Below are 72,089 nucleotides of genomic sequence, written 5' to 3'. Positions count from 1 at the left end.
TAATCTCAGCCACATATTTCATATCATTTAATTAAATGTGTGGTTCAAAATTGAGTTCTCAAAGTTCTTAAAACTCACTATGGTTCTCAAAATAACTCTCCCATATATATATATATATATATATATATATGTACATATATATATATATATAAGTACATATAAATATATATGTATGTATGTTTACGGGGCTGTTTGGTAGCCTCTTAACAGACATAAGAAACTACATTTTAATAGCTTATAGCCTCTTAATGGTTAAGATGTGGTCTTAAGTCTGAATAGTTAAGAGGCAACCATTAAGAGGTAGCCTCTTAACCATTCAGATTAAAGGTTACATCTTAATCATTAAGAGGTTACGAGTCATTAAGATGCAGTTAAGAGGCTACCAAACAGCCCTGTAGGTGTCGGGTTTTAATAAAATAACGATGATTTATTATTACTAAAATATACTTATAATGCACACGTGTGTGTGTGTGTGTGTATATATATATAGGGAGAGGATCATGAGAGAACTCCATTTTATGGAGAGAACTAGAGAACTAATAATGAAGTATTTTTAATTTAATTAAAAAAAATATTTTTCAAAATTTTTTCTTTCATCCTTTTTATATGTTGTTATTCTTCACCACAAAAAAATATAAGAATAAAAAAAATAAAAAAAATTAACGAGTAATGCATATATGCAATACACTGACTTTTTGTATAATGCATATGTGCAATAGTGTGCATTTTGATATTTGAAATAGTGTTGAATAACATATATATAGTTGTTTGTATTGTATTATATACAAAAATTGAAATAAATCGATATAGTGCATATATGCATTAGTGTTGTATTACATACATGCGATAATGTGTTTTTCATACAATTATTAGTTTCGTTTTTACATATATCAATAGTGTGTATTTAGATAATGTATATGTGTTGTATTATATACAATAAAACATTATTTTATATATACAATACACATTAATGCACAAACGCATTACCTCGACGGGTTTTTTTTTTTCTTTTTTTTTTTTTTTTAGGAACAATATCATCTTATTAGAAGGAGGAAAGAAACAAAAATCCTAAAATAATTTTTTAAAAATAGTTAAAAATAATTCTTTACTAGTTCTGTAGTTCTCTCTTTAAGAGGAATTATCTCTAGATCCCACCGCTATATATATATATATATATATATATATATATATATATATATATATATATATATATATATATATATATGTTTACATATAGGAAGAAGAAAACTTTTAATGAGATTTGACCAGAAACATAAATTCCAAGATGTCAGTTTTAATAAAAAATATATTAATTTTAGTTATTTATAAATATCTTAAAACCATAAAAAAAACTATAACAAACTAAAAGAAACAAAAGAAGGGTTGGCCGGACTCGAACTTAAGCAGATGGTCGGTTCACCAGACATGCACACACACCTAGCCAACTGTGCTAGGTGTGTTAGTTGGTTACAGATGAAAACAAAATAATAAATATTGAACTGATATAATCCCCATTAAACAAGAACCCTAGAAATCTCAATTGATTAAACCATTTGATGTTAATCTGATTCCTGTTAGGGTTAATATTATTTGATCAGAAACAATTACCTCGTATTGATGATTATGTTAGGATTATTTAAACGATCAATAGCCGGCCAAAAAGAACCCTAGAACACGATACCCCGCTAATTGGTAATATAATTAGATATGGTGGTTATGACGTCGAGGGTTCCAGGATTGTAACTGGAGGTTTAATTAGATTAATAAGATCGTTTGGATGTATAAAAAGAATGAAATTGTGTCGGCCAAGTATACTACGAAGAACAAATCAATTTTGATCGATTGTACATAATTAAAGTGTCGGTGAGAACGGATATGGAAAGAGGATCACAACTCATGATTCAATTCCTATTTTATGACGATGATTGTGGTGCAAAAAATCTTAACTGGTCGCGGGTTAGGGTTGAATATGGGTTTGGGTCATTGGGTTAAAGGGTTATGGAATAATAATATAATAATAATAATAAAAGAAATTGCATTATGGTCCTTGGACTTTTTAGAATGAACCATTAAGGGTTGAAAGTTTAGTTTTGGGTTAAAAATGTATATTTTCCAAAGTTGTTTTAGTAATTGAGAAAATATTAAAATAATAATAATGACTCGAAAAATCCAACATTTTTATTCGATAAAATTTCCCGAATATAAATATGGGTCGGGTAAACGGATAAAAACATTATTTGGAAAACCCGGGTTGCCACAACTTACACGTTAATTACATACATATACAGTCATATACTTACACATTTATAAATCACTTACACGGTGTTAAATCACTTACACGTTGATAAACACTTACACATTGTTAATTGACTTATTCGTCTATGAAACTTACACATTGTAAATTACTTATCTAGACAATATGAATTGAATAACTTAGAGATTTTTCATTCTAAACAGTTAAATTTTTCTAAAAATTTTGAACATGATGATTGTTTCTTTTGTGTCTGCATATGGTAAAAGATTATGATGTGAATCATAATATATGTGCATTTTTGGATGGAACGAGTAAAAGATGGAATCTTTCAGGCCGATATTTCCGTTCTTTCAAAGATCGAGAATTATAAAGTCGGTTACGGCAAACACCATTGTTGTAAAGGAGATTGTGGAGGAGTTTTGGAAGAATGCAAAGTTAGGGAAAGAATGTGTAAAGTCCGTTGTGTAAAAGAAGGAAATCATCGTGTCAGAGCAAGTTTTACGTGACGTATTGGAGATTGGAGATGAATCGACTGACCCGACTGAGAGAACGTCATAGAGACCAAGATCTAGCCTTTAATACGATACATCAACACGAAGTAGATACTTTAAATATAATACTTTATTGATAAATATGGAGTAGATACATTATGGTGGAGATAAGTTATGGAGAGAATAACTTAAACTATGTACAAGTTCTCTCCTAAATTATGAGCATGAGCTGTCTATTTATAGGCTATTTACAATATATATTAAACACAAAGACTAAACCGCCTATAACTTATTCGATTGCCACGGACACCGAATTCGTGCACTAACACCGACAGTAATAGATGAAAGGATGGTTAAGGGATGCTTAGTGAGAATGGGTTACTAGAATGACTTAAACATGGTTGCTTACTTGAAGACTGGATTGTCGAGGCTCTTTAAGTTTTTGGTTCTTGTGATCGTTCATTGTTGGTTCATTGTAAAGGAGGTTACGAGGAGATATTGGATTATCAGATGTGCATGATGACAACATTTTACTTGAATTTGAAATATAACTTTTCTAAATTTATATTTGAACATATGAAGTTGTATTTCAAGAGTAAATGGTTGATGTATTCATGATTCATCCAGTTGATTGTAGAACATCAATTCCCAGAAGTTGTTAAGGCTGGTGCAGTAATGAAATTAGCTTACATGTCTGAAAATGGTTGTGCTAAGTTAAAATCTTACAGGAACAAGTCGGAGAAAGAAATTCCCATGTTTCGTGATTTTTTTGGACATCTACGAGACCCAGATTATGTTGCACCATCAGATAATAAATGGAGAAAGGATGAAAATGATTCAGATCGAGAAAATGAGAATGTACATATGCATAATTTTGTGCCAATAGGGGGAGCCGGTGGTTTATTAAATCTGAAGCCGAACTTCCTAAGGAAGCGAAGGGGTCTCAAAAATAAATAGGAAGCGTAAGCGTGTGGTTAAAACTGAACAAGCAACACCTCCTGCTCCAGTTGTACAAACACCTATTGTTGGTGCTGAACAATCTATAGATCCAACTGGTGAGGAATTATAATCTGATTCTGAGACTCGAAAGAGGATATTAGGAGATCCTCGTGCACTGTATGAATTGAGGAAAAAAGAAAGTTGTACAAACACGAAATTTGACAAAGGTGATACCTATGAGCCTGGGTCTAGCCAGCTGAAGAAGAAAGGTATAAAGATATGGCCAAAAAGGCTAAAACTGGTTTGAGATTAGTTGATGAACTAGAGGATACGAATGTTGAGTTCAAGATCAAGAGATGAATATTGAAAAGTCTCCTAAACCATCAAAGGCTGATAAAAATGTTGAAGTTCAGAAGACTCATGTATTTAAAGTGAGCTTGGATGATGCTATTGATAAACTTTTGAATACTCCACTTGCTTAAAAGACTATTCCTCAAACTACACCTGCTGTTGAACAACTAGTTCCCAAAGAAACTCCTATAGCTGATCCAAATGTCTCCCAACAATCATTTGGAAGTATTTCTGATGCATATTTGTTGTTGCACAGGCCGTCAAGAGTGGAGATCAATATGTTGAAAGTAAAAGTTGATAATCAAGAAGTTAGGATTATAAGTTTGGCTAAGGAAAATGATAGATTGAGAGCTTAAAATGTTGAAATCAAGATAAGATTGGAAGAAAATGAAAGAAAAAGAAAGATACAAGATGATTTGTGTTTGAACACATGAAATATTTTGTGATCATCGAGAACAAACTTGGCATTAAATTCAACTCCGAGGTGGATCGTGCTGAAGCAAGCGACATGGTATTTGAACGCATTTATGGTGGAGATATAGGGGTTGCTGAGGGTGTATTCCAGGTTGAGTATGATAATAAGAGACCTGTTGATAAAGGAATGTCTAAAGTTGAAGATCCGATCATTGATGATGTTTCAAATCAAGGAGATGCCTCTATGCAGGCTGGGGGGGGGGGGGGTTCTAGCCATACATGAATGATGGTGTATGAACCTGTGGCTAAGAGTACACCAACAGTAGAAACACATCTTAAACCTACTGTTGAGGAGACTAAGGTTTTAGATGAAAGGAAAGACGAATAGGAAGAAGAAAATGAAGATGAGGAAAAGTTAGATTTTGGTGACTCAGCTGATGATTTTTCTGATCTTGATGAGGATGATGATGATTCACAAGGCGATGCTGGTCCCTTGTCTAGAAAAGCAGATAAGAAGTTTGACTCTGTTGGAGGTAATGTTCAATCTGATGAACCTCCACAAAAGTTTGAAACTAATGATGCTTCCACTGAAAAACCGTTGGAGTAATTTGAAGATATTAATATATTTTCAGATCCTTCAAAATTTAGAATATCAAATATGGAGGATGAATTCGAAGAAGGAGAGATACCGGTTGATAGATCTGAGATTGCTTAAATGCCAGACGTATCAGTTGATGATCTAACTTTTGATTTTGAAAAGGACATATCCGAGACAAGTATTAATGAAGACTGGTTGAATCAGGATGTTGTATTTGATGAAAGACCAGAATTTTTTTAAATATGTGGGAGACTTAGAGGAATTTGATGCCTTTGATAAGGTATTTGATAAAGAATTAGAAATGGTGCTGGATTCTTCTAAATAGCCTAAGAAATTCACAAATGAGGAAATGAAGGGTTGGTATTTTGATCATACTGTTGAGTCGAAGAAAGTATACTTAAACCCAGTGAGATATTACAAGAAAACTCATAAAGACGTAGCATTGGGTAAATGTATAAGTATAGCATATTTGAGTAAAATCCAGAAGATTGCTATAAGAAAATTATTTGGAGTTCAATACTTCAATAGTTTGATGGAGCTCAAATCGTTACCATGGTTTGATGTGTATGACATTTTACACATTATGACCTATATACAAACCAAAGAGTGGTCATGTTAAATAGATATGGGATATAACATTCGTTAATTTTCAAACCCGAAAATCGACCCGTTTTAAATTTTGGTTTTGTTTCATTTAAATTTATATATTTTTATAATATAATTAATTAACTACAATTTTTGTTTCATGTATTTTATTTGATCATTTTTATGCAATTATGCTTTTCACTACCCTTTTAGTATTGCATACTCATTTATAACATTCATAATCAATATAATTTTTAAAAGAACTTTTCCCATGCAAATCACTAGAATAAATCTTAGATGATTATTATTACCATCTTTTTCATATGTTGTTTTTTTACCTATTAAAAATAAACCAATTTTTGTTTTAATTAAATAAAATTTATCGAAAGAGTTAAACACTTTTAAAAACTTTTAAACCATTTTAATTGTTGTTTTTAATTATGTTAAATCTAATTAATTTTCTTAAATTTTATAAGACATAACAACTCTAGATTTTCATTATAAAAGGAGGACTAATTCTCCATTATTTTCACACCTCAATACACTATTTTCTTAAGATTGAAAGCACTAACATGTTAGTTTTATGATTTCATGTTGTTGGGATGAGAAAAGTGCTAAGTGAAGATTGGAATCTTCTCAACCTCTCTGAAATTGGCTAAATATGAACACCGAGCACAATTAGGCCTCTGAGCAAGCTTTTGCTTATCCTAGAGAGGTACGTTGCCTTCTAGGCAAGGTTATCTTCTTGAAGTCCTCTTATGTGTCAATCCGAGCAGGGTTCACTTTGTCTAGCAAGGTTGTTCTTCAAGCCAAACAAGGTTTGTTTTCCTAGCAAGCTCTTGGCGAAACCAAGCTATAGAAACAAAGTACTTTGGAAGATCTAGCAAGGTTTATTATTAATAAACAGTGGTCCGAGCATGCTTGAAGAAAGTTGATAAGGAAATATCTTGAGGACTTAGTCGAGCAAGGTTAAACTCAGAGCAAGCTACAGTGCTACCAGCACAAGTCTATAGTGTTACCAGCACACTTGAGTTTGTTCAATAAGTTATTTATTAACAAAGAGTTGAACGGATATCTGAAGAACAAGTTTGCTCGTATGACGATATTGAGCAAAGTTTGCTGTGGTCAAGAGGATTGAAGTCTACTAGGTTAATATTTTCTAAGGAAAATGTTCCAAGTAAAGTCTACCTGGAGAACTGTTCCCCAGCACACTTTGGTTACCAGGTCTGCTCGAAGAAGACAAAAGCTGCCAAGCTTACTAGAAGACCTGTTTTACACTTAATCTTTTTAATATGTTTTTCTGATTATGTATCATTAATTAGGGTTTCCAGAAGGAATGACAGCTGTAAGGGCATGCCTATAAATAGAATAATTTAGGGCACGCCTATGACAAACTCCTGATATGATATTATTCCTGACTTTGAGTGTGAGAACTGTTCTTTAATACGTAAGGATAAAACATTCCTTTCTGGAACCCTGATTGATTTTTATTTGTATTGGTCTTTCTATAAACGGACTTTTGAGTTATAGTTTGTGTTTGTTTCCTTTGTATTTATTAAACAACATTTATTGTGTTAGTGTTTCCGTCATTAATACAATATTGTTCTTACCCTAAATAACAAATCGTTAACCTTCTTGTCAACACTTAAATTGTGTGGGTTACGACAGTGGTATTGTGAGCGATATACAGGATTGACAAGTGGTATCAGAGCTTGTTTCTGCTGTTTGGGTGAAGAACAGTTGCTTATTGTTGATGATTTGAAGATGAAGAATGACGTCAGCTGAGCACTGTTTCATTGATCTGTGACGTCAACCTTTCTGTTTTCTTCATTTCCTTTCAGATCTGCAATATTTGGTGTCTTCTTTCTCTTATTTACATTAACGTTTTCATTTTTATTATAGATCTTGCTCTTCTTTGACCAGATACATCAAATTTGAGGATTTAATCCACATATCTGATTATTTCTCGAAAAGAGTTTTAAAAGTTGTTTGAGCTTTTCAACTGTTTTTCTCTGTTTTTTTCAAAAATTTTCCAAAATCCCAAAACGATGTCTGGTTATGAGGAGCAAGAAGTCTCATATAACAAAATTCCAAGACTTTACAGACATGAAAACTTCATATAATGGAAGGTGCTGTTTGAAGCTGCAGTTTGCTATAATGATGTAGAAATGTGGCAATCAATCAAAAACAAGACCTCATTTGAGTTGATCATCCCAGGGCTTTCAAAAGAAAGTTGAAACCGGTTCTGCCAAGTGGCTTGGTGAATAGGTCAGGCAAGTTGTCACTTGTATCAACTCTTTTCATTTCAATTAAACCTTTTTCACTGCAATCTCTTATGAAGTGATGTCTAATTTCAATATGCTTAGTCTTTGAATGTTGAACAGGATTTTTAACAGTAAAATATGCAGCAGTATTATCAATATAAATAGGAGTGTTCAGAAAGTTCAAACCATAATCCAGCTTTTGGTTCTGAATCCAGAGAACTTGGACACAGCAAGCAGATGCAGCAATGTATTCAGCTTCTGCAGATGATATGGACACAGTGGTCTGCTTCTTGCATAGCCATGACACCAGCCTGTCTCCCAGAAATTGACATCCACCTGAGGTTGACTTCCTACTCATGTTACACCCATCATAATCACTGTCTATGTAGGCTAATCAAAAGACTAGTTCTTTAGATACCTAATCCCCAAGTCTGGTCTTCCCTTCAAGTATCTAAAATGTCTCTTGACTGCATTCATGTGAGACACTTTTGGACTTGATTGGAATCTTGCACAAACACAAATAGCATACATAATGTCAGGTCTTGTAACAGTTAGGTACATCAGGGATCCAACTTTGGCTCTATATTCATGCTCATCCACAGGCTCCCCCTTTTCATCCGCAATTATCTTTTCTTTTGTGTCCATTGGAGTTGAAGCTGTTTTGAATTCATGACATTTGAACTTATTCAAAATGTCCTACACATATTTAGTTTGTTAAATGAAAATCACATCAGCTTTTTGGATAACTTGCAGTCCCAGAAAGAAGTTCATCTCTCCCATAGAGCTCATGTTATATTTGGATTTCATTACCCCTTCAAACTCCATACACATTTGGTCATTTGTTGAACCAAAGATGATATCATCAACATAGACTTGTAACAGCAGAAAATCTGAACCCTTTCCTTTTTAGAAGAGTGTCTTGTTAATGGCTCCCCTTTGGAAACCATTTTCAAGAAGATGATTTGACAGCTCATCATACCATGCTCTAGGAGCCTGATGCAATCCATATAGGGCTTTATTTAGCTTATACACCCTGTTTGGATAGATTGGATCCTCAAAACCTGGAGGTTGAGCAACATACACCTCTTCATCAATCTTTCAATTTAGGAATGCAGACTTGACATCAAGCTGGAACACCCTAATGTTTTTTGAGGCAGCATATGCAAGAAAAATCCTGATAGTCTCAAGTCTTGCAACTGGTGCAAAGACTTCCTCAAAGTCTATTCCTTCTTCTTGAAGGCATCCCAGTGCCACAACTCTAGCTTTATTTTTAATCACCAAACCCCTCTCATCCCTTTTGTTTCTAAAAACCCATTTTGTTCCAATTGCAAACATGTTGCTTGGCCTATAACAAGATCCCAAACATGTAGATCTCTGAATTGTGCCAACTCCTCTTGCATAGCTTCTACGCAACTGTTGTCCTTAAGAGCTTGAACAATGTTCTTTGGTTCTATTTGGGATAGAAAGCAGGAGTACAAACAGATGTTTGCATATTCAGAATGACTTCTTGTAACTCTTTCATATATATCTCCAATGATGATTTCAAAAGGATGATTCTTTTCAACATAAGTGGTTTGAACTATCATATCTGTAGACATATTTGTGTCAATATTTGATTCATTGAGTTCTGGTTCCTCACTGATCAATTCTGTTTCAGCATAATGAAACTCTGGTGCTTCTTCATTATTCTATCTTGAAGTGGATGCACCATTGTTTCCTATATTCAACCTCTCAAATAGGTCTTGAAATCTTGTTGTTGTTAGAACTTCTTCTTCAATTGTTTGGTTGCTTGGGTTTCCTTCATTCTGAACTTGATCAATATACACTTCTTGATTGTCTTGGTTGACATCTGCATGATCTTGTTTTGTACTGTGATTGTTTTCTTGATCATTGTCTTGAACTTGTTCAACAATATCACTTGAGGGACCCTTTGTAAATGTATACTCCCTTTCTTGACTAGCAAACTTCTTCCACAAGTTTTCTAAATCCAAAGTCTTCTTCTCTTTCTCTCCAATCACACTTGTCTTGTAAAATGAATCATCAAAGTCTTCAGGATAAATCTTGAAAGACCTTATTAATTTCTCATGATCAAACAGCCATGCTGCACCATCAACTGTGTTGAACTGATTTTCATTAAAGACAATAACATATGATTCAATTACACTCATATGATCTTTCACATATACTTTGTATGCTTTTGAGTGTGTAGAATAACCAACAAATAAGCAGTCCAAGGATTTTGTTTGAAACTTGTTCAAGTAATCCCTGGTGTTGAGAAGAAAACATTTACATCCAAAAGGCTTGAAAAACTTGATGTAAGGCTTTCTATTATAGAAAATTTCATATGGTGTCTTTCATGCCTTTTGTTGACTAGTACCATGTTCTGAACATAGCAGGCAGTATTAATGGCTTCAGCCCAAAATGTAACTGGTAGGTTTGCATCTGCTAGCATGGTTCTTGCAGCTTCAATAAGTGTCTTGTTTCTTCTTTCTGCAACACCATTCTGTTCAGGAGTTCTAGGAGCTGAGAATTGCTGATATATTCCCTTTTCTGTGTAAAATTCTTCCATGACTCCATTTTTGAACTCAGTACCATTATCACTTCTCATTGTTTTAACTTTCTTATTCAGTTTGTTCTCAATCATTGTCAGACATCCCTTAATCAGCTCTGCAATCTCATCCTTTGTACTCAAGAAATAGACCCAAGTATATCTTGAGTAATCATCAAAGATTACAAGACAAAATTTTTTCTTCCCTATACTTGGCACACTCACAGGACCAAAAAGATCCATGTGAAGTAATTCAAGTGCTTGATCAATTGAGTTGATGAGCTTTGTCTTATGAGAGGATTTGTGCTGCTTGCCTTTCTAGCATGAACTACAATGATCTTCCAATTTGAACTCTCTTGTAGTTAGGCCAATGACATGCTCACCTTTAACAAGTCTATTCATATTCTTTAGATTCACATGACATAGTTTCCGGTGTCACAGTTTTGACTCATTTTTAGTGGCTTTGGAAACAAAACATGTACCACCCCTTGAAACAGCTTCTTTCATGTTAAGCTCATGTAGGTGGCCATTTCTTGGGGCCATCATCATAATCGTTTCGGTGGAATTACAAATTCAGGCTTTAAGATGAAATAGTGTGAGTCATCAAAACCAACTTTGTAACCCTTATCACACATTTGTGATATGCTTAGCAGATTATACTGGAGACCTTCAACATGAAACACATTATCAAATGAAACCTTTCCATTTGTTAAAATCACTTTTCCAACAATCTTTCCACCACTCTCATCACTTCCAAATACCACAGGACCTTCAAACTTTTCTTCATAGTTGACAAGTGACCTCCTGTCACAAGTCATATGCCTTGAAAATCCACTATCCATGTATCATATGTCATTCAGTGGAGTAGACTGTTCCTGGACAAAAGAAAGAGTTTGATTAGTTGAGTGATGAAGTGAAAGCTATTTCAACTTGCAGCTCATCAGTTTCAGTTTCAATGGCAGCATTGGAAGTGAGTGTTGTTGGTTCAGGATCTTCATGAGTGACTTCAAGATTATCTGAGTTGTTAGTTTCATATCCACACTCTCTTGGAATTTTAACAAATGAGGTTGCGACTTGGGATTCTTCTGGTGCAATGTCATACTCTTGAACTACATAATCTTTCTTTTCTGAGTAGTCTCTTACATCAGCAATTTTATCTACTTTAGCCTCAACCTTTGGTTTCCAAAGGAATCCTTCAGGTTCATAACCATGTTTCAATAGAAACTTCTCATCACCTGTCAGTTCAGTTGGTTTCTTTCTTAAAAAGACACCTTTGTTTCTTGTCTTTTCACTGCTAGGTGAACCTTGAGAACCATCAGACTTGACTGATTGAGTATCTTATTTGGGGCTGATCTCAAAGGCTGAAAGTTCTTTTTGACTTCTTTCTCTTGCTTCTTAGGAGACAAACTTCTTCTTACTGATTTAGTCACTTGTTTCTTTGTTTTGACTCCAGTTTTCTTTTCATTTCTTGTCTTCTCAGCTGATTTCAATTCATTTTTACTTATGTTTTCATTTCCACACACTTTTCCTTTTCCCAGGTATGAATCATATTTTTTCTTGTACAGAACAAAGTTTTGGCCATACTTTGTTTCATCTGGGACATGGAAAGGTTGGAAGTTGAATCTTTCATTACATGAGTCTGTGTGATGACCAAACTCATCACACTTCTTGCACCAAACTTTTCCCTTGTATTTTTCATGATTGCTTCCCTTCTTGAATCTTTCACTTGGCTTGGGAGCTTTGACTCCAAGAGTCTTCTGATTCATTAAACCATCAAATTTAATTGAGAAGGGCACAAACTCCTCAATCTTGATGTCTTGTCATTCAAGTTTGCTTTTGACAAAGACAATCTTTTCCATAATCATAGGTTCCTCATATTGACTTTCTCTATGTCTTGACTACCTTTTCTCATATTCTTCCATGGTTTCCACCTCTCCAATGTCAAACACTTCATGACTGGAGAAAACAGGGTAATCTGGAATAAAATTTTCAATATCAATAGTTTTAGTCACCCTTTTCTTGTTGTTTTGCTTTATCCTCAACACAGATTTGCTTGGAGGCCTCACTGCATTGTAGCTTATCTTCTTCCTTTCACAAATGTCAAAAGACACATGTTCTCTTTTCATTCTTTCATTATGTTTCTTCATTCTTGGTGTGACACATGGATACATTGGATGTTTATCAATTGACTCTGGCTTCTTGTATGTTCTTCCTCTTTAGGCAGCTTTGATTTCCTCATCAGTGACTTGATCACTCAAATCACTTAAATCATCTTGATTCAGATCAACGGAATCAAAGTTATCATCAGAGACTTGAACTCCAATTGACTTATCTTCTTTTACTTCTTCTTTGACCACCAATTCACCTTCTTGATTCACCTCAACATTCTTGTACAGATTAACAAATTTCTCTTTGTCTTGAAAGACATCTCTAAATTGTTGCAGGTATGCATCTCTTTTCTCTTTATCAACTTTTTGCATAAAATTGTTGTTAAATGATGGTGGAACTGCTTTGTATTTTTCTTTCTCATCTACTTGGTTTAGAATACCACAAATATTTCCAGTGGAAATCAAGTTCTTCGAGAATTCATTTTCAACCTTTAGTTTTGTGTTCTGCACCTTTTCTTCAACAATCATCTTCTTCAGCCCATCAATCTCAGTGGTGTATCTTTTCGAAGCTCTGTAACTACTTATGCAGTCATCTTCTAAGCTTTTAATCTTTTCTTCACTGATCAGTTCACCAGACTCATATCCATTCATGATACTTTGTTTCCTAAAACACTCACTTTCTAGCTTGCCTACTTTTGTTTTCAATTCATTGATAATTTCATTTAAATCATGAGTAGGAGTAGAGTGTACCTGAGATGATGATCCAGCTTCTTTCCCAATCAATGCCATAAATGCCACATTTTCCCTTTTGATATCATCAGCAATGTCTTCTTCATGATTACCCCAATCAAAATTACCCTCATGTTGTTGTGTGGTTACAGCAACATTCCCTTGATTTCTGGGTTGATTTTGATTAGTTGGGACTGAGTTGTCTGGAATAGTTTGAAGGTTTTGATTGTTGTTTCTTTGAAAGTTTTGATTCTGAGGCACAACTTGATGATGCTTGTTCATTTGAGGCTGTTGAAAGTTGTTGAAGTTGGGATTATAGTTGTTGAAGTTGTTGTTGTTGTTTCTCTGCTGGTTCTGCTGATATTGATGCTGGTGATTTCTTGACTGGTTTTGGTATTCATTCATCTGGAAGTTTCTTGGCATGTTACATTCTCTAGCAAAATGACCAGGCTGTTAGCAGTTATAGCAAATGACTTTTGACTTATCAAAACCAATTCTTTCATTAGGCCCGGATAGGAGTGATCTACGAGTCCTGTTGTATAGCCTTTTGCTTCTAAGAGCCAACATGGCTGCTTGCCATTTCAAATCCATGTCTTCCAAATTATCAGCATCTATCTGTTCAAGGTCATCCGGGATGACACTGGTATGAATCAGATTTTTTGCTACAAAAGCATTGTATGATTCTGTAAACATGGAGAGCAAAGCATGTGTTTCACTTCCTTGGCCACTTCCTCCACCAGTGTAAGGTACATGTCCACTAGCCATTGAGGCAGAATCAGTATCATCCATCAGTTGGACATTGAACCTTTTCTGGTTACCTTGATGACTTGTACTACCACCAACATAAGATTTAGGTGTATCCACACCATGCTCAACTGGTTCTTCAATGATAGGAATCTGTTGTTGATTTTTGGTTGACAAGTTGCCCATTGGTGCAATGAGAGCATTAGTGACCTGGAAACATGGCTTCTCTTCCTTAATCATTTCATTTTCAATCATTTCAATTTCAGCAGCCTGAAAGAAGCACACTACATCATCCACTTTCAAATTATTGAAATTGGGCTTTTGGAGGATGAATTTGCAGTCAGTGTACCATTCCTTAGGCATTGAGTTAAGCAACTTGGTGTTAAGGTCAAAATCAGTCATGACATAGTCAGTGGTTCTTAGCTCATTCACAATTGCTAAGAATCTTTCCAGAATACACTTCAATCTCTCTCCATCCTTGTATTTAAATCTCTCTAACTATTGCTTGAGCCTCTGCTTTTTGATGTTCTTCAATTCGGTGTTTCCCTCAAACATTTCAAGAATTGCATCATACATAGACTTAGTTGTAGTGTGATGAGCAACCTTGGTTAATATTTCCCATGACAGACCCAGCTTTATCATGGCTAAGGCCCTGTCATCCACTTTCCTCATTCTGTCTCTTACAGCAGCAGTTGCATTGGCACCTTTAGTAGTGTCTTGTGGACCATTCTGGATTGAGTTCTACATATCCACATCATTATAGCAAACAGCTGCTACAAATAAGACCTTCCATTTTATGAAGTTTTTCTGTCCATATAGTCTAGGAATCTTATTAGTAGACACCTTTTGTTCTTCGTAACCAGACATTTTGAAAAAAAATCAAAATCAGTTAATCAGTGAAAACAAGGTTTAAAAATTATCAGATCTGAGAACCGAATCTACAGATCTGATGTTTCTGGTTCAATTAGAGCAAGATTAGGTAATAAAGATTTAAACTTTAATTGATATAGGAAGAGAAAACACCAGAAAGTTGTAGATCTGGACTGAAATGAAGAACAGAGCAGCTGATGTCACTCTTTAATGGAACAGTGTTCTGCTTACGTCATTTTTCTTCAAATCTTCAATCAGCAACAATTTCCTACTAAAATAGCAGTGACCGGCTCTAATACCACTTGTCTGGTCCCTGATTGTTGGTAGATCGTTAACAAATTAAGTCATAACTCACACAATAATGTGTTTACAAGAGAGTTAATGACGGGTTGCTAGTTTTGGTAAGAAAACCGTTTGTTAAAGGCGGAATCATTAACAAACAGTGGAATGGCTTAATGATTAATCAAAGGTAACTAACACACAAGATTCACTTAAAAGATTTCCATGTATATAATATAAATCATACAAATGATAATCTATCTAGGGTTTCTTGATGGGAAAGTTATGTCCGTACGATTCTAAGAACAGCCGTCACTCTATGAATATTCTTTCACAATTAATGAGTGTGTCTATTGCTGCTCTTCTGGAGGCATGCCCTAAATGTTCCTTTTATAGGCCTGACACCCCCAGACAGCTGTCATTCCCTCTATAAACCCTAAATAAATGGTACACATTCAAATTCTATATTCAAAACTATCCAAAGTGTAAAACAAGTCTTCCGGGTAGGCTTTGTAGAAGTAAACTTCTCCGAGTAGACTTTGTGCTCTGCCTTCCTTGTTAGACTTGGTAACCTTGAAGTGTGCCCGGGAACAGTTTTCCGGGTATGCTTTACTTGGAGTATTTTCCAATGGAAAATACTCACCAAGCAGACTTCAATCTTCTTGATTATATCGAACTTTGCCCGACATAAACTTACTAACAACCTTGTTCTTCAATGGTCCCATCAACTCCTTGCTTGGAATTAGCTTATTAGCAAAGTGTGCTTAGGAGCACTGTACCCTGCTTGAGTTGAACCCTGCCCGATGTTACTTGAGATATTTCATTACACATCAAGCTTACTCGGAACACTGTATTATTAAAGAATACCTTGCCCGATCTTCCAATCACTTGGCTTCATGAGCTTGGTTAGCCAAGAGCTTACTCCGAAGTATACCTTACTCGGCTATGAAGAAAACCTTGCTTGATATAGAGAATCTTGCCCGGGTATACACTAACTAGTGAACCCTGCTTGGGTAAACAATAAAGAGTGAACCCTGCCCGGATATCCTCTAAAGAAGACTTCAAGAAGATAACCTTCCTCGATAGGCAAAAATATCATACCCGACTAAGTTAAACCTTGCTCGGATGTCTCAGGTGTGCCCGGTTCAATACTTAAAAATATCTGAGGAGGTTGAGAAAATTCCAATCTTCCTTGTGGTCAGTTTTGGGTAAAATCTTGACTCAACATGCCAAGCCGAGTACCTCGTCCAACTTCACAAACAACAAAGTCGTCGTTTGAAGAGGCAAGGAAAGCTTATTGCAAGAAGCATTTTGGCATTGATTAAAGACACAAGTACCTAGCACTATCCAAGGGGGAGTTTGTTATTGCAAAATATCTAATGCTAGGTCTTCTATAGTTAAACGAGATGAATTGTTAGATTTGTTTGATAAGGGTCTATACGTATTGGTTTCAAGCGTATAATACTTGTACAGCGTATAAGTCATATACGCCACAAGACTTATACGACCCATAAGTGTTCATGTATAAATATGGTAGATGTCATATTTTGTAATCTTTTGGTGAAAAACTTATCACTTGTACTCTGACATTGTATATGAAAATAGTGATAATTAAATTGAGTTGAAATGTGTTTGATTCCTTTGCTATTTGTTTCTGCCATATAGCTTAGTATAATAAGATAACATATTCGGTCTGTATCGTATTGCTCCTACACGTATACGATGTCATCTTATGATACATCAACCGGTCTTTCAACTCAAAACACATATGACACTATTAAGTGACAATATTTTCATTAATTAATTTAAACATAAAATATATAAGTTTGAAAATATAAAATACAAGAAAAATAAGAACATTAAACAAGTTGTCCATTTATTTAAAACACACTAACTCTAATGTCTTCTTCGAGTATCATCCTTTAATAATGGTCTTTGTAGCATATACATAAAGTAAAGTTAACAAAACGAATAGTTGGTGAGTTCTCACAAGTTTTGACATATATAATATAAAAACCATACAATTCAATGAGACATGTGTAATAATCATGCAAGTAGGGTCCTTTCTAGTTAGTAACCACCAACGTACTCTGATCGGGGATCCCTTTGCCATTAATAAGAAAATGGTCTTGAGTGCAAGGGGGGGGGTGTATGGTCATACTTATTGAGGATACCACGTGCAAGTAACTTTGAGCAAGTAATCAAGTACTATAGAGGTCCATGATGCAAATTGTAGTTTAAAAATATGAATAACTAAGAAGTTGATTTTGTAGGATATATATGTTACCCCCAAAATGTGTAAAATCATATAAAAGGGAGTGTGAGAAACTCACCATTGAAATTGAAGGTAAACTTGAAATAAAAACCGAAGGCTCGCTTAAAGGAATCGAAACGATCGAACCTCACGAGCTAAAATTAAAAATACAAAAATTAAAGACTAACTAACGGGATTATAAAGGTTGAATAATTTAGTTTTAGGAATTATGCATTATTTTATTATCTTATAGGCATTTATATTATAATATTATTTTTAAGCTTTAATGGAATTTAACCGAATTATTGTCATTTTAGTCTTATTTAATTACTAGTATATCACTAAATTTGGAGTTATATTATTTATTGAACACAGATTATAACAGTATAATATTATCTCAAACATCATTATTTTAGTGTATTATAAAGTTAACGAAATGGTAAATAATTTTGTAAATATATTATATGAGCCAAGACCTAGTCGCTAATACGAATCATCAATCCGATACATGAAATGATACTTTAACGAATACATTATAGATAATTTAATGGTGATTACATTATGAATAAATTAATCCTAGAGAAATCCATCATGATAACGACACTTTGATTAAATTAATCTCGGATATATACTAAAAGGTGAATAGGAACTGCCTATATAAATGTATAGGCCCCATTCGCTAACATCTCTAACAAATGGGGTATTCCCATCACGAATGAGCTCCCATTTGTTATATCTCAATAACGAATGGCGATTAATTTAACGAATGAGCATCCATTCTTTATATCTCCATAACGAATGAGCTCCAAACATAACGAATAGCCTAGTCTATAATGAATGGAGTCATTCGCTATACAATCCATAGCGAATGGTCATGTCATATTAAACATAAAGAGTAGACAATCTCTAATGTAATCGATCGGCCACAGACAACAAATCATGCACTAACAAATTTATATAATACTAATTGGGTTTTCACGAAACTTGACGAATAAGAAAGATTAGTTTTTTAGGCAAAAATAATAAATATAATTTATAACTAGTTTTATTTAATTTATAATAATTTTTAATAAATTTATTTGGTTTAAAAAAATAAAGGAAAAAGGTTGTTTTTAAGATATAAACAAAAATTGTCGAACTCGGGTTCGAACCCAGGTCCTTCTAGTTACAAACACAAGAACTAACCAACTGGACTAGTATGATTGTTGATTTAAGAACATAATCAAAACTATATATACAAACATACTTTTTTATCTTCTTCATTATAAAACCTAAATTAGGTTAGGGGTTTTAGTGTACGGTTAAAAACTATGAATCAACATATAACTATATGGAATGAGGGTGAACGATGGTGGCCAGAGAACAATCTTGAACGAAAAAATTACGGATTTGAAGAGAGTTTGTGCGTTGAAATCGATGTTATGGACGAGTTTAGATGTTGATTTAAGTTATATTTATAAGTCCAATTGAATCATTTAAAGTTAAATAATATTTATTACATTTTGATTATTATTCTGGTGGATACCCAGCAAAATCGCACCTTTAAAGGTTGTTATTACATTTTATGATCGATGGTTAAATTTTCGTTATAGTGTAGAAGTCGTTACACGATTTAATTGAGTTATGATGCGCATTTAACGGGGTTTAGATGGTTCGCCGAAGGTTGAACAACTAGATTCCTGCTCGTCGTCGGAAAAAAAAGCAAGAAGGTTGGGGGCTGGGTAGGTTGACTTATTATTTATTTATATTTTAAATATAGTTACACAAATAACACTTGTAGTTTCAACTTTTATCAAAATAGAATTTAAAGTATAAATTACAAATTAAACCTTGTCCTTTGAAATGTTTTAATACTTCAAATGAAAGTTGTCATCCTTGGATAATTATTCCCGTATAAATTGAAGATCGCTTAAATAAAAACTTCAAATCTCGGAGTTTTGTTAATTGAACAAAATGACTAGAAAACAAACAAACGATAAACAAGAATACGTCAAACCACAAAACGGGTCGGTTTAACGAATACAAATTGACAAATGTCACAACATTCCCTACTTTTGAGAAATTCGTCCCAAAACTAAGTAGAAGAATCCCTAATTAAAAGATGAGGATACTTTCCTCACATTTGGTCTTCCCGCTCCCAAGTGAATTCAACGCCACGCTTGGATTCCCAATGAACCTTTACCAAAGGTATACAGTTGCTTTTGAATTCCTTGTCTTTGCGATCCATGATTTCCATTGGGCTCAACAATGTGCACTGTTTCATCAATCCGCACTTCATCGAGTGGTATGTAGAGATTTCCCTAAGCTAGAGATTTCTTTAGATTAGAAACATGAAACGTCGCTTGAATGTTCATAAGTTCTTGCGGAAGCTCGAGAGTATAAGCCAACTGTCACACCCTCAAAATCCACTAACGGAGTTTTACCGTCAGAGGGTGTGAACTAACAGGATCGGAATCATCAGTTATAATCAAACCATAAAAACGTTTAAATGAAAATAAGTGCGGAAGCGTAAAAACCTTTAATCCAAAAGTTGCGTCACGAAACTTGACGAATAAGAAAGATTAGTTTTTCAGGCAAAAATAATAAATATAATTTATAACTAGTTTTATTTAATTTAAAATAATATTATTTAATTTATAATAATTTTTAATAAATTTATTTGGTTTAAAAAAATAAAGGAAAAAGGTTGTTTTTAAGATATAAACAAAAATTGTCGAACTCGGGTTCGAACCCAGGTCCTTCTAGTTAAAAACACAAGAACTAACCAACTGGACTAGTATGATTGTTGATTTAAGAACATAATCAAAACTATATATACAAACATACTTTTTTATCTTCTTCATTATAAAACCTAAATTAGGTTAGGGGTTTTAGTGTACGGTTAAAAACTATGAATCAACATATAACTATATGGAATGAGGGTGAACGATGGTGGCCAGAGAACAATCTTGAACGAAAAAATTACGGATTTGAAGAGAGTTTGTGCGTTGAAATCGATGTTATGGACGAGTTTAGATGTTGATTTAAGTTCTATTTATAAGTCCAATTGAATCATTTAAAGTTAAATAATATTTATTACATTTTGATTATTATTCTGGTGGTTACCCAGCAAAATCGCACCTTTAAAGGTTGTTATTACATTTTATGATCGATGGTTAAATTTTCGTTATAGTGTAGAAGTCGTTACACGATTTAATTGAGTTATGATGCGCGTTTAACGGGGTTTAGATGGTTCGCCGAAGGTTGAACAACTAGATTCCTGCTCGTCGTCGGAAAAAAAGCAACAAGGTTGGGGGCTGGGTAGGTTGACTTATTATATATTTATATTTTAAATATAGTTACACAAATAACACTTGTAGTTTCAACTTTTATCAAAATAGAATTTAAAGTATAAATTACAAATTAAACCTTGTCCTTTGAAATGTTTTAATACTTCAAATGAAAGTTGTCATCCTTGGATAATTATTCCCGTATAAATTGAAGATCGCTTAAATAAAAACTTCAAATCTCGGAGTTTTGTTAATTGAACAAAATGACTAGAAAACAAACAAACGATAAACAAGAATACGTCAAACCACAAAACGGGTCGGTTTAACGAATACAAATACAAATGATAAAAATTGACAAATGTCACAACATTCCCTACTTTTGAGAATTTCGTCCCAAAACTAAGTAGAAGAATCCCTAATTAAAAGATGAGGATACTTTCCTCACATTTGGTCTTCCCGCTCCCAAGTGAATTCGACGCCACGCTTGGATTCCCAATGAACCTTTACCAAAGGTATACAGTTGCTTTTGAATTCCTTGTCTTTGCGATCCATGATTTCCATTGGGCTCAACAATGTGCACTGTTTCATCAATCTGCACTTCATCGAGTGGTATGTAGAGATTTCCCTAAGCTAGAGATTTCTTTAGATTAGAAACATGAAACGTCGCTTGAATGTTCATAAGTTCTTGCGGAAGCTCGAGAGTATAAGCCAACTGTCATACCCTCAAAATCCACTAACGGAGTTTTACCGTCAGAGGGTGTGAACTAACAGGATCGGAATCATCAATTATAATCAAACCATAAAAACGTTTAAATGAAAATAAGTGCGGAAGCGTAAAAACCTTTAATCCAAAAGTTGCGTCACGAAACTTGACGAATAAGAAAGATTAGTTTTTTGGGCAAAAATAATAAATATAATTTATAACTAGTTTTATTTAATTTAAAATAATATTATTTAATTTATAATAAATTTATTTGGATTAAAAAAATAAAGGAAAAAGGTTGTTTTTAAGATATAAACAAAAATTGTCGAACTCGGGTTCGAACCCAGGTCCTTCTAGTTAAAAACACAAGAACTAACCAACTGGACTAGTATGATTGTTGATTTAAGAACATAATCAAAACTATATATACAAACATACTTTTTTATCTTCTTCATTATAAAACCTAAATTAGGTTAGGGGTTTTAGTGTACGGTTAAAAACTATGAATCAACATATAACTATATGGAATGAGGGTGAACGATGGTGGCCAGAGAACAATCTTGAACGAAAAAATTACGGATTTGAAGAGAGTTTGTGCGTTGAAATCGATGTTATGGACGAGTTTAGATGTTGATTTAAGTTCTATTTATAAGTCCAATTGAATCATTTAAAGTTAAATAATATTTATTACATTTTGATTATTATTCTGGTGGTTACCCAGCAAAATCGCACCTTTAAAGGTTGTTATTACATTTTATGATCGATGGTTAAATTTTCGTTATAGTGTAGAAGTCGTTACACGATTTAATTGAGTTATGATGCGCGTTTAACGGGGTTTAGATGGTTCGCCGAAGGTTGAACAACTAGATTCCTGCTCGTCGTCGGAAAAAAAGCAACAAGGTTGGGGGCTGGGTAGGTTGACTTATTATATATTTATATTTTAAATATAGTTACACAAATAACACTTGTAGTTTCAACTTTTATCAAGATAGAATTTAAAGTATAAATTACAAATTAAACCTTGTCCTTTGAAATGTTTTAATACTTCAAATGAAAGTTGTCATCCTTGGATAATTATTCCCGTATAAATTGAAGATCGCTTAAATAAAAACTTCAAATCTCGGAGTTTTGTTAATTGAACAAAATGACTAGAAAACAAACAAACGATAAACAAGAATACGTCAAACCACAAAACGGGTCGGTTTAACGAATACAAATACAAATGATAAAAATTGACAAATGTCACAACATTCCCTACTTTTGAGAATTTCGTCCCAAAACTAAGTAGAAGAATCCCTAATTAAAAGATGAGGATACTTTCCTCACATTTGGTCTTCCCGCTCCCAAGTGAATTCAACGCCACGCTTGGATTCCCAATGAACCTTTACCAAAGGTATACAGTTGCTTTTGAATTCCTTGTATTTGCGATCCATGATTTCCATTGGGCTCAACAATGTGCACTGTTTCATCAATCCGCACTTCATCGAGTGGTATGTAGAGATTTCCCTAAGCTAGAGATTTCTTTAGATTAGAAACATGAAACGTCGCTTGAATGTTCATAAGTTCTTGCGGAAGCTCGAGAGTATAAGCCAACTGTCACACCCTCAAAATCCACTAACGGAGTTTTACCGTCAGAGGGTGTGAACTAACAGGATCAGAATCATCAGTTATAATCAAACCATAAAAACGTTTAAATGAAAATAAGTGCGGAAGCGTAAAAACCTTTAATCCAAAAGTTGCGTCACGCAGGACGACTTAAAACCTATGGTAACCGTTAAAAATAAGTTTGCATCACAAAAGCGTTTTCAATCAATGCATGTTCCTAAACCGCGCGCCCGCCTCGGCTACCTGAGAATAACATACTAAAAGTGTCAACACAAGGTTGGTGAGTTCACAAGTTATATAAAAATAAATCGTTTAGCGTTTGCGTTCAGCGTTACAGCGTTTTGCGTTACAGCGTTTTGCGTTACAGCGTTACAGCGTTTTGCGTTACCAGATAGTGTTATGTCAATTATATATCGATAGGTAGCTAGTCTATACAACAAGTATTACTAAGTGTTCGACACCGAAGCTGACTCGTTTATTAAGTGCCTTGTCACCAGGTCCTCCAGACCATGGTACGTGTTAGCCAAAATTACACCCGCTCGACCTCCAGTCGAGTTTAGCATTGGGTGGGGTTTGTCAAACCCAGTAGTACTAATCAACAGTGACTCGCTATTCTAAATATTAACCGGTTCGATGTGTAGGACTTCAAATGTTTCGTTTGCCACTTAGCCTTTACAAGTGATATATAATTTACTAACAAAATCTTAAATGCGTTTATCGGAGTATGTTATCTCCCCCAAGTGAAAAGCGTTTAAAACAGTTTAAAAGAGGGGAAAGTGATACTCACTGTTTGCGAAGAATTTCCCAATTTAAATCACCAAGATGCGCGTCACCGAAAAACTCTCCCTAGCGTTCTAAAACAATAAAGAGATTTTTCTAAGTGTCGGAATATTATCGAGTCTCTAGACCCGGCACATGATACCTATGCACATAACATGTTTCGTGTTTCGTTTGTGAATCGTGTGTGACTTTGACCAGCATATTTGTGACACATTACATGTGTAAGCAATCATATACGTGTCATATATTCATAAAGTACCTCACTATCAATTACTCCCCGTAAGGGCATTTTGGTCAACAAAAAACAATTAACTAGCCATTATTCCCCATGAGGGCAATTTGGTCAAAGCATGGCAATCAATTAGCAATTATTCCCCGCAAGGGTATTTTGGTCAAAACATAACAATTTTATAGCAAGTATCATGTTTCATGCATTTTTACACAACTCAGCAGCTAGTTTCACCGAGACAGAAATCCTACTATAAAGATTGTACTATTTCACCAATCATAGCATTTCAATTAATTTACCAAAAATCATCACAAAAGAACATATGTCTTAGGTTTCCAGAACATATTTTATTATATTTTTATTCCACATAGTTTTCTCACAATCATCAAATCATTACAGCAAACTCATAACAGTCAAATTCAGGCGCAACAGAATGTTATTTGCAATTTCTGTTAAACGAAAAATCCAATAAATGCAAGACCACTTGGGTTACGTTCCTAACTCAATAAGTCAACTTCCAGAAGTGGAACCAACCCAATTGGTCTCGTAGTTCATGAGATATAACATTTACAAAACAACCTAACAGCAGGTCTAACAGCTCAGCTTTACACAACGTTTTTGTAAAATAATAAAAGTTAACTTCTACTTGTCCAAAAATTACAAGTTTATATTCTTTAGAAACTAGACTCAACCTAGTTTACTGTAGTATTAATAATCTCAACCAATTTTCATGTTTACACTTCGTTACAGTCACTTAAACATCAAATACACATTCTGTCCAGAAACTGTTTGCATCCAAACTCAACATAATAACAATCTATGAACTATCATGCATTCATATAACACTCTAGACTCCATAAACACCATCCATGCACATCAATTACCCATTACATACATGATTAGGGTTTTTGTTTGAACTCAAACTATAGACACAACAATTAACATGCAACAACATTCAATCTAGTTATCAAATCATTATCCAATCAACAACAAATCATATTAACTATACATACATGAAATCGGTCAAGCTAGGGTTTTCAATTAACCCATTAAACATCAAAATCAAGTAACAAGGATGTAAAGGATGATCAATTATACCTTCCTAGCACCTAGTTCTTCAATCAAAAGCTTGAATTTAGGGTTGTAGGTGTGTGTATAGTGGACGGCAGCCAAGGAGCAAGGGAGGGAGGGGCCGATCGGACTTGTGTGGTTAATAATAATGAGTTAGGGTTGATTGTTAAGGATATATTGATAAACATACAAGTTACACTCAAGTCCCTCTACTTTCAATTGTTGTTTTTCTTACTTAACTAACTAGTTTACATCTTGAGTTAATGTTCATAACCATGTTATCACGTAACACACAAGTCTAACACATAATTATCACATAATTACTGTTTTGACGTTTTTCGTTTATTCATCAATCGTTTGCGTCAACTCGTTTGCGTTTCGGTGCAAATCCTGAAAGACTACACATGTAGTAAGTGTTAAGCGTCATTTAAACCCTAGTTTAAATGTAATGAAGTGTGTGTTATAGATTTAGTGATCTTAAGTTTGAATTGACGGAGTTGAGTTAACGGAGTTAACCTGAAATTGACGATTGTCACATCATTCCCAGGTTAAAGAATTTTCGTCCCGAAAATTTGAGTCAAGTCGTGATGAGTGTCTGAAAGGATAAGAAAAAAAAATTTTCAGTTTGTCATACCAACCTACCGACAAGTTCGAGAATCTTGAAAGGTCCAACAAATCGAGGAGATAGTTTGCCTTTCTTGCCAAAATGAACCACACCTTTCAAAGGGGATACGTTAAGAAGAACATGGAGACGTTAAACTCGAGAGGTCTTCGTCGGTTATCAGCAGAACTCTTTTGATGGGTACCAGCGGCTAAGAGATTTTGCCGAATTTGATCAGTAGTCTCTTGAACAAGTTCCAAGCCAGTGATTTGGTTTTACCAATTTCAGTCCAACAGATAGGGGAACTACATTTACGGCCATAAAGTGCTTCGAATGGAGCCATATCGATACTCGAATGAAAATTTTTATTGTAAATCAAGTGAAGATGAGAATCCCATTTTCCACCGAAATCCATGACACATGATCTAAGCATGTCTTCGAAAGTTTGAACTGTTCGCTCGGATTGCCCATAGGTTTGAGGATGATAGGCTGTGTTAAGATCCAATCGAGTTCCCAACCAGGTTTGAAGCGATGTACAGAAATGTGAAATAAAATGGATATCAAGATCGGAAATGATACACAAAGGTATACCATAATGAAAAACGATACGCTGAACATGAATCTAAGCGAACTGATCAATCGAGAACTTTTCATTGATCGGGATTAAATGGGCAGACTTCGTCAATCGGTCGACTATAACCCAAATACCGATGTGGTGAATTCGAGTAGTCGATAGTTTGAACAAAAAATCCGTAGTTACACCAAATAGAGATGTGCGGTTGTATGAGAAAACCTGGTGTTCGTTGATGTTCGGCTTTAACTTCAGCGCAAGTAGGGAATTTTGCCACTTATAATGCGATGTATTTCTTCATACCAGGCCACCAAAATGTAGACCATAGATCAAAATAGATCTTATCCAGACTAGGATGAATGGAATATCGAGTCTAATGAGCTTCTTCCATGATGAATGTGCGAAGATCATCACGATTAGGGACCTGCAAACGATTGAGGTAATACATAAAACCATTGCGTTTAGTTTCGAGTGGATTCCCAGCACCACATGACATTTCATCTTACATATTACCCTCAGTGACATAGACATGCTGAACTTCAAAGATACGAAGTTGAAGATCAGTTTGAATGTTCACGCTATGGAGCAAGATCTATTTCACATGGGTCTTTCGATTAAGAGCGACGACTATAACATTCGCTTTACCAGGGTGGTAACGAATTTCACAGTCATAGTCACTAAGTAGTTTGGCACACTTTCGTTGCCGCATGTTCTCGTGGTCGGTGGATACCTCACGTTTAGTGTTGTAGAGGTAATGTCTCCAAATATTTAACGCAAATACAAAGACACCAAGTTTGAGATCGTGCGTCATGTAATTCCATTCACGAATCTTAAGTTGTTGTGAAGCGTAAGCGATAACTTTACCTCATTGCATAAGAACACAACAGAGGCCTTGATTTGAAGCATCGCAATAGACAACAAAATCTTCATTGTCCTCAGGGAGTGCAAGAATAATTGCATCGTAAAGCATATGCTTAAGTTTGAAAAGCTTCATCTTGCTTTAGCCCCCAATCATAAGGTTTATCCTTGTGAGTTAAAGCAGCTAAGGGCAAAGCGATCATGGAAAAGTTAAGAATGAAGCGACGATGGTAACACACAAGACCAAAAAATGAATGAACTTCAGCAGGAGAGGTTGGAGTTTTCCAATTACTAATGGCTTCGATTTTGGCTGGGTCAGCGTGGATACCCTTTTTGTTTAGTATGTTACCTAAGAATGGAATTTTATTAAACCAGGCTTCGCACTTTGAGAACTTAGCCTAAAGTAGTTCCTTTCTTAAGAGATCAAGGATGCTATAAAGGTGTTTCTCGTGCTCGGCTTTGGACTTAAAATAAATAAGAATGTTATCAATAAAAACAATTATGAACTTATCTAAGTAGGGTTTGCATATGCGGTTCATGAGGTCCATAAACACCTCGGGTACATTGGTTAGCCCAAAAGGCATAACCCTAAATTCGTAATGTTTGTATCGAGTCTGAAAAGCGGTTTATGGTATGTCATCTTCTTGCACGCGTAGTTGATGATAACCCAAGAGAAGTTCAGTCTTTGAGAAGCATGAAGCTTCCTAGAGTTGATCGAAAAGATCTTCAATATGAGACAAATGATAACGATTTTGATTGTGAACTTGTTGAGCTTGTGATAATTGATTCACGTACGAAAAGATCTATATTTCTCCTTGACGAAAAGAACATGTGCGCCCCATGGAGATGAACTAGAGCGAATGAACCCTTTGTATGAAAGTTCTTATAGCTTATTTGTAACACCCCGTAACCGCAGCGGAAACGTACACGGGATGCAACAGACACATCTGATATCAACAGCATTGCTTATAAAGAAAACACCACTACATTAATTTAAACGAATTACATTGTTCCGAGTTTCGTTACCATCTAGGTGTTATCACATAAGTTTTACCGATAGTACATTAACATATTTAATGCAAAATATAGATCCTTAATCTTCCACAAAATAGCACACATCATCAAGCACGTATCACTCATTCCAATTTGGGTGTACCTAGAAAACATGTAAAGAAAACGGGTCAACTACGAATAGTTGGTGAGTTTCACTAATTTAAGTAAACCATGACAAATCATTTTAATAATCATAACTTAATGATGTAATTATGCTGAGCCTACAAGTGAAAACTCTGTTAACCCAGAAACCTACCAAATAACCCCTGGGGACACTGTTAACCCAGAAACACATTTAATAACCTCTGGGGACACTGTTAACCCAGAACACACTTAATAACCTCTGGGGACACTGTTAACCTCGAAATACATTTAATAACCTCTGGGGACACTGTTAACCCAGAAATACATTTAATAGCCTCTGGGGACACTGTTAACCCAGAAATACATTTAATAACCTCTGGGGACACTGTTAACCCATAACACTGTTTCGGGCCTTACAATATTAGCAACTCAGACAATTACCATCTTAATACATTACCGTACGATTCCCGTACAATAAACATTATATAAATACATTCATTTCCATGCGATCGGCATGTACTTAAACACTTTGATAAAAACATGCTTTCCGCCCCGGGAAAATATTTAAAACAGTTCAATAAAAAGGGGCTCGTGAAACTCACCTTTTTGGTGAGCAGAGATGTAATACTGGCACGGCTACCTGTCCGGATCTGTAATACGATCCCTAAGTCGTTACTACACAATTTCTATTAATATAACTTAAATTCGTGTTAACCGGTACGTCCGGGGACACTGTTAACCCAGTACCGTACACGATCCGGGGACAATGTTAACCCCGATACACTTCTCAGGACTTAGATTGTGATATCACTTAGAGTTCTTTAGTCAAAACTACCATTAGTTCGTTTTCTCGTTTTTCGTGCCTAGCACGGTTATTCGTCTTTATGTTTTCAAAAATGAGTTTTGCCACATACGGCCCGAAAATAGTTGTTATTGAAATTTTAATTAAAGTGGTGAAATTAGAGCTCAGTTTAGACACCCCGTTTGGCCGCGGGGCCCGTTTCCGTCTTTAATATACCGGAAACGACTAAATCGGATAAAATTACCCAAATCATCCGAATTATTTTCGGATGACTTATTTTTACTTGATTAACTTAGTTTCATGAAAATAGTCCATTTTTAGGGTTTTTACACACCAGTCAGTTCGCTTAGGCGAACTTTGCCGGTTTACGCGTTTTAAGCTTTAAAAGTTTGTTTTTATGTTCTATTTAGCACAAATAATTATCCGTTTAGTCTCGGATCTTGAAATTTTGCACAAATCAGTTTTTGACAGTAAGGAATTTTATAAAAATCTTTCCAGAATTAATTTTTATATTTAACATTTATTTATCTATTTTTAAACGTCATTTAAACACCAAATATGTCGAAAATACCAAACGACCTTAGAAAAATCCCAAATTTTTCTGGGATGACTACTGCCTTCCACATAGTTCCCAGTAATTTTTACAGAACCAAAAACTCATTTTTCAAGCTATTTTTACCAAAACCGAGCTAGAAAACCCTAGATCTCGTTTTACCGAAAAGCCTACTTAGACTTCTCCAATGGACCTGAAATTTTGTGTGTGACTTTTATATGTTATAAAAAGCTTATCTAAATTTTTCCAGAATTTTTCATTATTTTTAGCTATTTTTCACCATTTTTAGCCAAAACCGAGCATTAAATTCACCAAATATTCATCATTTATCCAAAAATTACCAAAATTTCACAGATCTCATATTTTCATGTGTTGATCATCTCTGTGAAATTTCATGACTCAAATCTAAGTCTACCACAATCTGTCCAAATCTTACAAATCATACGAAAAACCGAACTACCTTGTGTTTCTAGCTTTAGATCTTGATTTCTAGCCTTTGCTAGCAACTAGATACAACACCTACAAGCACAACAACACCACACCAAGCAAGTTATACCCACAATCAAGCCATTTCTTTCATGGTTTCGGTTAAGACATCAAAACAAAGATTTTAACCGTAAAAATTCGTTTTTGACTCTTTTAACTCCTTTCTTGGACCAAGATCCCTTGTATAACTTGTATACATCACTTGATCATGCAAGAATCGGTTTCATCTCGGGTTTTCACCCATTTTTCACTTGAAACCTCATTTTCTTGTAAATGACTCGAGAAAAGACGATGAACACGACTATAATCCGATTTTTACCTCGGTTTCTTGGTATAAATCAAAGGAGGTTGGATGAATGTGTAAAGGGTTGAGAGGATTTGGAGAGTTGGGATGTAGAAAAAAGAAAAATGAAATGTGTGTGTGTGTACATTGGACCGATCGGTCCATTGTAAAGTGGGGGGGGCCACATCTCAAACCATGGCCACACATTTGGATTGTGTAATCCGGATAATGTTGTGGATAATCTGGTTCAGTTCGTTTTTCGGTTAAACACTTAATTCGGCTTAAAACGAGGCTAAAACGGTCGTTTTTCGACTTAAAAATAAAATTTATATAAAACCGATTTAAAATCTTTAAAAACTTAAACCATGACATTTATTGACTCAACACATCATATTGTCGGTCATTGTGCATCTTTTTCGGCTTGATCGATCGTCTCTTGCTTGGTTTGATGTTAAAGGTTTCGTTTAACGTACCAACGTACTAATAAATCGAAATCCTTTTTCTGTGCTATAATTCACTTATCCCGAAGCCTTAATACTTCGTAAACCTTACTAAACATCATATATTTCATCTATGACGTAATCCCCGATTCGTTCGGGTTTTAATAACCGTTCATCGGTTAATCGTAATTCCAATACGACTAACTGTACATTCGAGTATAATTCGTACTGGGAATCTTATATACTCGTACAAACACATTATAATTCATATATTTAGTATTAAATAACATATAAATGGTATATTCCGGCTAGGGTATACCTGAATTTGCCGGAATCGTTACATTCTCCCCCCGTTATAAAAATTTCGTCCTCGAAATTTTACGCATCAACTACTTCCTTTTGCGGAAATAGGTGGGGGTATTTCTTCCGAAATTCGTCCTTTCGTTCCCATGTATATTCTGGGCCTCGTTGCGAGTTCCATCTAACTTTGACCAACGAGATCTTATTGTGTCTAAGTTGATTGATTTTCCCGTCTACTATTTCTATGGGCTCCTCTACAATGTTGAGCTTATCATTTATTTGGACACCCTCTAAAGGTAACACCGATGTCTCATCCGACAGACACCTTTTCAAGTTCGACACGTGAAACACGTTGTGAACTGCACTCAGTTCATCAGGCAGTTCTAATCGGTATGCTACAGGACCGATTTTTGCAATAATGTCGAACGGTCCAATGTATCTAGGGGCTAACTTCCCCGCCTTTCCAAATCTAACTACTCCTTTCCAAGGTGATACTTTCAAATACACTTTATCACCTTTCTCAAATGATAACGGTTTTCTACGGGTATCGGCATAACTCTTCTGCCGATCCCGTGCGGCCTTCAGATTGTTCTTAATTTCAAGTATTTTGCTGGTCGTTTCCTGGACCAGATCTGATCTAATAACCTGTGTGTCGCCCACCTCAGTCCAGCAGAGTGGTGATCGGCACTTCCGTCCATACAATGCTTCGTAAGGTGCTGCCTTTATACTGCTATGGTAACTGTTATTATAGGAAAATTCAACGAGTGGGAGATGTTGATCCCAATTTCCCTTAAAATCCAGTACGCATGCACGAAGCAAATCCTCCAGGGTTTGGATGGTCCTCTCAGACTGACCATCGGTCTGAGGGTGGTAATCTGTGCTTAGATTAATACGCGTTCCCAGCGCTTCTTGCACAGCTTGCCAAAGCTTGGAGGTGAAATGGCTATCCCGATCGGAGATGATTGAGATGGGTATCCCATGACGAGACACAATTTCATTTATATAAATCTGCGCAAGTCTCTCTGTGTTATAATTATTTCTAATCGGAATAAAATGTGCCGATTTGGTTAATCGATCCACGACACCCAAATTGCATCATGTCCTCGGGACGTCTTGGGGAGATGTGTCACAAAATCCATCGTGATCTGCTCCCACTTCCATTCAGGAATTTCCGGTTGTTGTAACATTCCCGAAGGTTTCTGGTGCTCCGCCTTAACCCTCGCACACGTCGTACACTTGCCGACGTATGTGGCTATATCCTTTTTCATACCCGGCCACCAGTAGAACTCCTTCACATCCTTGTACATCTTATCCGATCCCGGATGTATGGAATATTTTGATTTGTGCGCTTCGTCCATGATTAGTTCACGAAGGTCATGGAGGGTCGGGATCCAAATCCGATTTTTGAGATAGAGAATTTCGTCCACGCGCTGTTCGAAATTCTTCTCGTTACCGTAAAGTCCTTCATTTTCCAATTGGTCCTCTTTCAACGCCTCGCGTTGAGCGACTCGAATCAAATCCGAAAGGTTCGACTGGACTATCATCCCCAACGCTGGCACTCGCAATGGTTTAACCCGATCCTTCCTACTCAAGGCATCGGCTACGACGTTAGCTTTGCCGGGGTGATAACTGATGTCACAGTCATAGTCGCTTAATAACTCGACCCATCTTCGTTGCCTCATATTCAGTTCTTTCTGATCGAATATGTGTTGCAAACTTTTATGATCGGTGAAGATGGTGCACTTTGTACCGTAGAGATAATGTCTCCAGATTTTAAGTGCGAAGATAACTGCTCCCAGTTCTAAGTCATGAGTAGTGTAATTTTTCTCGTGTATTTTTAACTGTCGAGAAGCATAGGCTATAACCTTATTATTTTGCATCAACACGCATCCTAACCCTCTCCGGGATGCGTCACAATACACGACAAAACCATCGTCTCCGTCGGGGAGACTTAAGATTGGCGCTTGGCACAAACTTTGTTTTAGCGTTTGAAACGCCGTTTCCTGCTCTTCACCCCATTCATACTTTCGATCCTTTTGGGTCAGGAGGGTTAAAGGTTGGGCAATGCTGGAAAAGTTCTCTATAAATCGACGATAATATCCAGCTAAGCCTAAGAATTGGCGGATTTCCTTTGGCGATTTAGGCACTTGCCAATTCTTAACTGCTTCAACCTTACTTGGATCAACGTGTATTCCTTGATGGTTTATAACGTGACCAAGGAATTGCACTTCTTGTAACCAGAAGTTACACTTGGAGAATTTTGCAAACAACTTCTCCTGATTTAGAAGCTCTAAAATTAATCTCAAGTGTTGCTTGTGCTCTTCTTTACTCTTCGAGTATATCAAAATATCGTCAATAAACACGATGACGAATTAATCGAGGTAGGGTTTACAGACTCGATTCATGAGATCCATGAACACTGCTGGCGCATTTGTTAGCCCGAAAGGCATAACTAAGAACTCGTAATGGCCGTAGCGAGTCCGGAATGCGGTTTTTGGGATATCCTCCTCCTGAATTCTAACCTGATGTTATCCCGATCTAAGATCAATTTTTGAGAAATAGCTCGCACCTTGCAGTTGGTCGAACAGGTCATCAATTCGGGGGAGAGGATACCTATTTTTGACTGTCAACTTGTTCAGCTCCCTGTAATCAATGCACATTCTAAGGCTTCCGTCCTTCTTTTTCACGAATAGCACAGGTGCACCCCACGGGGAATAACTGGGACGTATAAATCCTTTATCCAACAATTCCTGCAATTGGTTGGATAATTCTTGCATCTCGGATGGTGCAAGTCGTTAGGGCGCCTTAGCAACAGGGCCAGCTTGAGGCAATAAATCGATCCTGAATTCGACCTGTCGGGTTGGCGGTAATCCAGGAAGTTCCTCTGGGAAAACTTGTGGAAATTCACGTACCACTGGGATATCGTCCACCCGTTTTTCCTCAGGATCCGTGGCCGTCAAGCTCGCTAGATACGCCACGCATCCCTAGCGTATATATTTTAACACCTTGAGGTGGGATATAAACGGTATCATATTGCCCGACTTCTCACCCTGCACTAATACCTCTTCGTCATCCGACACCCGGATCTTGACGATTTTCTTTTCACAGTTTATTTCTACTTTGTTACATGCTAACCAATCCATTCCCACTATCACGTCAAAACTACCCAATTCTACCGGTAACAAGTCAATCAGAAAGGATTGTTCGTTCAGAATAAAAGGGCAATTCCGAACTATCTGATTAACTATCATGGTTTTACCGTTAGCGACTTCAACGGTGTAAGGTTCTATGGTTTCACCAATTGGGAGGTTTGCTATCGACAGGAACCTAACGGAGACAAAACTTCTATCGGCGCCTGTATCAAATAATACAGAAGCGTAATGATCAGAGACGAGGAATGTACCTGTCACTACACTGGGGTCCTGGCGTGCTTCGTTCGCCCCCATCACAAATGCTCGGCCTCGCGCCGGATTGGACGACGATGCCTGACCCGCGGTTTGCCGCCCATTTCCTCCCTGGTTCAGCTTCGGACTGTTTCTCTTGAAGTGATCTGTGCTGCCGCATTCATAGCAAGCACGGCTGGTGGTCACCATTTGGTTTCCTTGCGGGTTTTGTTGTCGGGCTGGTTGGGTCCTAAATGGCTGCGCACGGATAGGTTGCGGTTGTCGGTTCAGGTTGTTCAGGTTTGTCCTACAACTCGGTGCTTAGTGCCCAATTCTGCCGCACCGGTGGCACACCACCTCTTTGCACATGCCACCATGGTGGTAACCGCATTTCCCACACTTAGGAAACGTTCCCTTCTGCGGTTCTTGTCTTCCGCCTGAACTAGTCATGGCGTAGTTTTGGGCAGTGGGCCTAGCACGTTTATTTTGCTGCTTTTCCTGGATCCTATGGTCATGTGTACCCCGCTTTCCCCCAGCGGACTCTCCCGCCACCTTCAGTGACCCGCTCCTTACGAAATCATACGTGACGATACCAGCTTGCGTCACCGCACCCTCATACGTCTGGTGTCCCCCAGAATTGACTATACTCCTTACAACTGGAGTTAGCCCCCAAATATAACGCTCAACCCTCTTCGACTCTGGGGTGACCAACCATGGTACCAATCGTGACAACTCATTAAACCGGTTCGTATAACCCAAATGGTCTGCCCCCTGCATCTCCAGGTTCCACAATTCATTCTCTAATTTTTGCAATTCGTTTTTCAGGCAGAAATGTTCCAGTACAAGAGCCTTGAGCTCTGTCCAGGTCATGCGGTTTGTCGCCGCCTGACCCCGGGTCTGCACTATCGTGTTCCACCATGTCAAGGCATGGTCCGTGAATGTGCAGGTAGCATACTTAACAACACAATCCTCGGGGCAATTGCTGATATTCACAACGGATTCTATTTTCTCCATCCACTTAACCAACCCATTTGGTCCTTCAGACCCGCTAAACTCTAGAGGTTTGCACAACATAAAGTCTTTGATCGAACATCCCCTGGATGCACGAATCGGTTCAGTACGGTTCGTCTCTACCGTAGGTATAGGGCCATTACTGTCTGTAACGACCACCCTAGGCGGTGCGTCATTACTCGGAATCGTGTTATCATTCTGTGGAGGATTAACATTTTGTTCCCCGTCATTATTGGTGGTCGTTTGATTGCTCGGAGGGGCTGGATTGGTCGAATTGTTAATACTGGCGGCGATGCGCGATACTATATCCGGTATCGCCGCCTCTAACTGTTGAGCAATCAAACGACTCACGTCCACTTCCGACAATTGGGCTGAACGTTTTGGTGCCATTCTACACAACATCAAGAAAATATATATAATTAATACAAGTTCCAATCATAAAACACAACAAACATTCCATTCATTAATAAACATAAGTACATTTTACATCCATATCAGTTCACATACGTTTCCTGTCATCATTACATAAGTTAAGTTTTCCTACATAGGGCCTATGTCGGCATCATCTCGACATAACCCACAATGGGTCAGTGCTTGAATGATACCCAAAAGTATCTATAACGATATGCCCCAAAAGAGACCCCCCTAAGGGCCAGTGGTTGTATTATAACTACCCAAGATTCACTCTATGTTAGCATCACCACTAACTGCTTACATAGAGTATCAAAAAGCGGCCCCTGTCTACTCCCGTCCTAACACAACTAAACACGGTGGTATACCAAACCCACCAACACCGCCACCAACACCACCATCACAGCCAGCATAACCCGGATCCGCGTCTCCATCCGGCCGATCATCCACTGGGAGTATGAGCACTCCCTCTTCAGCTGCGAAATCGCATACTGGTGGTCCAGTATGCAGTCCCCTAGGTACATCCGCCTCTGTACCCCCACCGTCAAGGCGGCGGAGTGCTCATTCACCTGTTCGGTGAGCACTCGTAGCCACGCCGCCGCGTCCCTCCCCTGCCTGGGGAGACCCCACACAGGTGGAGTCACGGGCTCGGGCTGGGAGCGGGAGGACTCGCCCCTGCGGGTAGCAGGTCTGGGTGGGGGCGAGGTAGGTGGGACCTGTGGAACACTGATCCGCGCCGTGAGGCGGGGTCCGAATCCGGGAGGGATAGGGACGGCCTGTGGTGCGGGTGGGGTAGGAGATCTAGCAATCCTGGTAGGGGAGGACTGGCTAGAGCTCCTAACACTAGCCTCGCTAGGCTCAGAGCTGGATGATACGGGGAGGCTCCCAGAGTTCCCGGAGTTGACTTCCTCCGGGTCCTCCTCCATCGATACACTAGGTGTTCTTGACATTCTAACCTGCACACAAGTTAACAAACATATAGTTCTTTCCATAGTGTAAATCGTAATTAAATTAATATCCACTTACTTATACAACTTGACCACACACAATATTATCATATATTCGCACATATGTTGCCAATTTTACAAATTAAAGTCCCCCGTGACTTCCCCTGAATTCCCTCGTGCGGACAAGTCTGTTATTATGTTCCGGACCATAATAACTCACTTGTCCATCCAAGTTCATCCAGACCTCGTCACAATAAATTATTAGTTGATATTCAGATCCTATAATACTTGAGCTACTGGTTATATTTTAGGTATCTTTTAAAGACATCCTAATTCTTTATAACCAATGGCTCTGATACCAAATTCTGTAACACCCCGTAACCGCAGCGGAAACGTACACGGGATGTAACAGACACATCTGATATCAACAGCATTGCTTATAAAGAAAACACCACTACATTAATTTAAACGAATTACATTGTTCCGAGTTTCGTTACCATCTAGGTGTTATCACATAAGTTTTACCGATAGTACATTAACATATTTAATGCAAAATATAGATCCTTAATCTTCCACAAAATAGCACACATCATCAAGCACGTATCACTCATTCCAATTTGGGTGTACCTAGAAAACATGTAAAGAAAACGGGTCAACTACGAATAGTTGGTGAGTTTCACTAATTTAAGTAAACCATGACAAATCATTTTAATAATCATAACTTAATGATGTAATTATGTTGAGCCTACAAGTGAAAACTCTGTTAACCCAAAAACCTACCAAATAACCCCTGGGGACACTGTTAACCCAGAAACACATTTAATGACCTCTGGGGACACTGTTAACCCAGAACACATTTAATAACCTCTGGGGACACTGTTAACCCAGAAATACATTTAATAACCTCTGGGGACACTGTTAACCCAGAAATACATTTAATAGCCTCTGGGGACACTGTTAACCCAGAAATACATTTAATAACCTCTGGGGACACTGTTAACCCAAAACACTGTTTCGGGCCTTACAATATTAGCAACTCAGACAATTACCATCTTAATACATTACCGTACGATTCCCGTACAATAAACATTATATAAATACATTCATTTCCATGCGATCGGCATGTACTTAAACACTTTGATAAAAACATGCTTTCCGCCCCGGGAAAATATTTAAAACAGTTCAATAAAAAGGGGGCTCGTGAAACTCACCTTTTTGGTGAGCAGAGATGTAATACTGGCACGGCTACCTGTCCGGATCTGTAATACGATCCCTAAGTCGTTACTACACAATTTCTATTAATATAACTTAAATTCGTGTTAACCGGTACGTCCGGGGACACTGTTAACCCAGTACCGTACACGATCCGGGGACAATTTTAACCCCAATACACTTCTCAGGACTTAGATTGTGATATCACTTAGAGTTCTTTAGTCAAAACTACCATTAGTTCGTTTTCTCCTTTTGCGTGCCTAGCACGGTTATTCGTCTTTATGTTTTCAAAAATGAGTTTGGCCACATACGGCCCGAAAATAGTTGTTATTGATATTTTAATTAAAGTGGTGAAATTACAGCTCGGTTTAGACACCCCGTTTGGCCGCGGGGCCCGTTTCCGTCTTTAATATACCGGAAACGACTAAATCGGGTAAAATTACCCAAATCATCCGAATTACTTTCGGATGACTTATTTTTACTTGATTAACTTAGTTTCATGAAAATAGTCCATTTTTAGGGTTTTTACACACCAGTCAGTTCTCTTAGGCGAACTTTGCCGGTTTACGCGTTTTAAGCTTTAAAAGTTTGTTTTTATGTTCTATTTAGCACAAATAATTATCCGTTTAGTCTCGGATCTTGAAATTTTGCACAAATCAGTTTTTGACAGTAAGGAATTTTATAAAAATCTTTCCAGAATTAATTTTTATATTTAACATTTATTTATCTATTTTTAAACGTCATTTAAACACCAAATATGTCGAAAATACCAAACGACCTTAGAAAAATCCCAAATTTTTCTGAGATGACTCCTGCCATCCACATAGTTCCCAGTAATTTTTACAGAACCAAAAACTCATTTTTCAAGCTATTTTTACCAAAACCGAGCTAGAAAACCCTAGATCTCGTTTTACCGAAAAGCCTACTTAGACTTCTCCAATGGACCTGAAATTTTGTGTGTGACTTTTATATGTTATAAAAAGCTTATCTAAATGTTTCCAGAATTTTTCATGATGTTTAGCTATTTTTCACCATTTTTAGCCAAAACCGAGCATTAAATTCACCAAATATTCATCCTTTATCCAAAAATTACCAAAATTTCACAGATCTCATATTTTCATGTGTAGATCATCTCTGTGAAATTTCATGACTCAACTCTAAGTCTACCACAATCTGTCCAAATCTTACAAATCATACGAAAAACCGAACTACCTTGTGTTTCTAGCTTTAGATCGCAAAGATCTTGATTTCTAGCCTTTGCTAGCAACTAGATACAACACCTACAAGCACTACAACACCACACCAAGCAAGTTATACCCACAATCAAGCCATTTCTTTCATGGTTTCAGTTAAGACATCAAAACAAAGATTTTAACCGTAAAAATTCGTTTTTGACTCTTTTAACTCCTTTCTTGGACCAAGATCCCTTGTATAACTTGTATACATCACTTGATCATGCAAGAATCGGTTTCATCTCGGGTTTTCACCGATTTTTCACTTGAACCCTCATTTTCTTGTAAATGACTCGAGAAAAGACGATGAACACGACTATAATCTGATTTTTACCTCGGTTTCTTGGTATAAATCAAAGGAGGTTGGATGAATGTGTAAAGGGTTGAGAGGATTTGGAGAGTTGGGATGTAGAAAAAAGAAAAATGAAATGTGTGTGTGTGTACATTGGACCGATCGGTCCATTGTAAGGTGGGGGGGGCCCACATCTCAAACCATGGCCACACATTTGGATTGTGTAATCCGGATAATGTTGTGGATAATCTGGTTCAGTTCGTTTTTTGGTTAAACACTTAATTCGGCTTAAAACGAGGCTAAAACGGTCGTTTTTCGGCTTAAAAATAAAATTTATATAAAACCGATTTAAAATCTTTAAAAACTTAAACCATGACATTTATTGACTCAACACATCATATTGTCGGTCATTGTGCATCTTTTTCGGCTTGATCGATCGTCTCTTGCTTGGTTTGATGTTAAAGGTTTCGTTTAACGTACCGACGTACTAATAAATCGAAATCCTTTTTCTGTGCTATAATTCACTTATCCCGAAGCCATAATACTTCGTAAACCTTACTAAACATCATACATTTCATCTATGACGTAATCCTCGATTCGTTCGGGTTTTAATAACCGTTCATCGGTTAATCGTAATTCCAATACGACTAACTGTACATTCGAGTATAATTCGTACTGGGAATCTTATATACTCGTATAAACACATTATAATTAATATATTTAGTATTAAATAACACATAAATGGTATATTCCGGCTAGGGTATACCTGAATTTGCCGGAATCGTTACATTATTAGACAACTCTTGCATCTCGGAGGGTGCAAGACGATAAAGAGCCTTAGCAATCAGGGTTGCACCAGAAACAAGATCGATTCGAAATTCATCTTCACGAATAGGAGGGTGACCTAGAACATCATCAGTAAAACTTTGGTATATTTGTGAAAAACATAAATGTGTTCGATTTTCTGTTAGTTCTTTTCCACCACATGGGCTATGAATGCTATGTACTTCTTGCGTATGTACGTTTTGGCTTGAGAGAAAGTTATAAGACTAGGGCTTGAGGGAGAAGGCTTTTCACCCGACACACGAAGAAGTTGACCATCTGCAAGCGGAATACGAATGAATTTTTTGAAGCAAATGATTACAGCATGATGAAAGGACAACCAATTCTTGCCAATATGATGTCAAAGCTTCCCAATTGCATAGGAAGGAGATCAATTGAGAACTTGTGTACATTTAGGTTTAACTTGCAATTTACAATGACAGATTCGATCTATACAAATTTTTCCATTGTCTACCACAACAGAATACGAGTTTCTAAGATTAGATCGGGGTTTAGTAAGAAAAGGTTCAAGTTCTACAGACACAAAACTCATATCGGAACCGGTATCAAATAGAATATATGAAAATTGGTCGTTTACGAGGAATGTACCATTCACCATGTCACCACTTTGCTGAGGTTGGTTGGCGTTAATCATGAAAGCACGCCCACGAGTATCTTGAGGAGCTTGAGCAGCCTAAACAGTTTGACAATCTTGAGGTGCATGAGCTAGAATGACCGGAAGCGGCTGAACTTGAGCATGGTTAGCCAACAATTGTGGAACTTGTGGCTGGTAAGCTTGATGGGTTTGATACACTTGATCATAATGCAGCGGATTAGGAGTTAGCTGAAGCGTGTTCACATTTGCGAGCCATGGACACGCGTTGAGAAAGTGGCTAGGGTCACCACAGTTATAGCAAGATCGCGTTTGATTCATAGTTTGAGCATAATGCATGGGACAAGGATTAGTTTGAGAAAACCGTTGAGGAGCAATTGGCACAATAGAGGTCTCACGAAAAGTGGTGCTAAAATGCCCGAAACGGTTTCAACTAGTGCATTGATGGTAAGCGGCAACAGCGGGATGATGATGTTGATAGATGTTGTAATACGAATGGGGTCCGTTGTAGGGTTTCCTGAGAGGTGGTCTAGGGTTAGGTTGGGGTTGAGGTGTAGCTTGTTGGGTTAGTGCGTAATTTTTGAACTTCTTGTTACGGTGGATTGCGGAAGAAGCAGGCTTGGATGAGTCGGGCTTGGTCTCTTTATGTTTAGATGATGGTTTTTAAACTGGCTTTTTAGATCCCTTCAATGTCAAAGTCCCAATTTAACATGATTGTCGGTCAATGTCGTAGCATGGTTAATTGCGTCACCAAGTTCTTTGGCAGCACTACTCAAGACGCGGTCTTCAATTTGTCTTGGTAATCCCCCAAAATACTTTTCAATGGAACGCGATGACGGGGTAACGAGTTGAGGCACCAACACAGTGAGTTATTTTAAACGAAAAGTCTAATGTGAGTGCTCACCACCTTCTTGTTTAAGGTTCAAGAGCTCGGTCTCCAAATTCAGGAGCTCATTTGGAGGGCTGAATTTCTTGGTCTTCGTGTACTTCAATTCATTCCACGGCAAGGCCATGGCAATTTTGGCTCCTCGGATTGATTTTTCCTTAACCTTTCAGGTAAGTGCCCCCTTTTCAAAGACACTTGAAGCAAAACGGTTTCACTTGTCATCGAGACATTCAATGTGGAGGAATATGGTTTCCATTTTCTTGTACAACTAAAGTAGGGCAGTGGCACGTGATTCCCGTAAAACCCAAGGTTTTTGGCACTGGTGAAGTTTTTGAATGAACAGTTAGAAGCTTTAGGCTTGGACGGAGCGGGGTTGATGCTAGCAGTGAGGTTTTGATGAATTTGGGTCATCATGTATGGAAGGACCGTGGCTAGTTTCTTGGTGATTTGAGTCGTCATCTTACGTCTAGAGGTTACAGAAAAACGACACTTAGCTTAATGGGAAGCCATTCTACAAACAATGATAACGAAAATCATAACACTCGGAATAGGATATAGTATAAAATCCTTGTTAAAGTTTGTTAATATAAAAAATCATAACGATAATAATAAGCGTTGTGAGGAACTTAGAGTTTTCATTCTACGAACAATGATAACGAAAATCGTAACACTCGGAATAGGATATAGTATAAAATCCTTGTTAAAGTTTGTTAATATAAAAAAATCATAATGATAATAATAAGCGTTGTGAGGAACTTAGAGTTTTCATGAGCCATGTAAGACCCCGAAATCCGGGTGTCCTACAGTTGGTAATCATTCCAAAAAAATTCAAATATAAAGGTTAAACCGGTTTCATATAATTCAAAATTTCAATAGAGTATTCTTGCAGCAAAAAATTTACAAAACATCCAAATATTATCCATAAGAAATAAAAATGTAAGTTTAAATCTTTATTAAATATTAACACGATAAGGAGCATTGACTAGAACTGCCTCGGGACCTCGGGTAGTCTTGAGAACCTCCAAGCAGTAATATCATCCACATTCTACCTGAAAATCATTCTAACATACACGCAAAGTCAGCTTAAGCTGAGTGTGTTCATGTTTTTATCATCAAAATATTTTAAAGACCAACCAGGGTATTCAACATACGTCTTCCATAAAAATAAAATACATAAATAACATCAATAATAAATAAATAAATTTTCCTCAGCCAAGCACGTAACACGGGTCACATCATCTCATGTCCAAAACATAATGTTAAGGACCCAAATAATCTTAACCCCAAGGACAGATAAACTGATAGGGGATTTTACATCCGTTAGCCCCAAGGACAGTCTTCCTGTGGACTCCTCACCTTAACCCCCAATAGGGAAATCAAGGAATTTTTCTTCTTTTGATCCAGTCACGGTTTACAAAAACATTCACACGGTGGCCACACACACACACATACACATAAAACAATCGTAAATCATACAAACTTCCAAGCATAGATAGTAAAAATAAACTAAACTATGGAATATCATTCAAATGCTTTAAAAGGGTAAAATCGTCATAAAACTTGTATGCTTGGCCAAAACGTAAAATATTTAAAAAGGGGAATTATGATACTCACCTGATATGGATCACGTAATCAACACAACTTGATCCTTTAGCTAATCACTCAAGAATCAACAATCACTAACTAGACCGCAACGACTCGCTTATCCTACGAGACGTCCTAATGGGATTGGATTGACCCAAAGCCACACCCAACATTCATATCCATCTACAACAGCCCTAGGAGTACTTAAATTACCCAAAAATCCCTTTCCAATAAATCACCACCAACGGTTCCCAAACTATGCCGTTTTACGTTAATTGTGCCGAATTCGTGCGTTAACGAACCGATTAACCAACCACCAACCAAACCAGACCCATTTCGAGAATACTAGACCTTATTACAGCCTAGTCATCAATATTTAACCACCCAAGTCGATGGGGTTTGAAAACTCATAATTTTCCACATTAATTCACAATTAACCGATTTTACGCTCTCTATCAAAACGATTAACGTATCATCAACCAAACCAGCCCCTATAACCAAAAAAATAATTTTCCCCCTTTTCTTACACTAACATAAGACCCCTCAAATTGATCGGGTTGTCCATACCTTCAAACAATACCCGAAAGACAACATTTTACGATTTCAACATTCAAGAACCCTAGAAATCGTTATTTATCAATTGACCTATCAAAACATCTCCAATGGTCATGAAATTTTAGTACGGTATACTAGACATACCTGGGAATCTTTTGACACCAAAAACTCCAACTTTTGACCTCTGGAAGCATGCTAAACGAATTTAATCCAAAACTGACCCTCGCTCAAGAAACGGGTTAATTGGCAATCTTAACGGCCTAGATTATGAAATTAAAGATCATGAGAGTGTAGTAGACACCTTGAAGGACCTCTACAAGCATGGAATTGAATTAAATCATACAAAAATGAAGGTTTTGGAGGCCATGAAACTTGCGGCCAGATGGGTTGGGAGGAGAGGGGGAGAGAAGGTTTAGGTTATAACTTTTCATATGTTACCCCTTTGGCCCGTACACTTTATGATATCTTCCTCCTTATTCCCAAACTGAATATAACACCTTTTAGACATGCCTGTGGGTCCCCGAGCCCTAGCGCGAAACCCAAGAAATTGATTTACAAACTGCACACCCATGTCTTTCGGTTTACGAAAATTTGTTGGATGTTACAAGTCTACCCCCTTACAATAGGATTCGTCCCCGAATCCTAGTGCACCAGAAACGACATGGTGCACATCCTCTTCAAAATACTCGAACTCCACAGTGTCCTCAAAACACTCCCTAACATCGAATTCCCCGACCTTCGGCTTCCTTGTAGTCAATGCAGGATTTTCATATCAAACCGATCACCATTAACGCCAGGACAAAAACATCAATCCTCGAATCATAAGAGATGTCTGCTATCATCACTACCGAAAGGTAAGTACTCATCTTTGTAGTCCACAACTCTACGAACATCCACCAATGAAACATTAACATACCTCTTAATTCCCCCATTCTCGCGGTAACCCAGGTAAAACACCAACGACCACAAGAAAAAAAAACTTAAATTAGGTATTCCCTATGAGGCAAAACACCCGCTTCCAACGGCAAGAACTCTTCCACCATCTTGTCCACTTCATGAGTGGTATAAAATTGCCCAATAACCAAATGCCTTCTCTCCTCCCAAGTCATCCTGATAACATCCATATCTCCTAAAGTTTTAACCAGATTATCCCACCAACACAATGCTTCTGAATGAAAAGACTTGGTTGCATACACCTATCATTCTCCTAAAAACTACTAATATCTTGTAAACCATTTCCATTTAAAGCTTCCACGTATATGACGACCAAGCCACCTTGTGGACCCAAAAAGAAGGGTCACATCCTTTCAAGTTACCATGGGGGTATCATGAGTATCAACCTAGCCAACCTAACCTTTATCCTCAATGTGACTATTAAAATCACCCAAGGCTCATTCCGAGTCCTCTTCACTGTCTAGGCTCCTTCGTTATCCTTTTACCCTTACCCTTATCAGAACATTCAACACCTTCGCAGCCTCAGCAACCAATTCAGGCATTAAGATACGCACAACCCGATAACCCTCATCCACAACATCTTACGCAAAAAGAACTTACTCCTCAGGATTATCATTAACTAACACAGGTGAACCCTCCTTACAATTCTAGTCTGTTATGGTTAACCACCACCATGGCTGCCGATACGACCTCCTCTACCAACTCTTATTAGTCAAACCTTAATCCTACGAAGATAGAATCTTCACGTAATCAGTCACAGGTCGTATTCAGCACATGGAAAGTAAGGGTAAATTGCTAATAAAATTGATCAAGTGTTATTAATCATTTACTATACCTACCCGTTCTAAATACTTCTTGTTGATGACTACATTAATATTCTATCTAGCACATCAACAATTAAGAAAGAAAACATCTTAGCATACATTGAATGTAATAGTTACCTCCTGGAGTGCAGCTACCCGCGGTTGGAAATTCGAGTCCCGCTCGTAATTATTCGAGTCCAAGCACCGAAAGATGCCCGGATCTCACGAACGTTGGCTCTGATACCAACTTGTAAGACCCCGAAATCCGAGTGTCCTACAGTTGGTATTCATTCCAAACAAATTCATATATAAAGGTAAAACCGGTTTCATATAATTCAAAATTTCACTACATAGTATTCTTGTAGCGGAAAATAAAAAAAACATCCAAATATTATCCGTAAGACATAAAAATGTAAGTTTAAATCTTTATTTAATATTAACACGATAAGGAGCATCGACTTGAACTACCCCGGGACTTCGGGTAGTTTTGAGAACCTCCAAGAAGTAATCTCATTCACATTGAATCTGAAAATGAATTCTAACATACACGCAAAGTCAGCTTGACCTGAGTGTGTTCGTGTTTTTATAATCAAAATATTTTAATGACCAACCAAAGTATTCAACATACGCCTTCCATAAAAATAAAATACATAATTAACATCAATAAATAAATAAATAAATTTTCCTTAGTCAAGCACGTAAGACGGGTCACATCATCTCAAGTCCAAAACACAAAGTTAAGGACCCGAATAATCATTACCCCAGGGACAGATAAACTATTAGGGGATTTTACATCCGTTCGCCCCAAGGACAGTCTTCCTGTCCCGGGACTCCCCAACTTAACCCCCAACAAGGAAATCAAGGAATTTTTCTTCTCTTCGACCCGGTCATGGCTTATTAAAAACATTCACGTGGTGGCCACACACACACATAGACATAAAACAATCATAAAACATACAAACTTTCAAGCATAGATAGTAATGATAACATAAACTATGTAATATCATTCAAATGCTTCAAAAGGGTAAAATCGTCATAAAACGTGTATGCTAGCCCAAAACATAAAACATTTAAAAAGGGGCATTATGAAACTCACCTGATATGGATCACGTATACATCACAACCTGATCCTCTTCACTCAAGAATCACAATCCTGTCAAGTTAAAGCACACAACAATCACTAACTAGACCACAACGACTCGCTTATTCTGCGAGATGTCCTAGTGGGATTAGATTGACCCAAAGCCACACCCAATATTCATATCCATCTACATCAGCCCCCGAAGTCCTTAAATTACCCAAAACTACCTTTCCAATAAATCACCACCAACGATTCCCAAACTATGCCCGTTTTACGTTAATTGTGTCGAATTCGTGCGTTAATGAACATATTAACCAACCACCAACCAAACCAGTCCCATTTCGAGAATATTAGACCTTGCTACAGCCCACTCATAAATATTTAACCACCCAAGTCGGTGGGGTTTGAAAAGTCATCATTTTCCATATTAATTCACAATTAACCGATTTTACGCCCTCTATCAAAACGATTAAGGTATCATCAACCAAACCAGCCCCTATAACCAAAAAAATAATTTTCCACCTTTTCTTACACTAACATCAGACCCCTCAAAGTGATCGGGTTGACCATTCCTTCAAACAATTCCCGAAAGACAGAAGTTTACGATTTCAACATTCAGGAACCCTAGAATTCGGTTTTTATCAATTGACCTATCAAAACAACTCCAATGGTCATGAAATTTTAGTATAATATACTAGACGTACCTGGAAATCTTTTGACACCAAAAACTCCAAATTTTGACCTTGGGAAGCATGCCAAACGATTTTTATCCGAAACTGACCCTCGCTCAACAAACGGGTTAATTGGCTATCTTAACTACCTAGATTATGAATTTAAAGATCATGAGAGTGTAGTAGACACCTTGAACAACCTCTACAAGCTTGAAATTGAATTAACTCATTCTAAAACAAAGGGTTTTTGTTGGGTATTATATTTTAGACCCACGCATCAAATCGTTACTCGTTTATAAGAAGAAATTAAAGAAAGACAACAAGATATTATAATGAGTAATTAAAGCATTTACGGGTGAAATATTATATTATATTTTATTTCATTTGGTCTTATCCAAGTGGCGGTGGAGTGAAAACCAAGGCACAAGACTAGTATAAATAGATGAATTAGGTCATTTGTTTAGGTCATGTGTGCATTATGAGATTTATTATTGTATTAGGAGAGTTTGCCCCTGGGGAAAAGATCTCACCGGGTGGCCGTTCCTTTGCATGTATGAATGTATGTATGAGTGTTCTTCATGACAATCATTCGGTTAATGAAATCATACTACTACATCTATCTATTTTGTTTTGATTACATACAATTTTTCATCATACTTTATTGATTATTGTTAATCGTAACGAACCCTCCACATCCGTCCATTATTATCGTTCAAGAGTGAATACGTGTTACGATCCTAACCCGGATCCGAGCTCTACCGTTACTACTGATTATTCACGCTTCCCCACCGGGGCTCGGTTCTCACAATTGGTATCAGATCGAGGTTACCGAATTGTTCGGACTAACCGCTGAACAAGATTCAATTCGCTCTTGAATCCACCATGGGCGTTAAACTTGATGTTTGTTGAAGTTTTTACGGGTTTTTGCATGGATTTGGATGAACTTTAATGATTGAAGGATTATTGATGTGGATTGTTGTTTGGGTCGATGATTAGTTCGGAGATTCAACATCCATTTCATGTTTATGTATTCGGTTTCATCCAAATCTATTGATTTTTGTTTGTTTTTGGTCGAACTCGTTTATATTTGATGTTCTAGATCGGATTATTTGATGAAGTGGATGAATGATTGGTTATGGAATGTTGATTTCGTGATAGTTTGATGAGATTTCAATGATTAATTTCAGGTATGAAGTGTTTAATTTCCGATATGAAAGTTAGGGTTCTTAGGTTTAAAGTTTGGGGAAATTAAAATCGATGTTGATTAGGGCAAATTGATTATTGCATCTGGTTCGTATGATGTATATGGTGTGTTTGAATATAGTTTGCATGATCAATTTCATGATTTAGAAGATTTGTGTTTGCCCTACATGAGCAGTAGCTATTGATATGTGTTCGAATAGTTTGAAATATTTTTATTGGTTGCTGCTTATTATAATTCACGAAAACTTACTGGTTAAAGCTATGTCACGAGTTTTTAGGACCTGTTACTAGCAGCTATTCACAACAGTGATGTACATTTTTGAGTAGTTAAATGCAAGTCCCGAATGGTTAAGGACTTATGGTATTGATACTGAACAGTTGCTGAAAGTCTAAAATCGTTGATGTTGATCTATTTTTTGTTCGAGTGGTTTAGGACTGCTGGTGTGTCAAGAGCAGATAAGAGTTGTTGTAGTAGGTCTTCATGTGTCGATAACTGATTACGTGCAGGGGCAGAATGGTAATTACAGCAATAGCACCAGATTTATGCAGGAAATACAAACTGCTGTAGTAACTCAGATTCTGATGTTAGTTGCTGATAAGAACAATTACTATTTGCTGGTGATTAGTTGATGTGATTGTTCATTCTCGGGTTGAACATATTATTCACAAACAATGGCAGATTGGTAAATTTACAACAAGGCATTCTTGCAATTCTGTTTCTGGTTAATTCACGTATAGTCAGCTGTTTATACACGAACAAAGTTGCTGATATGATTTTGGGATTGAGCTGAGGCTGATATAGGTCGCGGACAGTTGCAGCTGCTGCCTATATATATTCACGAACATACCTGATCTCGAGTACATGATGTTGCTGCTGTAAAATTGTTCATGGTTTGCTGCTGACTGATTGAATTATGCTACTATTGTAGCTGCTGCACAACTGTTAAAGGGACAGTTTTGTCATTCTAAACTCTAGTACAAGTATTTTGTGCGAAGGATACAAGCTGATTATGCAAAATTTAAGGGATATTATGGTCATTTTGATGATGAAACGAACAAAAACGTGCTGAAATGCATTGTTTCGTGCTGAAAATTGATGAAACAAATGAAAAGGTGCCAAACTGTTGTTAATTGAGCTGAATTAGCTGAAAAAACTGCTGAAATGAAATGAATCTGATTAAACATGCTGATTTTGCTGCTGAAACGGGCCAAAAACGCGCTGAAACTGCTGATTTGTTGTTGAAAACGCGCTGATTTATGCTTAAACGAGCTGTTTAACGTGCTGAACAGCTGTTAAACGAGCTGAACCCACTGAAATATGCTGATTCGTTGTTGAAATGTGCTGATTCGTTGCTGTTTTTGCTGATATACGAGCTGAACGTGCTGTTTTTGCTGCTGAAAAGGGCAAAAAATGCACTGAAATTTGCTGATTTAATGTTTTTAAAGGTGCTTTTAATGGGATGATTATTTACAAGGGTATTTCAGTCTTTTTATAGCTAGTACATGTTCTAAAACCGAATATACGAGGATTATATGCTTGAAATGTTAAGTGATTCAAGGCCAAGCACAAAATGATAAGTTCTTAAGGCTTCGAGCGCATAACTTTGACCACAAGCACTTAATTTTTGTTTCGAGTACATAAGTGTTTGTCGAGCATGTGATGTTTTAAGTCTCGAGCACATAGTGTTTTATTGAGCATATAAATATTCATCTTAAGCACAAATTATCTCGAGCACATCTTACGTGCACGAGCATATCATGAGTTTTGATGGAAAATCTTCTAAGTATGAAGGCTCGAGCACACTTTTCTCACTAGCATGCTTTGTGCTAGTAATGAAAACCTTCAAGAAATCACTACAACTTTTTACTCTCAAGCACACTGTGTGCTAGTGAACAGAAAGTTTGTGTTTGTGAAATATTTCAAGTTTTGGAAGAATTTTTTGGATATTGGTGTAGCTGACTTTCAAAGTCAAACGGGTCAAGATGAAGAAAGGAATGTATACTCGTTTATTCGTTGACTTTTTGACCATGTGTTCTTAATGAATAATGTTTGCCCAAGTCTGAATGACTGTTTGGAAGTGACTTTTCTGGTCAACTCAGCCGTTGACTGTGTCGGGTCAACGAGGGGTATTTTGGTCATTTTTGAAGATTTTTGAGAAAAAATTGGGCAAAATGCACAAAATTTTCACAAATTCAACAAGGTGCTTTCAAGATAAAGATGGTTGATTTATCTAGATCATAGTTATCAAATGCGATAAGCGCTCGAAAGCGTTGAGGCTGGGCGTAGCGACTAGGCGATAAGCGCAAAAAAAGCGCCCGATTTTTAAAAAAAAAACGCACATTAAAAAACAAATTTTTTAATTCAATAAACATTCATTTTAACTGTCAAGAACAACAATTTGATTCATTAACACATTTATCATAATATCCAAATTTCCAAAAATTAAAAAATTAAAACCTAATCACAAAATCTTAATATTTTAATCATTTAGTAACTGAAGTCAAATAATATTTAATACACATGGGATGTTTGGGAAAAGATTAAGGTGCTTTAGTGAATTTTTAGGTACTCCTAGAGAATAGGAACAGGTTGTTTAAATGATATTTAACATGCATGGGAAGTTGGGAACATATTAATGGCGCTTTAAATATCTGAGTCATGCAACTCACAATTAATGCGCCTGGCGCTTTAAATGCGCTTAGGCGCAAAAAGAGCTCGATGGGTTAGTTTGGAGTTGATCATGTCAAATGTCAACTTTCAACCATAAAAGGTATCTTTTAATGCGTTTATTTTGAATATTTATCAATAATTCTTGATAGAGATGGTCAAGATTGTTTGAAATGAAGATGTTCACCCGCACTTGATTTTAAAGACACATTCGTTTATAACATTGCAACGAATTTGAGGAAGAAAAATTATATGATTTCCTTGCAAATTTTGGTCGAATAAAGTGAAAGACTCACTTTAAGGAAAATTTTGAGTTTATTTCCTTTTGCGGTTTCGGATTAAATCGTAGTTGATCATTGAAGTTTGAATCCTCGATCTTACGCCTACTAAAGAGATGATGATTTGTAATGAAAAATGGGATACGCTTATTATGAGGGGGAGAATTTCTATGAAAGGCATTGGGTTATGAGGTGATTGTGAAAGTGATTCGATGGCATCGGTATAAGGGGGAGGTTGATGGGTATTATATTTTAGACCGACGTATCGAATCGTTACTCGTTTATAGAATAAATTAAAGAAAGACAACAATATATTATAACGAGTAATTGAAGAATTTATGGGTAAAATATTATATTTTATTTTCCTTTGGGCTTATCCAAGTGGCGGTGGAGTGAAGACTAAGGCACAAGACGAATATAAATAGATGATTTAGGTAATTTGTTTAGGTCATTTGTGCATTGTGAGATTTATTACTGTATTAGAAGAGTTTTCCCCCTAGGAAGAGATCTCCCCTGGTGGCCTTTCCTTTGTATGTATGAATGTATGTATGAGTGTTCTTCATGACAATCATTCGGTTAATGAAATCATACTACTACATCTATCTGTTGTGTTTTGATTACATACAATTGCTCATCCTACTTTATTGATTATTGTTAATCGAAACGAACTCTCCACATCCGTCCATTATTATAGTTCAAGAGTGAATACGTGTTACGATCCTAACCCGGATCCGAGCTCCACCGTTAATACTGATTATTCAAGCTTCCGCAACGGGGCTCGGTTCTAACAATTGGTATCAGATCGAGGTTACCGAATCGTTCAGGCTAACCGCTGAACTAGATTCAATTCGCTGTTGAATCTGCCATGGGCGTTAAACATGAAGTTTGTTGAAGTTTTTATGGGTTTTTGCATGGATTTGGATGAACTTTGATGATTGAAGTATTATTGATGTGGATTGATGTTTGGGTCGATGATTAGTTCAGAGATTCAACATCAATTTCATGTTTATGTATTCGGTTTCTGTGACAATCGTCAATTTCAGGTTAACTCCGTTAACTCCGTCAATCCAAACTTTAGATCACTGAATCTATAACGCACACCTCATTACATTTAAACTAGGGTTTAAATGACGCTTGACACTTACTACATGTGTAGTCTTTCGGTAATTGCACCGAAACGCAAACGAGTTGACGCAAACATTTGGTGAATAAACGAAAAACGTCAAAACAATAATTATGTGATAATTATGTGTTAGACTTATGTGTTATGTGATAACATGTTATATAACGTTAACTCAATGTGCAAACTAAGTTAATTAAGCTAGAAAAGTAACATTTGGAAGTGGAGGGACCTAGATGTAACTTGATTATTATTAATAATATTATAAAACCCTAAACTCCTCTTTTTTTCTCTCACAAAAACCGACGGCAGCCCCTTTCTCCCCCTCTCCTCACAATCGGCTCACATACACACACATATCACTTGGTTTTGATCTTGGTTTTTCACAATTGAAGCATCCTACATCCGTTTCTAGCCATCTCCTACCTTCATCTTGCTTGTATTGGTGTTTTGAAGGTATAAATTACAAACCCTAGGTCCGATTTTTCCTATGTATGGTGTTCATATGATTGTTGTTGATTTGATGGTGTATTGATGATGATTTGATAACTAGTTTTGATATTATTGCATGTTAATTGTTGTGTCTTTGAGTTTGAGATCAAATAAAACCCTAACTATGTATGTATGGTGTAATTATTATGCATGGATAGTAGTTATGGTGTCTAGAATGTTATATGAATGATTTGTGGTCCATTGATAGTTAAATTGTTGAGTTTGGATGCAAACAGTTTCTGGACAGATTGTGTTGTTGATGCTTGATTGACTGTAACGGGGTGTAAAAGTAAAAATTGATTGAGATAATTGATACTACAGTAAACTATCAAAATGCAGTTATATAAGCTATCACTTTTGCAATGAAAGATCAGCTCATCGAAGGAAAAAGGGCTAGCATCATTTCTCCATTGGGGAGATACCACTTTTGAAATGAAAGATCAACTCTTCGAAGGGAAAAGCTCAAGTGTGAAATTACAGCTATACTGGCATCGACTATGTCTCTCATTGTAGATGCTTGATTGACTGTAACGGGGTGTAAAAGAAAAAATTGATTGAGATAATTGATACTACAGTAAACTAGGTTGAGTCTAGTTTCTAAAGAATATAAATTTGCAATTTTTGGACGTGTAAAAGTTAACCTTTATGATTTTACAAAAACTTTGTGCAAAGCTGAGTTGTTAGACCTGCTGTTGGGTTGTTTTGTAAATGTTATATCTCATGAACTACGAGACCAATTGGGTTGGTTCCACTTCTGGAAGTTGACTTATTGAGTTAGAAACCTAACCCAAGTGGTCTTGCATTTATTGGATTTTTCGTTTAACAGGAATTTCAAATAACATTCTGTTGCGCATGAAATTGACTGTTATGAGTTTGCTGTAATGATTTGATTATTGTGAGAAACCTATGTGGAATAAAATATAATAAAATATGTTCTGGAAACCTAGGACATATATGCTTTTGTGATGATTTTTGGTAAATTAATTGTGATGCTATGATCAGTGGAATAGTACAATCTTTCAAGTAGAATTCCTGTCTCGGTGAAACTAGCTGCTAATTTTGTGAAAATGCATGAAACATGATAATTGCTAGTTGATTACTATGTTTTGACCAAATTGCCCCTATGGGGAATAATTGCTAGTTAATTGTTATGTGTGACCAAATTTCCCTTACGGGGAGTAATTGCTAGTGATGTACATTTTTAATACATGACACGTAAATAATTGCTCACGCACGTATTGTATCACAAATGTACTTGTTAAGTCACACACGATTCACAAACAAACACGAAACGTATCTTGTGCTTAGGAATTATGTGCCGGGTCTAGAGACTCGATATTAGTTCCGATACTTAGAAAATCTCTTTGTTGTTTTAGAACGCTATAGAGAGTTTTCTGCGACACGCAACACTTGGTGATTTATTTTTGGGAATACTTCGCAAACAGTGAGTTCACTTACCCCTTTTAAACTGTTTTCAAATGCTTTTCAATTGGGGAGATAACATACTCCGAAAAACGCATTTAAGATTTTGTTAGTATAAATTATATATCACTTGTAAAGACTAAGTGGCAAACGCGTTAACTAAAGTCCTTCATTCACATCGAACCGTTTAATATTGGATAATAGCGAGTCATTGTTGAGTGGTACTACTGGGTTTGACAAACCCCACCCAACGCTAAACTCGACTGGAGGTCGAGTGGGTGTAATCTTGGCTAAACACATACCATGGTCGGGATAGACCTGGTGGCAAGGCAAATGATAAACAGTCAGCTTCGGTGTCGAACACTTAGTAATACTTGTTTTATAGGCTAGCTACCTATAGATATATAATTGACATAACACTATCTGGTAACGCAAAACGCTTAACGCAAAACGCTGAACGCAAAACGCTTAACGCACAACGCTGAACGCTGAACGCAAACGCTAAACGCTTTATTTTATATAAACTTGTGAACTCACCAACCCCTTGTTGACACTTTTAGTATGTTATTCTCAGGTAGCCGAGGCGGGCGCGCGGTTTAGGATCATGCGTTGCTTGAAACACTTTTAATTATGCAAACTTATTTTAAACTGTTATCATTGGGTTTTAAGTCGTCCTGCGTGACGCAGCATTGGTTTCTATGGTTTTACGCTTCCGCGTTTAATTACTCGTAAACGTTTTTATGGTTTGATTATAACTAATGAATCCGATCCTGTTAGTTCACACCCTCTGACGGTAAACCCCGTTAGTGGATTTTGAGGGTGTGACAGTTTCGTCCAAATCTATTGATTTTGGTTTGTTTTTGGTCGAACTCTTTTATATTTGATGTTCTAGATCGGATTATTTGATGAAATGGATGAATGATTGGTTATTGAATGTTGATTTCGTGATAGTTTGATGAGATTTCATTGATTAATTTCACATATGAAGTGTTTAATTTCGGATATGAAAGTTAGGGTTCTTATGTTCAATAGTGAATACGTTCAAGAGTGAATACGTGTTACGATCCTAACCCGGATCCGAGCTCCACCGTTAATACCGATTATTCACGCTTTCGAACCGGTGCTCGGTTCTCACTGTTTGGAGTCCATTAAACTTGGGGCCAGATGAGTTAGTGGGGGGGGGGGAGGTTTAGGTTATAACTTTTCATATGTTACCCCTCTGGCCCTTGCACTTTATGATATCTTCCTCCTTGTTCCCAAGCTGAATATAACACCTTTTAGACATGCCTGTGGGTCTCCGAGCCCTCACGCAAAACCCAAGAAATTAATTTACAAACTACACACTCGTGTCTTTCGGTTTACGAGAATTTTTTAGATGTTAAAAACCACCATGGACTCTTATATTCTTAAAGTAAAATAATGCATAATCAAATCGAACCGAAAACTCGATATTCGTGTATTACCACCACTTGACAGACTTTCAGTTAAAACACATTGTAAAACATTGAGGCTCGGAGTCACACGTTGCATGAACCACCATGACTTGTGTGACATTCATAGGAGTGTAAACATATTCCTTTCACAAAGAGGGCATGGTCAAGTTGGAAGCTCAAAGTTGTGAGTCGTATGGCATTTTGTGTGGTACGCTTTATCTTAATATGGTTCATGCCTAGTCTGAACTCTCCAGGTAAGAAACCAGGTCTCGCTTCTAGTTGGGATATATGCACATTGCTTATCCTTAGGTTTCAATAACCTTGGTGTCAAGAGTTCAGAAAACTAGAACATCCCCCTTCCAGTTACTACATACCCGCCACGTAGAACCATTTTAAGAAGAAAAAATATCAAAAAACCATTAAAAAAAATCGATTGTTGAAATGTTTGAAAATCTCTGTTTTAAGCATAAGCCTTGCACTTGCGTGTGTGCTTGTGTATATGACGCGTAAATGATTCGATAATAAGATAATAAGCAAGTGCATTGACCAATCAAATAAGGCCCACATGATTTCTAATCATGCAACCCTAAAAATATAAACAAATAAGCAATAACTAACTAGAATATTACGTCTAATGTCTTATCTTATAGTCACGACTCTGATATCAATCTGTAACACCCCGGATTAAGTGGTAACGCCTGAGTGTGACGTATAGATTGCTCAAAACATATGTGACACTATAGGTGACAATATTATCATTAATTAATTTAAGCATCAAATATACAAGTTTGAGAATAAAGAAATACAATATTAATAAGAACAATTAATCACCTTGTCCATTTATTGAAAGTACGCTAAATTCTAATGTATTCTCTGAGTATCATCCTCTAATAACGGTCCCTGTAGCATATATGTATATATAAACTAAAGTCAATTAAATGAATAGTTGGTAAGTTTTCAAAAGTTTTTATATATATAATATAAAAACCATACAATTCCATGAGACATGTGTAATAATCGCCCAAGTTGGGTCCTTTCCAGTTGGTGAAAACCAATGTACGAGTATTGGGGGTCCCTTTTTGAGAGAACGGCATCTGATCCAGGATCTAGCCGCTAACCCGAAGTATCAATTACGATAAACACGAGATCGATCAATACGTTAAATACATAATTTGTTGATAATTAGGATAAATACATTAATGGAGGAAATGTAACTTATGGAGAGAATATCTTAGATCTAGATCTCTCTTTCTATAAATTATGAACATAATCTACCTATTTATAGGCCAAAGCCTCATTCGTTAAGTTAGCCTCATTCGTTATATCTTCATAACGAATGAGACACCATTCGTTATGCCTTCATAACAAATGGTAATAACTTAAAGAATAGCCTAGATAACTAACGAATGGACCCATTCTCTATAAAAGCCATAGCGAATGGCCATTTTAAAATAAATATACAATCAAGACTATCTATAACTTATTCGATTGCTACGGACACCAAAACCGTGCACTAACACTTTTCCACCTATAAAAAAATGGTCCTGAGTGAAAAGGGGGCGTATGATCATACTTATTGAGGATACCATGTTCAAGTAAGTTTGAGCAAGTAATCAAGTAACATACAAGTCCATAATGTCAATTGTAGTTTGAAAACATGAACAACTAAGCAGTTCATTTTGTAGGATATATGTTACCCCAAAATATGTAAAATCGTTAAAAATGGGATGTGAGAAACTCACATTTGAAAATGAAGGTAAATTTGAAATAAAAACTGAAGGCGCGTTTAAAGGAATCGAAGCGATCGAACCTCATGAACTATACAAAAATTAAAGATTAACTAACAAAATTATAAAGGTTAAATAATTTAGTGTTATGAATAATGCATTATTTTATTATCTTATGGGCATTTATAATATAATATTATAATTAAGCTTTGATAGAATTTAACATAATTATTATTAGTTTAGTCTTATTTAATTAATAGTATATCACTAAATTGGGGGTTATATTATTTATTGAACACATATTTTAACGGTGTAACCTTATCTCGAACATCATTATTTTGATGTATTATAAAGTTAACGAAATTGTAAATAATATATATAATATTAATTGGGTTTTCCTGAAACTAAACGAATATGGACGATTAGTTTTTAGTTAAAAAATGATAAATAAAATTTATATTTATTTTTCTGTAATTTAAAGTAATATTATTTAATTTATAATAACTTTTCATAAATTTATTTGGTTTAATTAATAAAGGAAAAAGTTTGTTTTTAAATATAAACAAAAATGATCTGACCGGGTTCGAACCTAGGTCCTTCTGGTTACACACACAAGAACTAACCAACTGGACTAGTATGATTGTTGATTTGAGAACATAATCAAAAATATATATACAAACATACTTGTTTATCTTCTTCATTATAAAACCTAAATTAGGTTAGGGGTTTTAATGTTTGGCTAAAAAATATGCGTCAACATATATCCAGTATATGGTAACATTAAGGACTGGGGGAGAACGACGGTGGCCAGAGAATAATCTTTGACGAACAAACTACGGATTTGAAGAGAGTTTGTTTTTTTTTTGAAATTGATGTTATGGACGAGTTTAAATGTTGATTTAGGTTATATTTATAAGTCCAATTGGAGCGTTTAAGGTTAAATGATAATTATTGAATTTTGGTTATTATTCCGGCAGTTACCCGGCCAAATCGCACCTTTAAAGGTTTTTATCACATGTTATGATCAATGATTAAAGTTTCCGTTATAGTCTACAAGTCGTTACACGATTTAATTGAGTTATGATGAACGTTTAACGGTTTTTAGATGGTTCGCCAGAGTTTGGACCGCCGGAATTTGTATCAAAATAGAATTTAAAGTATAAATTACAAATTGAAACTTGTACTTTGAAATGTTTTAATACTACAAATGAAAGTTATCATCCTTGGATAATTATTCCCGTATAATTTGAAGATCGTCTAAATAAAAACTTCAATTCTCGGAGTTTTGTTAACTTAACAAAACGACCAGAAAACGAACGAACGATAACTGTAAATCATTGTGAATAATATATTATTGAAGAACAATAAACAAAATACATCAAAACGATAAAATGGGTTGGTTTAACGAATGCATATACAAATAATAAAAATTGACAAATGTTACACTATTTTTTGTGTAAATTTGTACATAAAGTTTTTTTCTTTTTTAGGTATACTTTTTGCATATATATAGTGGGAAAAAATAGTGGGTGTTTTATTTAAAAAATACAAAAATAGTGTTTTGTTTTGTTTGTTTTGACGCTTTCATGTGGGAAGTGTTATGAATCTTAGTGTTAATGGTAAGATCAACACATGTAAGGTATTGTAAATGAAACATATAGATTCTGTAATCCATGTGTCGGTAAATTAAGCCATTAAGAATGAAAAGTTTGTTTGACCGTTGACTTGTCTGAAATTAAAGAACTTGTTCTAAGTGGGATGCATCTTAGGGTCATATCAATATTTTTAATACCTGTGTTAGGACTGGAATGAAAGGTCGAGACATACTCAAGCCTTGATTCAGTTAGATCACCAAGTAATTAGTTTTTATAAAAATGTAAATTGGTTATCATATGATGCTTGGATAGACCTAACGTTTAGGTATTCTAACGACATGTGATACAAACTAAATTCTTGTGCTTCTAGTTTATGTGCTTAACATCTTACTGCGTATGGTCTTATGGCCTTAAATCCTGTGTTGATGGGATCCTTCGGAGTCCAGACACCAATGGTTCTATATGTGGTTTATCATCTGGTTTGTCACTTCTCTGGAGTGGATATTAAATTAGCTCAAAGAGCAAACCTGCAGTTTATCTGCAACATAAGTCAATAAATTGATCACTTCGTACCTTAAAGTACAAATATACTATTGACTTGATCAACCACGTTGTTAGTCAAACATGGTCCCCCTACTCGCGTCCTAATACCATTAAGAAATTTACCACATGGAACACGGTGTATATAGGCCCTACAGATGAATTCTTGCATACTCATTTATGGGAATAGATCTCGGGGTGTTGCTTGATAACGTGGGTATTCCCTGTAGTGGAGACCGTTATCCGGTTAGCTACTTTAATATACTTAATCATATCTAATGGCTTTTTGGTAGACTTACATGCTTAGTTTTAGTCAAGCCACAAAATCCTTTATCGTCTTAGCTAAATCAACATTATTAAATTTATGCATTGATTGTGTAATCATTTTGATCTACTGATTTTGAGGTTTAAATCAAGTAGGGATGGTTTGATATGGTAAAACTATAATGAAGCATGGTTAACATTTTCTTGACCATTAAGTTTGGGTTCCACTAGCTCACACGAAACTAAATTGTGTCTGGTCTTATCTCTCATAGTAAGTATTGTGGGCATGGATATAAGTAAACGTAGGACCGGCAATGGACCAAATCTAACATAGTATGTGTGTGCTAAAAAATTTTCCTTGATCGGTCTTAGAACGATTTGATCCTAACTTTGTCAATAGTGTAAATAATGGGTGAGTTAAATGCGTAGTTTTGTGTTTATTCTTTCTATTTATTTAAGACTTTATTATTGAAATGAGCATTTTCTAGGAATCGTTTTCTTCGCAATTGAACATATTAATCCTTATGGCAGCCCATTAGGCCTTCATAGTCTGATTGTGTGAATCTGGCCAACTAAAGTCTTTTTTATACCTAGCCAAAGATGATTAAATTTAGAAGAATTACGGCCCATATTTAGCACAAATCCACCAAAAATCAAGAGTTATAAACTCTTGGGATGTGTTATTGTTAGTCATTATTTTTAACTTTGTAAAACTCTCCAAAGCCGGAACCTCTAGAACATAAATCATAAGCTACACTTCTTTCATTTATCAGTCATTGATCTACCTTCATCTAACGAAACAGTTTAATAATTATTGTGTGGTTATCGTGAATGTGTAGGTTTGGAGGTTAATATTGGTTATTTTGAATTCTATTAAATGAATAAGTGTTTTAAGAAAATATCTAGCCAATTGTGTGTTTCATGAAATTATCAAACGTTTAATTTTTATTTTGAAGAAGATTTGTTAATCGGTTAAGAGAGTTGCAGGTCAGGCCATGGAAGTTTTGATGTTTCGAAGAAGAAAGATACGGAAGTGTCAAAATGTTGATTATCTTTGGGTGACCGAGTTCACATATGGTTGATCGAGATCACCTGTGGTTGACCAAAATCATGTTATTTTGACCGGAATCTAAATTTGTTAACCGGAAAATTGTTTAGTTATAATTGTTATGATTGGGAAATTAACCATGGTCATTTTAGCCACAATATTAGGTTGTTTCAATAAATGGATCTAACTTGACTTGTTTAGTATAGATTGCGTTTGATCAGATGCAATTTAGAATATTTTCATTTAGCAAGAAGGTGAAGAAAAGGTGGCGTCAAGAGGAACAAAGGCTATCGTTTTGTGGGATCTCCAAAAGCGCAATCAAAGAAGAGCAAAACGATATGACCACGAGATGGAAACAGGTTAAGGATCAGGTTCTTGGGGAAAATGGTGGTTAAAGCCGATGTTGGACCTGGATGGGGAAGAAAGACGACTGAAGTTGAAAATGAGAAGGGCTTAAGTGCTTGGGGTCAAAAGGTGGTAGCAGGCATTGAGGGACCAAGTTTCTGTGCCAGATGGATCAACAGAAAAGGGTCAAGAAGAGGGTGAATAGAAATATAGTTTGTGGCGCTAAAACTGTAAGAATTGAGTGTTACGAGAAACAAATGCTTATGTTGTGGAAAATCGTGATAGAAGAATGTCATAAACCAAGTGGGAGATTGTTAGGGTATATTTGTGGTTTATACTTTGCTTGGAGGGGTTTATTAGAGTTTACTATTTTGGTAGGCTTTTGGGTTACGGGCTTGGCCTATGTGGCTTATAAAGACCCTATATATAGTTATATCAATTATTGTTTAGGGTTAGAAGTGACAAGTAATATATGTAATCAGTTGCGTTTATGGGACTTAACTACATGACACAATATGTATGCTTTGAAGTCATTATATTGTGTTCATCTCTTTTATTTCTTCTTTGTTCTTGAATCACCACGTAGTTAGTTTCCACCTATCTACGTGTTTACTTGATATCATATTGAAAGATCCATCCACAAGACTTACAGTTCAGGCTATCACCAACTCAATGTCCACGAAGATGACATACCCAAGACCTCCTTTCGTACTCGTTATCGCCACCTTGAACTCCGAGTTATGCCTTTTGGGTTAACTAATGCTCCCGCGGTTTATATTGACCTTATGAATCGTGTTTGTAAACCATGCATTGATAAGTTCTTGGTTGTTTTCATCGACGATATCTTAATATATTCCAAATCCGAGACCGAGCACAAAGACCATTTATGCACCATTCTATACTTATTGCAAAAATAACAACTTTACGCTAAGTTCTCCAAATGCGAATTTTGACTAAATCAAGTTCAATTTTTGGCCCACGTTTTCAACAACGAGGTTATTCATGTTTATTTTGCTAAATCGAAGCTGTTAAAAATTGGAAGACCACATATTCTCTAACGGAGGTTCATTTTGTTTCTTGGTTTTGCAGTGTATTATCGCCATTTCATCTGCAACTTATCAAAGCCTGCTTCACTCCTAACCTCACTAACCCACAAAGGGGAAGTTTATGAATGTGGTTCCGGTCAAGAGGAAGCGTTTCAAACCCTAAAGGGCATGCTTTGCAATGCTGCAGTCCTTGTAATTTTCGAAGGTAACGCTGATTTTGTTATCTATTATAACGCTTCCATCCAAGGTCTTGGTTGTTTCCTTATGCAACGAGAGAAGGTCATTGATTACGGCTCGCATAACCTCAAGGTTTACGAGGAAAATTATGCACGATTTAGAACTTGGTGCGGTCGTGTTTGCAATGAAGATTTTGAGACACTACTTTATGACATGAAGTGTGCGGTCTTCACCGACCAATAAAGTTTGCAGCACATCTTCGACCAAAAGGACCTTAATGTGATACAAAGAAGATGGGCCAAGTTGTTAAGCGATTACGATTGCGGAATTCGCTACCACACCGGGAAAGCGAATGTCGTGGCCGATGCTCTTAGTCATAAGAGCCATATTAAATGTGTCTTACTCAAATGTGTCACCATGTAATCCGACCATCAATAACGCATCTTCGACGCATAACAAGTCTTCGTCACCGAAGGTAAGCTATAAGCTAAGATGTCGTGTGGCATCGAACTCCAACTTGAAACCAAACGTAATAGTTTACTCTATTATTTGAACCATTTATGTGTTCCTGATCGTGACAGTCTTCGTATGTTCATCCTCGATAAAGCTCATAGGTCACGATACGCTATTCATCCTGGTGCGGATACAATGTATGCTGATTTTCGTCCCATGCTTTTATGGCCGGGAATGAAGAAAAATATCGCGGTATATGTATCCAGATGCCTCACATGTTCTAAGGTTAAAGCCCAACATCAAAAGTCATTCGGTTTGCTTAAGCAACCTACGATACCCGTTTGGAAACAGGAAGAAATAGCCATGGATTTCATTACCAAACTGCCCACTACTCAAAGCCGCAATGATAGCATATTAGGTAATTATTAATCGGGTGACCAAGTCGGCTCACTTTATACCTATACGAGAAAAGTTCTCCGTAAGCCAACTAGTTGAACTCTATGTCAAGAACATCATTTGCCGCCATGGAACGCCTTTAACCATTAGCTCCTATCATGATGGTCAGTTTACCTCTCACTTTTAGAATTTGTTGCAAACTACCTTGAATACCTATTTTGAATAGAGTACCGCTTATCACCCGCAAACAGATAGTCAATCTGAACGAACAATGCAAAATCGCGAAGATATTCTCCACTCTTGTGTGCTAGATTTTGGTGGAAAGTTTGATAATCACTTGTGTCCTATGGTTTTATTGAGAATCAACCATAAACTAGTCAAAAGCACACGGTAGATGACCTAGCTATATTATATGACGACAAATGACAATCACCAAAGACTCTGTGAAACAATAAAACTCGTCAAACAATCCTAAATATACATATGCATCGAAAGAATAACAAGATACCTCTTACTTAATCATAAACTATAAACGTAAACAAAATCCAAAATCAACAAAAGTTTCTTATAATCCTAGGTGGTCTATGAGTTTAGCTAACAATCATACTCAAGAACAAAACAAAGTAAATAAGTTCAAATAATTAATGCATGGTGAACACAATAAATTCAAACTGAATAATAAAGATGCTTGGATGAGTAGGTCTCCAATTAAACGTTATCTGCTCGAACCAACGGAACAACTTGCTCTCTCTTCTCTCCAAAAACCCTCTGATGGCCGACTCCCCGATAAACCTTTTGGTTGAGCCCACTTTCTGACTTTCATAGGGTTCTCCAAAAAAAACCCCTTGAGTTTTTTCTCCTCTATTAATATATTTCTCTCTTCAGTGTCATATGTTCTTTTTCTTTTCCTTCACGTTTTAATTGTCCAGCCCAATAAACTTTGTGAGACTTTTAATTAACTAAACACTTTATTCAAAACTGACTTGTGGTCCACGTGATTTCCAATTCAAATATCTAGCCCATCATATACTCTTGTTTTGTATTTTAACTTCAACAAGGGTTATGACCCCGTACGTTGCTGCGTATTGTAGATCTTGGTGTCATTACCTTGAGGGTGTCACAAATTTAAAAGGAAGTAATGTATTGCATATTGAGTTTAGTAGTAACAAACATTGTCTCAAAACAAATTACAAACTATGGTATATGCATTGTCATCATGTTGAATTCGAATTGTTGATGAGATTTGAAGGAAGCAGAAAGATAACCATTGTGAATTTGTACCTGGGCAAAATGATAGTTGGTTAGGATCTAGTTGTTAAGATTAGTATTCATAAATTATTTAATATGCATTTAATAAGATTTTTGCATACCTTCTATAATTTTAATTTACATTGCCAATAGATTATAAACCTGCATGTATAAAATTTCAGCATTAAATTACAACCATTGTTTCAAAACAAATTACAAACTATGGTATATGAATTGTCATCATGTTGAATTCGAATTATTGATGAGATCTGAAGGAAGTAGAAAGATAACCATTGTGAATTTGTACATGGGCAAAATGATAGTTGGTTAGGATCTAGTTGTTAAGATTAATATTCATAAATTATTTAATATGCATTTAATATGGTTTCTGTATATTACCTTCCATAATTTTAATTTACATTGCCAACATATTATAAACATGCATGTATAAAATTTCAGCATTAAATTATGAAAGTCAAACTAAAGATTTTGGCAGAAATCAATAGTGTTGGTTGAATCTAAGACAGGGCCGGCCATCTGCAACTTCTACCGACTAATGTATTCTTCACTACCGTGGTTTCCTAGGGTTGCCCGAGTATCCGTTTGGATTTTTCTTTATCTCAAACTTTGGCACTGAGATTCATTTTATTAGACTTTTAAGACATATAATTAGTTTGTTTTGACCCAAAATTAACTTTTTATCATTTTTGAGTTTTGCTAACGGGTCAAATTTCTTGTCAGAAATAAAACCTAACCCAGATCAACAATTTCGCATTTACAAACTTAACCCAGCACGACACGAACCTGTCTTGACCTAAACACATACATAGGCATAAACGTACATGTCCAGGTCATGGTCGAAATCAATTCATGTTTAAGAGTTCATGTCTAGTTGGACCCGCTAACCAGCAAGTACGACCTGTTTTAACACCCCGGCTAATAACACCTCAAAGAAAAATTTGGCAGGTCAAGCAGGTCGTGTTCGGGTTCATTTCAGGTTAACGTTTTGCACTGATAGGTATATATAACCCTGAACCAAACACGTCCCGACATGAACACGTCTATGGGTACAAACATACACTATATAACCATTGTAACATAAAAGGGAATATAGAAAAATGTACTTTGTCTGCGACGAAGTAGGATTGCCTTCAACGTAGCTTGAAGATTCATAAAACCTTGCATTGAGTTTTGTTGTTGATATCAAGATGTTGATTTGATTAAGTCATTAAGAAAAGTATTAGCATACCGCATATGGGTCACGTCTCAGAAGAAAATAAAAAGATCATTAATATTGTTTTTCGATATAGGTGATAAGCACAATCGTTTTTAGCCTTAAGACTAATAAGTCATACATAAATGGATATAAAAGAATACCTGAACATCAATGACCATTCTTGGTTAACAAAAATAAATTTTTTTTCTTTGTCAATCAAACTAACAAAAAAATAAAGATGTTAATAAGTCTAACAACATTAACCAAACACCTAACATACACAAACATATTAGCGACCTAAAATAAACAAAAACAAAAACTTTTAACAAAATTTTCACAGATTCAAATAGTATATAAGTCCTAAATTCCTAATCCAAGTATCCAATACTCTTAACAAAAATAATATAGTGTCAGAGACATGATTATACCGGCGTCGCCGAAGTAAGGCCGTGTGATAAGAGAGAGTGAGAAGATGAAGTTCCACGAAGATAAATGTGAGAGAGATAGTATAACTCGATGCGTGTGTGATGTGTGGTGGTGAAAAAAGATGAAAGTATACATGTTTGGCTCAGGTAGATTTCAAGAATAGTACGTTGTTGAGATTGACAATAAAATGCTTTTTAATATATATATATATATATATATATATATATATAAAAGTAGTTTTTAGTCTGTAGGTTATTTTTAGTTTTTTTTAATAATGTTTTTTAATTATTATTTATGTATATTTTTCATGTATGATGTGTTTAGATATTAAATTTAAATGTTATATGAACTTATAAAATATTTTATATTTATTAGCTAAAGTTAAAGTATAATTTGTTTTGTTTTTTGTTTATATCTCAAATGAGTCTCATTGGTTTAGTAGTTAACGTGACCAAACATTTTTTTATTTAAGATGCGAATTTTCGTCTTAATATACATGAATTCATAAAGAAATTTATATGGTTTTTGTTATTTTCGTTTGTATTGAGTTGTTACGGTTCGTTGGTGATCTAAAACGTATATGTTGTTTAATGGATCATAAAAAATGGGCTCACATGTGTCTGTCAATAACTGTAAGCCAACATTTTGTTTTTTGTTGTTTAAAATATTTATTTTGTGCTTGATAATGAATTGAGCTATTAATAAATTGATGTATTTCAATTTCTATAGGCCAAATCAGTTTCACGTCTATCTGAATTGGTTACATCATGTGTTATCATTTTATTTTTGGGTGAATTATTAATTTATTATATTTTTTCTAATATAATGTTTATTTTATGATTTTCTTTTTATTTTGTATGTATTTGTTGTATTTATAGATTTGGTAGCTTAGTTATTGTTGTTAGGGATGAGCATGGTACCGTACCGGTACCGAAAATACGATCCTGAAAATCGGAAATTCTTGGTACCGGTACTCGTACCGAAATATTCGGTTCGGTACCGGTACGGTACCGGTACCGAGGATAAAAAATCGGGAAATACCGGTACCGTACCGATCCGGAAACATAAAACTTTGGTGCCGATTCGGTACCGACGGTACACTCATCTCTAATTGTTGTATATCAAAAGAACATTAAATTTGTCAATTAGTTTTTATTGTTATCCAATATAATAGAAGTTCTATTAGTTTATAAATTATATTAACTTAACTTTTATAATCATATATAAAATCTAAGTTCTAAAAAAGATTATTAATAAATAAACATTTTTAATATTTTATACATAAGTTTTCGTATTATGAAATTTGTAGATTTATATCTTTTTAATTTTTTAAGATGGGTAACAATTGGAAGCCGTCATTTAAAAGTGACGCTCTAATAATAATAAACCGTCTTGAGAAAATCTTTTGTCGCTTTAATTAGGACGAATTTTGTTGTTAAGTGGAAGTTTTATAGGTTGTTGAATGGATTTTTGTTCGTTCTTAGTTTATTTAATCAAACATTGTGTCAATAACAATTTACAATCACTTTTAAAATAAAATATTGGTTTTAAATAATCTCAATTATCACCTTTTGGCCACTGCTGATCATAACAAACGAAATGACTAATGATAGTCTCTCCTTTTATCATTTTTTTTACCAATGAACCCTCACTAACGAAATCCTAACTTCGTTAGTTTTCACGATGTGACATTTTTATTTGGGATATACGTGGCATGCTTGTGTGAAATATTGCAATGCCACCACCACTATGGCATTCACCACCACCACGACCGCCACCACCAGTTTCATAAAAATAATAAAATATTATATATATGTTTTATTGGGTAAATTTTGACTTTTGAACTCAAGCCAACAAGTTTAAAAAAAAGTACTATTAATATGAATCTTGTCACTTTACTTCTAGAGTTCACATGGTACTTCAATGGGGCAAATGATAATACAAGTTTTAACCTGATGGTTCCTCCTATCAAATATGAAGTTGATATTGTGACTCATTTATAAACAGTCCATTACAAAGCATGATCACAAAGAAATTGTGTATACATGTTGTATTTTCTTTATCCAAGAATTGTATTTTGAGGATACAATGGAGCTAAAATAGCATTCATCTTCTGTCAATGTATTCATAAAATTCTTTCAAGGTTAGGTCGGACAGCGTGAACCCGTTAGCATGATTACAAAAACACAATGCAACAAATTTAAGACGACTTTTAGCCCGTGTGACCCATATGACCCTTTTTAGAATTATGTTTTTTTCTTTCTTCTAGTATTATTAATTAGAGCTTGTAAATGTAGAAAGTTTTCTAAAAGTGTTTATATTAATGTATCTGTGGTTACTACTCTAAAAATATATGCTATTTATTATAACTTCTATATGTATTTCCAATCAGCTTACATGCTAATTTAAGCCTATAAAAGAACCGAACATTAACAAACTGTACGTTACCTTTCCTTTTTACCTAATTTTAGAGACTTCAATCACGTCTTATAAAACATGTCTTGTCTCACAAAAATGTATTCTTTTCTCATTTTTTACGAACTTCACTGAAGATAAAACACACGTTTGACACTACAATTATTAAATAATAATGTAAAAAGGATTTTAAACTACATATTACCAACATACAAAGGCACACACATACCCAAGAGCATATTATAAAAACATATTATATATAGAGTAGAAACAACTGACATTGATTTTAGTATCAAGACACCCTCATAAGATTGCTACTTCAAAGAAATAGCATGCAACTCAAGTTGCAGGAACAATTCTCTGTTTGTAATATGCAAAATTATATTATTTTGTTATTTATGTGCAAAACCGCATATAACACTTTCGTTCAATTTAGATACTTAAACATAGAAATAAGTAAAACATGAAGTAATATTGAGTTGAAAGTGAAGTTTCAAACACCAACAATATCGTTATCTAAAAAATATATTATTAAACAAAACCATATAAATCCAAAAGTCAAACAAACAAATGTGAAAAAAAACCAAAAACGTTGCGAATTAAATAAGCATCTAAGTTAAAGTGAGTTCTGATATGCAAATAAATCATGAGATAAAACAATTTGCAAATCCTTAAAATAAGTTATATCCAATATGCATAAAAAAAATTTTGACCATGAAAGGAATACCCCACTAAAGTACTTAAGTAAATTAAAACAATCAGCATCGAATTAAATTTTAAAAATAACTGTTCGATCACTAAAGTCAAACTCCACCAGGTGTTTAACCCAAAATATTAAAGCTACCATATTCAATAATTTGATACTTTAACTTTTAAAGTAAACAATATCTAATTCACTTCAGCTTGAAGCCTCTGATTAAAATTAAACATAAATTTGTATATCATAATTTTGGAGTTTATTTGTAAAGCATCTAACATAAAATCAAAACGACTATGAAGGTGGTCAAACCTATAGAAACAAAGATTAATAGTTGTAAAACATAGTACTTGTAGGTTTTGTAATCAGTTAAATCAATAGAAACATAGTACTTTGTTATTAGTTAAATCTTCGATTGCAATCCGTATTATTCGAGTATTTTGTGTATATTTTATTTTTTTTAATTGTTATTCAGTAAATAACTCTGAGAATTGTGCAATAACACCCCCTAACTAACTTTTAACCCACTTGTGCACAACCCACAAAGTCGAGGGACCAATTTTCAAGTTACTATCCAAAATTGGTTTCCCTCAATCCTTACTATCGTCACCGACGCCTATACACCCCCTCTTTCTTGTTACTTAATACATGCCATTATCAAGGAAATTATTATTAAAAAAATCGTTCTTTGACCTTAAACATGTCACACCGACACTCAAATTGTAGAATACAATTACTAATTTATAGCTAATTTGATTAAATATTGTGTCTCTTTCGACCTGCAAAACACTATAAATACTTGTTAAATCAATTAAATGATACAACACCACCCTGACAGCAGCGCCAAAGAAACCTCTAAATCAGTTTTACCCTTGAAGTCGTCTAAGTTCAAGTTTGAGTTCTTGTTTTAGGTCGAACCCCTAAACCAACGGTCATCCCCTTTTACATAATCAATTAATGTAATTGTGTTTCGGTTCTTAATCGGATAGGAACGACGATAAAAAGCCCTTTGTCAATTTCTATTGACAAGGTCAATTGATCTTCAATTATGTCCCAAATCAAATTAGGGTTAATGTAAAATTAATGGATAACTACACCATCTGATTATATTTTTTTGGTTTCATCTCATAAACAAATTTATGCACTAGCTCATATGGCCAGGGCCATCTCGTTAAGACTCGTGAACCGACATGCCACACGGGTTCGAGCCCTCTGAGGCCCGGTTTATTGTGCTTTTTTGGTTATTTCTTGTTTTCCTTAAATACACCACATGCTTATCTTTTTTGGTTTCATCTCATAAACAAACTTAGGCACTGGCTCATATGGCCAGTGTCATCTCATTAAAACTTGTGAACCGACTTGGGGCACGTGTTCAAGCCCTCCCAGGCCTTGTTTTTTGTTTGTTTGGTTTTTTCTTGTTTTTCTTCATTTTGAACTTTTATATCTTTATTAATCTATAAAACACATATATAATAAATATGATAAAATATTTTTACCACTCGCTTAATGAACCGAACTATATTAAATGTTCAAAATAATCTTTTGTTTAACTTTCTCGTTAATATATATATTATTATATCTAATATTTATTTTATTTATTTGAAAATCAAACATAAATTTAAATAATAGTAGTAATAATAATCATAATAATAATTATTATAATTAAACTAATAATATTTTATTGCAACTTTACTTAAAAGCCAATCGATCCAAAATCCGTTATGGCATGTTTGTTATTTCATTCGTTTATACTCTTTAGTTTATTTATAGTATTCATAAATTTAATAGCCAAATAGTCATGAACCCTCATGGAACTAATCAACTTGCTTAAACTTTTTTTCTCATTAAGATCTGTATTTCAAGGTGAGTAATCACACCCCATTGTTTCCGTTTTACATTTTTGGGGTATTGTGCGTTCACAAGTTAAATAGATTTATAAATGTTACTAAAATTACACTATTTACGTAGATGCGCAATTGCCCAACTAGTTGATACGTGCGAATGTGAATATATGTTTATTTTTGAGCTATGGTTGTTGGTATCTCCTCATCCTCATTTGGTTTGATCATACGCCACTAGAGTAACTCGACCCGTTTGGGATGAGGGGAAATAGCCCATTTATATTATTGTTATATTAGTTGATGTAGTTCACATTTTCATAATGAATTGTCATTTTCAATATTATTATGTACAAATCGTGATTACTTGCTCAACTTTATGTTGACAACCTATATATTTTCACGCATAACGCAGGTAGCTACATGGGATGAAATAAGAGAATAAAAAATAGATTGGACCTTAGGTTGC

This window comes from Bidens hawaiensis, unplaced genomic scaffold (assembly GCF_021521415.1).
Source record: "Bidens hawaiensis isolate Kalapana, Puna unplaced genomic scaffold, B.hawaiensis_p1.1 tig00020788_1, whole genome shotgun sequence".
In the NCBI taxonomy this organism is placed as follows: domain Eukaryota; kingdom Viridiplantae; phylum Streptophyta; class Magnoliopsida; order Asterales; family Asteraceae; genus Bidens; species Bidens hawaiensis.
Note: the sequence above shows the minus strand (reverse complement) of the source record.